The 67,171-nt window shown below is 30.6% G+C and overlaps 4 protein-coding genes across 11 annotated transcripts; 2 read left to right on the top strand and 2 right to left on the bottom strand.

Moving 5' to 3' along the window:
* Nucleotides 1–21,834: 21,834 nt before the first annotated feature.
* LOC111302092 (zinc finger protein WIP3-like) lies at nucleotides 21,835–25,165 on the bottom strand. The gene is made up of 2 exons (XM_022898030.2): nucleotides 24,514–25,165; nucleotides 21,835–22,729 (listed from the first exon to the last, which is right to left on the bottom strand). Exons 1-2 carry the CDS (start codon nucleotides 25,060–25,062, stop codon nucleotides 22,295–22,297), a joined length of 984 nt encoding a protein of 327 aa, XP_022753765.1. The 5' UTR covers nucleotides 25,063–25,165; the 3' UTR covers nucleotides 21,835–22,294.
* Nucleotides 25,166–33,583: 8,418 nt separating this feature from the next.
* On the bottom strand, nucleotides 33,584–37,030 carry LOC111302090 (very-long-chain aldehyde decarbonylase CER1-like). The gene is made up of 10 exons (XM_022898028.2): nucleotides 36,905–37,030; nucleotides 36,575–36,801; nucleotides 36,065–36,297; nucleotides 35,688–35,907; nucleotides 35,062–35,437; nucleotides 34,852–34,959; nucleotides 34,428–34,628; nucleotides 34,248–34,343; nucleotides 33,978–34,151; nucleotides 33,584–33,894 (listed from the first exon to the last, which is right to left on the bottom strand). The coding sequence occupies exons 1-10, from the start codon at nucleotides 36,962–36,964 to the stop codon at nucleotides 33,721–33,723; spliced, it is 1,869 nt and encodes a 622-aa protein (XP_022753763.2). The 5' UTR covers nucleotides 36,965–37,030; the 3' UTR covers nucleotides 33,584–33,720.
* A 6,300-nt stretch (nucleotides 37,031–43,330) lies between these two features.
* Nucleotides 43,331–46,462, top strand: LOC111302091 (ABSCISIC ACID-INSENSITIVE 5-like protein 1). Its single transcript, XM_022898029.2, has 5 exons — nucleotides 43,331–43,451; nucleotides 44,432–45,507; nucleotides 45,713–45,784; nucleotides 45,884–45,913; nucleotides 46,082–46,462. Exons 2-5 carry the CDS (start codon nucleotides 44,527–44,529, stop codon nucleotides 46,166–46,168), a joined length of 1,170 nt encoding a protein of 389 aa, XP_022753764.2. The 5' UTR covers nucleotides 43,331–43,451; nucleotides 44,432–44,526; the 3' UTR covers nucleotides 46,169–46,462.
* A 7,035-nt stretch (nucleotides 46,463–53,497) lies between these two features.
* Nucleotides 53,498–63,491, top strand: LOC111301277 (uncharacterized). Of its 8 annotated transcripts, none has more exons than XR_016328291.1 (17): nucleotides 53,498–53,572; nucleotides 54,452–54,770; nucleotides 55,264–55,504; nucleotides 55,904–56,142; nucleotides 56,938–57,105; nucleotides 57,276–58,034; nucleotides 58,127–58,221; nucleotides 58,684–58,746; nucleotides 58,876–58,964; nucleotides 59,057–59,122; nucleotides 59,301–59,903; nucleotides 60,124–60,195; nucleotides 60,446–60,516; nucleotides 60,601–60,658; nucleotides 61,699–61,966; nucleotides 62,300–63,056; nucleotides 63,185–63,491. XR_016328291.1 is itself a non-coding variant. In XM_089744751.1 (16 exons), exons 3-16 carry the CDS (start codon nucleotides 55,382–55,384, stop codon nucleotides 62,989–62,991), a joined length of 3,399 nt encoding a protein of 1,132 aa, XP_089600877.1. In that variant the 5' UTR covers nucleotides 53,498–53,572; nucleotides 54,565–54,770; nucleotides 55,264–55,381; the 3' UTR covers nucleotides 62,992–63,160. The 8 variants fall into 8 exon arrangements, 4 of the variants coding, with proteins under 4 accessions (XP_089600877.1, XP_022752570.2, XP_022752569.2 ...); XR_016328292.1 differs by having other exon boundaries at nucleotides 63,153–63,491; XR_002691509.2 differs by having other exon boundaries at nucleotides 55,871–56,142.
* Nucleotides 63,492–67,171: the final 3,680 nt, after the last annotated feature.

Raw genomic sequence — 67,171 nt, 5'->3', positions numbered from 1 at the left:
TAATATATTTTTAGGTTTATCTTATGTTATTTTTTTTATTATCTGTTAATTTTATCTGATTTTTTTTTTGAATTATCTGATATTATTTTTTTATTTTTATACTATTATATCTTTTGATTATCTAGTATTTTTTTTATTATTTATTTTGATTTTAATTCTGGATGGCTAAGATTCAAAGTTGAAGAATCCCACTCTGGAGGGGAATTCAATCAGAAGAGTCCAGTTGGATTCAAAGACTGAATTCCCGTCCAAGGAGGAATTGGGATTGATCAGGAACTCCTGATCAACCCCTATAAAAGGGGTCCCCCTGGAACAGAGATAAACAGAGAAAATAGTAAGTAAAGCTACTGATTTGAGAGAAAAAGAGGCGTATAGGAAGCTAGGAAAAGTTTAGGAGTGTTCTGGGAATGAGAAAAAATTTTTAGAGATTTTTGGCGAAAATTTTTTCTGGAAATTTCTGGGAAATTTCCAGAATCCGACGAAAATTCCGGCGAAATTTGAATTTTCCTACGACAATTCCGGCGAACATTGAAGTTTCCGGCGACCTACCCAGTTTCCGACGAAGAATCCCAGAAATCGGCCAACTTCCGGCGAAATTTCCAGATTCCGACGATATTTTCCAGAATCTGGCATCGGTGTTCTTCGATTTTTAGAGAGAAGGGGGAGAAAAAGGGAAGAAGAGAGAGAGAGGGAGGAGCGTTCTGCCGAAAAAATGAAGGGGATTGCCTTTTATACCCTCTCAAAACGACGTCGTTTTGGCCTTAAGTAACCCAGAGGATCCGCGCGTTTTGCCGAACCCGACCCGACCCGGGTGTCGACCCGCTTTCTGACCGCGCGTGCCAACCCCCCTCCGAGTCGAGTCGAGCCGAGCCGAGCCGAGCCGCCAAGCCGCTCCCCTCGAGCCGTTTCTCTTCCTTGAGCCGAGCCGAGCCGAGCCGCGATCCGAGCCGCTCAAGGTTTTTTTTTTTTTTTTCTTTGTTTATTTGTTTATTTTATTTTTTATTTATTAGATTAGGTTTATGTAATATTCTTTTTATTTATTTTTTATTATTTTATTTTCTTTAAATAAAAATACAAAATTTCAAAAAAAAAATATTTTTGGGGAAAAGTTGAAAGTATCAATTTTCCTCAGAAATAAATTTCAAAAAAAAAATATTTTTAGGGAAAAGTTGAAAGTATCAATTTTCCTCAGAAATAAATTTAAAAAAAAATATTTTTAGGGAAAAGTTGAAAGTATCAATTTTCCTTGAAAATAGAAATAAATTTCCAAAAAATATTTTTGGGGAAAAGTTGAAAGTATCAATTTTCCTCAGAAATAAATTTAAAAAAAATATATTTTTAGGGAAAAGTTGAAAGTATCAATTTTCCTTGAAAATCAAAATTTCAAAAAAAAATATTTTTGGAGAAAAGTTGAAAGTATCAATTTTCCTTAGAAATAAATTTTCAAAAAAAGAGTTTTTGAGGAAAAGTTGAAAGTATCAATTTTCTTTGAAAATCGAAATTTCCAAAAAATATTTTTAGGGAAAAGTTGAAAGTATCAATTTTCCCTAAAAAAAATCATTCTTTCCTTCTTTTCTATCTTAATTTTGATTTTGTTTTTTTTTTCTTTAACTGATCCGACGACGGAGCCTCTGTAAGTGAAACAGTAGTTTTTCTTGCATACTCTTGAGGTGAGGGAATTTTCTCAATTTTCTGCTAAAAGTATTAGAGTCAATTGAGAATAATTTTCAATAATTAATTACTTGGTAAAATTTTAAGGCTTTTGGATAACACAAATTTAAGCTGGTACCATCTTTTGATGGGCGTTGTGAGGGTGCTATAACCTTCCTCACACGTAACCGAACTCCCGAACCCTGTTCTGGTTAGTAGACCTGAACCTATTCTTTTAGGGACCCTTAAGCTTAGGTGTTCCCTGAAAGGACAGATTTCATAGGTGGCCAATCGCACCTAGATAAAAAAGATTGGTGGCGACTCCCTAAAAGTCAATGTCTAGCGATAGATCCCCGGATCTAGACGTTATGACACCATCTTTCTCAAAGATTTGGCCACCTTGCTCCTGCAATTTGGTATCCTTGTGGACTTCTCTTTTTCATATAGTTTGAGCTGCAAGCAATTAAATTACAGAATTGAGACAAATCATCTATTTTTTTAAAATATCCTCAAATTTGTCTAAGGGAATGCATACTTCTGCTGAAAGTGATTCAAGGGCTGCTTCTTCAGGATCTTGTTCACCCTTAGGAATTTGTTGGGGGGCATTTAATGGTTAAAAGAGTATGTTGGTCTTTCTCCCTCTTAGAGACCTGTGGCACATAGCCAAGAGTATTTTGAACATTTGTGTCGACCTGACATGCTTAGTGCTATGTCAACTCGACCACGCCATTATTATCCCCCATTGGTCCCTTGCTTCTCATCTATAAATATAGACATCCAGGCATCGTTAAGGTAGGTTCTCCTTAATCCTAATTCCCTATACTTCTCTCTTTCTGAAATTTTCTCTGACTTGTGCATCAGAGTGCAAATAGAGGGAATATCCCTTGTCTTTGCTTGTAACTGTTTTTCTCTTTTGTCTTTTTAGGAACACCCGCATGTCGGAGCTTGGCACAAACATTTGACGCACCAGGTAAGGGATTTTCCATTCATTAGCCGAGCACGAAACAATGCCACATAGAAAGAGAACTTTGGAGGAAGGAGAGACGGTTGCACCAACTGGAACGAAAACACGCTATAGCCAACATTTAGACCGACTTACCCCATAATACGCTGGTCCGACCATGGAGTAGTTCTAGCCCTTAACCAAGCATATACAAGCCTTTAAACAAATGTTGTAGATCATAACCCCACTACAAGCTTCAAAAGTGCCAAATTTAGTTATCCCTAAGTGATAAGCTGTGAAAAGACAGCCAAGTTACGAAGATATGGAGGCTTTTTTGGCTTCTAAAGAAAAAAAGCATAACACCTTAGCTTGCCACTACCTCAGCCCTAACATGATGCACGTCACGACCCAAAAATCCAAATAAACAAATATTGAGCCCTAGCCGAACAAAAACTTGGAAGCTCAGATGCAAGCTATAGAGAAAGAGCTAAAGGCAAAAGCAGTGGCCTTCGAGGACGAGTTAAAATTTTTGGAGACCTCACCCTTTATTGAGGAGATTGACAAAGTTGTGCCTCCCAAGAGGTTCAAAATGTTGACTTTAAAAACTTACGACGATAATTCTAACCTTTTTGATCATTTGAAACTTTATTGAGCTAACATTATAATGTAGGGTACAAACGAAGTTTTGATATGTAAGGGTCTTGTTACCACCCTTAAGCTTGTAACTCGATCATGTTATAGTAGTCTAGAACCGAGGTCAATCACAACATTTAAAGAACTCAACCACTCCTTCTTGTTCTAATTTATCAGTAGTCAAAGAACAAATAAGACAACCTTGAGTTTAATGTCAATCCACCAAGGTCATAATGAATCTCTGAAGAGTTATGTTATGCATTTTAATGCAAAAGCTCTGCAGGTAAAAGACTTGGATAGTTGCCTTAACAAACAGACTCAATGATAGAGAGTACTACTTGAAGTTGGCCTTGTCATTAGAGCAGCTTAAGAGTTTGGTCGACGTCCTACTTGTAGCTAAAAAATATATAAATGCTAAAGCTACAATGAGAAATAATCCAGGTAAGAGAGGCTTATCCCCTTTTCTTGGTCATATAAAGGTAAAGATTTTTATGATCCTCTCCCAAAAGGGAGACGACATAGGGCTAGAAGCCCTAGTGGAGAAAGAACTTACATAGCACTGAATACCTATTGAGAGAGGATTCTGATGCAAATTAAAAGGAATCTAGAGCTCATATGGTTAAAGCCATTGAGACATAACACAATAAGAGATTCGACCGAAAGATGCGCTTTCATAGAAACATAGGCCACAATATTAAAAATTATGTCGACCTAAAAAATGAGATTGAAACCTGATTAGGAGAGGTTAACTGAGAAGATTTGTCGAATAGCAAAGATAAGGGCAAACCATATTGAGACACAGATAGGACCCAAAAAAACTTAGCAGGGACAAAGAAGGTAAGCCAGAAGAAAAAAAAATCTGAAAAGATGAGCTAATATGGGAAGAAGGCTAAACTGACAACAAGCTAATCACTAGAATGATTAATGTGATTATTGAATGAAGCTCAACCTTGGTCGAAAAAAAGTTCAAACTAAGAATAATCATGGCTGTGGATTTTTTAACAAAAAAAAAGATTGGAAATACGAATCGATCTTATTCAGCTCTAAAGTTTTGGAAGGAATCTAATGCACACATGATGATGCTATAGTAATCATAATTATAAAATATAATTAAGTAGTCAAAAAATAACTATTTGATAATGGGAGCTTTACTGACATCATGTACTACAGTACTATAAAAAAGATGCAAATCAGTGAAGATCAACTACAATCAATCACTATAACGTTAGTGGCATTTAGGAATGAGTAGGTGCTAGTAAAAGGAACTATGAAATTATCGATCTCTCTCGACTTAGAATCGAAAACGGTCACCTCTGTTATAGAGTTCATGGTTGTAAACGTTCTATCCTCCTATAATATGATATTAGGCTAACCTAACTAATCTGTTATACGGCTCATAGGTTTGGCTTCCCATCTAAGAGTAAAATTTTCATCACCTCAGGGGATTGTAGAGGTGAGGCAAGGCCAATCCATGGCACGATAATGTTATGTTACCATAATAAAAGGAAGGACTAGGAAGCAGACTGGCAATTTGATCGAGACTGAGAATGTTAAAAAAAATAAGCAATTGAAATCGATAAAAAGTAAGAAAGTAAAAGCAAGAACATAAAATGTAAGACCAACCTGATGAAAGTGTGCTTTTAAGCTTCTCTAAGCTTTTAAGCTTAAATGAAAAAACATCTCTTATTCTATTTTTTGAATTTTTGAAGTAATCTTGAAGATGATCGAACTTTCAAATGACATAAACAATTACATGACATTTGGATTGAGCTAATACATCGGCCATAATATAGTTTGAAATGAAAAATATATACTGATTCAATCATGTATTCTAACAAGTTACTAATAACATACTAATCATCACTTCGGGATCTATTTTCATAAGATATTGTTCTTACCTAACCGAAAAAAAAAAATAATTGACCAAATACATGACTCGGATGAAAACTTACCTAAACAGGCAAAGGATCTTGTAGTTATACTGTTTTAAGATAACACCTTTGAAAAAATATGCAGATCAAAACTAAACTTAAGTATGAGGAATAATTAATTCAACTTTTGAAAAATAACACCTACCTTTTTGCCTAAACACCATCCTATATGCTTGGAATTGATATCGAGGTAATGGTCCATAGAGAACTCTTGCCCCGATGTGAAACCAGTTCAACAAAAGAAAAAACTTTTACCCTAAAATATAGAGGGCAATTGAGAAGGAAGTCGATAAACTATTACAAGCAAGCTTCATCAATGAGGTTTATTACCCTAATTGATAGCTAATGTTGTCATGGTAAAAAAGAACAGTGAAAAATAAAATATGTGTGTTGACTTTACTGACTTGAATAAAGCATGCCCAAAATATAATTTTTTTCTCTTTAGCATAGATCGACTAGTGGATGATAGCACTGACCTTGGCCTTTTTAACTTTATAGATGCCTACTATAGCTATAACCAAATTAAAAATGTTGAATGATGATGAGTAGAATGTGACTTTTATTAATGAGAATGGCATTTACGGTTACAAAGTAATGCCTTTTGGATTAAAAAATGCAAGGGTGACTTATTAAAGACTGGTTAACAAGGTTTTTAAACATGAGATCGATTATAACATAGAAGTATATATAAACAATATGATAGTCAAAAGTAAGAGTTTGGCCGAGCACTTGAAAGACCTTAGAGAGACCTTTAATACCTTGAGAAAATATAATATGAGGCTTAACTTGAGTACATATGCTTTCAGAGTCACATCAAAAAAGTTTTTCGATTATATAATTAATAAGAGAAGGATCAAAGTGAATCTAGAAAAAGTCCATGTAATCATGAACATGAAAACACCAACTTTTATAAAATAGGTACAAATGTTAACTGAAAAAATAACTGCCCTAAGTAGGTTCATCTTCAAATCGACAGAATGCTGTTTGCCATTTTTAGAAACATATCTAACTTTAGGTAGACTTTCAATGCTAAAAAGCTTTTAAGAAACTCAAAGAGTTCTTATCTTTTCCACCTATCCTATCCAAGCCGAGGTCCAATGAGACCTTGTACCTATACATGGCTATAATAGACTAGGCCATTAGCTCGATCTTAGAATGAAAAGAAAAAGAGAGGCAAAGATCAATTTACTTTGTGATTAAGGTGTTGACAGGACCAGAAATAAACTATAATAGTATTGAAAAATTAACGTATATGGTTGTCACCTTGGCCAGAAAGCTTAGACCATATTTTCAAGCCTATGCAATTTATGTGCTAACTGATCAACCGTTGAGATAGGTCTTATAGAAGCTAGAGTTGTTAGAAAGATTAATTAAGTGGGCAGTAAAGCTCAGTGAATTTGACTTACATATACTGTCCAGGTTGATCATGAAATCTCAGATATTAGCAGACTTCGTTGTAAAGCTTACTTCAACCCAACTTGAAGGACGACTCGTGGCAAATGAGAAAATTTTAGACAAGAAAAAGTGAAAGATATTTGTTGACAAATTAGCCACAAACCATAATGGAATAGTTGGCCTTATTCTTATCAGCCTAGAAAGACTGCAATATCAATATGCCTTGAGGTTTAGATTCAAGGTATCCAATAATGAGGCGAAATATAAAGCATTGATAGCTGGCTGAAAATTGGCAACTGAGCTGAATGTTTAATATATAATTATGTATAATGACTCTCATTTAGTGGTCAATCAGATAAACAAAAAGTTTAGAGCTCGAGAAGAAGGGATTCGAAGATATTTGGATAAAACATTGGCCCTAGTTGTCGATTTTGAAAAAGTTAAGGTAAAAAAGATACCAAAGTTTGAAAATTTGCTGGTAGATTCTCTATTTAAGTTGGTTTCAAAAATAAAAATAAAACATTTGGATCAAGTTTTGATAGAAGAATTGGTACATAAATTTATTGAAGAAAATCTCATAGGACAAATCGTGAAAAAAAAAACTTGAATCCTGATCAGAACATACTTAACCATGAAAAGTGTCACTTGAAAAGAGGGTCCCAGCTAAAGCATTAATAAGAAAGACTCCTTAATACATAAAGAAAAATAAAAAATTATATAGAAGATCTTTTAGCTTACCTTATCTAAGAAATATAGATAAGGAAGAAGCAAACTATGTCTTATAAGAAATTCACGAAAGAATATGTAAAAGCCACCTCAGACCTTGGCCATTAGCCTACAAGATGTTCAGGTAAGGTTACTATTGGCCCATCATCAGAAAAGATGTGATCGATCTGGTCAAAAGATATGATAAACGTTAGAGGTTTGCCCATATGCAATATTTTTTTTTGGTTGAGCTCACTCTTATCATTAGCCCTTGACCCTTCATGCAGTGGGGAATGGTTGTCCTCAAAACATTCACTTTAATCATAAGTTAGAGGAAGTTTGCCTTAGTAGCAGTAGACTACTTCACGAAATGGCTCAAAGCTAAGGCTTTGGCCACAAAAATAGAAGCCTAAGTAGAGAAATTTGTATAAAAGAACATAGTTTATATATTTGGCCTACCTCGATCTATAATAATAGATAATGACAAATAATTCAAAAACCTAAAATTCAAAGAATGGTGTTTAAACTTTCACATCGACTTGAGATTCATATCGGTCGCCCACTCTCAATCTAATGGACAAGCTGAAGCTGAAACAAGACAATATTATAAGCATTAAAAAAAGATTGGATAAAAGAAAGAGAAGTGGGCCGATAAACTTTCTAGGATATTATGGGCCTTGAAGACGACTACTAAGGTAGTAACAAGAGAAATCTTATTCTACTTAGAATTTGGAACAAAAGCCATAGTATCCGTTAAGATCGGCCTGTCGAATTAAGGTCAGAAGAAAGAAATGAAAAGGCTTTGAGGGCTAACCTAAACCTTATTGAAGAATAAAAAAATATAGTCTTAACATAGATAGCAGCTTATCAATAAAGGATATCCAACTATTATAATAAAAAGGTCTGACGTAAGAACATCTCGAAGGGTGACTTGGTACTTAAGAAAGTTAAAGCCTCAAGAATTAATGATCAAGTTGGCAAACTAACTCTGACCTAAGAAGGACCATATGTAGTCAAAGAGATTGTCTGAAATGCGACTTACAAACTATAAGACATGAACGACAATACTATTCTAAGGACATGGAATGTGAATAACTTAAAAGTGTATTATCAATAGCTTGACTACGTCGAGCTCACACTTGTAACACAAAAATCAATGAAGTTGTAACGATTATGTTCACTTCACAAAGTCTATGTTTACTCTTCGCTCTAACTGACCTAACATCGATTTAAAGTTTTAGATGGATTTTCAAGTTAATTTATCCCTAGATATTGAGGTAAATTTTCAAATCACTATTAATCAAACTTAAAGTTAGGATTATTTCTAGTCAAATCAATTACAGATTAATTCATTTTGAATAGTTCAAGGCAAATTCATAAAACTTATGTCACAACGGCTCTGACAATAGTTAACCGAGCTTAAACTTCCTCGAGTAAAGAAAAAATAATGCTAAACTTATGGTTGATAAAAATTAAATTTTCTTTGAGTAAGTATATTTCATTTCAAGTCAATACAAAAAATTATTTTCGATAGAAGTTTCGGTGGAGTGATTCATATATGAGGTCACAACAAAAACCAACCTTATACATTAACATTTCTACACAAAAATTTATAAAAATTTAAAAAAGGTTAAAAAAAAGAGCTATGTATTAGTAACATCAATAGTAGCAGTAGCAGTAGTGGCACCCTCATCAACATGAGTAACAACAACACCACCATGCCTAAGCCTTCCCAACCTTGTCCACCTCAACCCCACAAGTGGCCTCGTGTTTAGTATTTAGTGCCTCATCTTCGTCCTTTTCCTTTTTTTCCCCTCCAGATTACTTTGAAAGAGGCCTCGATATGATATTGTTGATATCGATATCAGAAAGATCGAGGTTGAGGTCAAAAAATTTGAATTACACCTCATTTTTTGCCAGCTCAATGGCTCCGAGCATGTTATCCCTAGAGAACTCTACCTGAATCCTGAAAAATTCATTGGAGGCCTTAAAGTTTTCAACAACATTCTTTTTTAGCTTTTTTTTCCCCAACTTCTAACTTAGACCTCAAACTAGCTATCTTAGCCTGAGCATCACTAAGTTTCAGCTTAGCTTATTCTTTCATTGACTCTACTGAAGCTTTTTCAATGTAGATGATCTCCAATTTAGCCATCAGCTTATCTATTCTTTTCTTTTGCTCGACCTTCTTATTATGAGATGCATTGAGGTTGGACTTGATATTGCGTAGAGCATTCAAGCTTTTCTTGTGCTCTTTGCTCAGGGTAGCCATATTTTTCTCAACTTTAAGCAAGTGAGCCATGGTAAGGTAGGCATGATGAAGGGCATGGTTAGTGTTGTCAAATGGCTGAAATAGAGCTTTTGATGAATTGTATAAGATAAGCTTTGACTTAAGCAAAAATAAAAATGAAAAATAATGAAAAAGATGAACTAAAGTTAAAAAGTGCTCACCAAGGGGGGACTGTGACCTTGCAGAATCTTTTAGCTAGGTCAAGGTTTTCCTTAGGATCATTAGTTAGGGTGTACTCTAACTTCGTGTAGACTTTTTCTAAGTTGAGCCTTAACACCTTTGACTTGAGATTTTTCAAGGTAGAGGAAAAGACCTTGACCTTCGACTTTTTGGCAAGAGGTGGTGTTGTTGAAGAAAGCTTCTGATAAGCTATTGACTTTGTCTTTCGATTGGTGTGGGAGTGCTGGGCCAAAGTGCTCGATGGTTTATCCACTATGGGGTTAATGACTTTATTTCCCTAGTGATAGGGGGCCCCTAGCTAAATTTTTTTACTCTGGATCTTTTTGGGCCTTGGTTCGTGCTAAAAGAAAGAGAAGTTGAAATCTTTGTTGGCAAACATCTTTGAAAAATCAAGCTAGAAATTAGATAAAAATCAAGTTAAAATAAAATCCTACGAGGTTACCTCACACCAACCCTAGTACCTTGCCTCATTTATTACTTCGTGTGAGGTCAACTCATGAGCATATATGATGAGCTTCCCTAATAGGTATATTTTATTATTTTATCTCGATCTGATAAGTCTAGGATGGAGAGAGCTACTGGCACATCTATAAAAACATCGGGCTTATTTATTATCTCTCATGTCTTAGCCGTAACCTCGATTTTATCATCTTTATTTATTTTTTGCTTCTAAAGGCAAATGAAGAATAGTTTTCAATTTTTGATAGAACCCGCGCAATCAGCATATAGTTTTTTATTAGGTTGAGCTATATTGTAATACCACCTTCTATTACTGAGGTGCCTTTTATTGAAAAAATTTCCCTAAATAGAGGGAGATTGGAAAAAAATCTAAGTGTTGAAAAAAAATGATAAAACTTATTATGTACCATATAGAGTTAGGAGTGGGATGAATGATAGTTAAATTATAAAAATTAAAATAAATAAAGAATGAAGTGAAAATCTCAGACTGACCATGAATAAATCCCAATATACATAAAAATGATATGGCTCCAATTTATTGGTAACTCAATCTAAAGAGTTCAGCATTAATATGTTATACCCCTATCTGAAAAAATAGAAGGTTGTGCCAGAACACGACGTGATGAGATGAACACATGTTAAAATAGTCTTCAGTATTAGCTCTACCTTTTAGTTCCCTCATCACATTTTTAGGGATCATACCGAGGTCATAAAAAGTATATACAGAAACCTTAGCCAACTCATTTTGCCCTAAAAAATTCCCTTTCTCATCATCACTTCCTTCAAAAAGGGTACCCCTTTCTCATGTTCTTCATCGAAACCCTTTTTATTGTCAGAATCTTCACTATTTGAAGACTTTAACTCCTAAACAGGAGCAAGATTTCAAGATGAAATAATGGCTGAGAGCAACACCACCTTGAGGAAGAAGGGTGAGGTGGATATCTCTCGAGAGAAGAAATAATTTCAATGAGAGTTGATCAAAAGAGAATGAAAATGACAACATGATCATTTATGGGTGAAAGAACAAAAGTAAGAAAAAATTAGTGAGATTAGACCCTAGAAAGAGAAATAATCGAGGATGAAGAAAAATCAATCATAGAAGACAGATTGACTTGAGAGACAATGAAAGGAAAAGATCAATCATAGAAGATAAATCAACCTAAAAGACAAAAAAAATAGGTGGATTCTCTAGCTCAAAATCTATTTGAGCACATAACTTCTTTATGCTCAAAACCTGTTTTCCTCTTATCCAAGCATTTTCATCATTTTGTTGTTGTCATTCTTTATACATTGGGTTGAATCAATAGGCCATCCTCTGACAATCATAACCTTCGATGATTGGTTGAATTAGGTTGTCCTTGTCTTCCTCAAGTTGACCTCTTCTAGGTTGTACCTTGAAACTCTTAGCCTCCCTAGAACTAAAACTAGAAGACATAATGAAAAGTATGTACCGAAAAAGATAGAGAGAATGGATGAAAATGAAAAGAATTATAAGGCTAGAAAGCTTTTAAGGTTAGAAAATTTAGGTCAAATTAAAAGCAATGAAAGTATAAAGGTAAAATATGAAGGCCCCATTGGCCCTTTATATAGCCATGCCTCAAATCAGATGAATGACCTAAATTATGTCACGTGTCAAAGCATAAATCGAAGACATCTTTTAGTTTTTCCCATTTTAGATTTTTTCGTTTAAACTATCTCTTTTCTTATTTAATGCCATTAGACTGTGCAGACCGGATGGTCCCCCAGGTTAAACAAGATGGTTCCCCAGGACGGACTAAATAGATTCCTCAGTTTGAACCAACTTAACGAACCGATATCTCATTCATCACCAGAATTCAAAACGAAGACTTGAATCCAAACTTCTAAAAAAACACAAGTCCCACGTTGACCAAACGAACTCCTATCCTAATTCTAGATCACTCAAACAAAAGGCACATCAACCACCTTCAAGCTAGCCATGCATTCAACATAAAACATGTGCGTAAGATCGAACCCCTACCAGGTCATACTACAGGTTGTGGTCAGTTGCCCTAAATGTTAACCTCTACATCGACGTTAACTATGTGAGATCAGATTGCACACTGTCTCCTTTCACTTGATCGACCTATACAAAATAGATTAAATTTATACCCTATAATCTGACATTCAAATTGCTTGGTAAGGAAACATAATGTTGGGAAATATTTAATGGTCAAAAGGGTATGTTGGTCTTTCCCTCTTTTAAGGACCCCTAGCTCATAGCCAGGGGTATTTCAGATATTTATATTGATCTGACATATCAAATTGGCTTGATATGCACAGTATCGTGTCAACTCAACCATATTATTATTATTTTTCGTTGGTCATCTACCTCTCATTTATAAATATAGACATCTAGGCATCGTTAAGACAGGTTCTCTTTAATCATAATTCCCTATCATTTTTTCCTTTTGACTTCTTATCTGACTTGTGTATTGGAGTGCAAACACAAAAAATACCCCTCACATTTGCCTCTAATAATTTTTTTTTTGTTTTTCTAAGAACACCCACACGTCGGAGCTCAACACAAATAAAATTCCTTTGCTAGCAACAGTAAGATCTGAAACTATATCATAAGCTTTTAAAGGCTATGCTTTTTGTTTTTCAATACTGTCAAGTAACCAAGCTTCATTCACCACTAGTGCACCTTTTTCCTTACAATGTTTCGTGAGTTGTCATTGAACTTAGTTCTGTTCCAATAAGTTCAGGAAACTAACTCTGTTAAACATAAAACTAGCAGTAGTTATAAGTAAATGGATTTCTTAGCCAATACAAACATTCTCCATAGACAAGGCTTAGATACTACAAGGGATTAGGTTTATAGTGACATTTTTTTCACATTTAGTGGCGTTTATAAATGCCACTAAAATGTTAGTGGTGTTTGCCAAAAACGCCGTTAAAAGTATCAATGATACTTGCGTTGGAAAAAATAGCAATGCTTTTCTAAAAACATTGCTAAATTTAACGGTGTTTATACTAAAAAATGCCACTAAATTTAACGACATTTATAGTAGAAAACGTCACTAAATTTTGGCATTTAACAATGTTTTTAGGCGTAAACGCTACTAAATTAAGAAAATTATTTTTTAAAAAAATTTCTTTTAATATATATTATTATCATTAAATAAAAAATATTTAAAAAATAAAAATGAACTTAAATTCATAAACTGAATATTATAAATACATAATTTGTTCTAATATGGATGGAACACAAAGTTTAATACATGCAATAACATTTAAATTATTTTAGTACATTAACCAAAAATCTAAAATATATAGAATTGATGACTGCATAGATTTGGAACACTACCATTTGATGAAAGATTTTTTTCACCTTGGTCACTAGCATGCTCAAGCACCTACTGACTTAATCTTGACTTTTACATCTAACTCTTATCCATTTAGTATTTACTACATTATCATACTAAAATTATATAATTAAATTAGATGAAAACGAACTGTAACATACTTAATTATGCTAAGTATTAAATCAAAAATCAAAACAAGATGATATAAGAGATAACCTATTACAATGCAAAAAAAAAAAAAAAACCTATTACACGTCATGCATTGATATCGTATTTTTTAACCAATGTAAAAAAGGAACAGAGATAACATTAACAAAAAATTTATACAAATTTTAATCAAATATTCATACATCTAGAAACTTACAGTGTAACAGAAAAAGATTAAGTATATGGTAAATACTTTACCTTGTAGTATTCACAAATAACTATAGATGTCTTTTTTTGGTTCTCTATCTTTTGTTGTAGATAATTTTCATGCATAACGAATCCTTTCGAGTAAGATTAAGTCATTTCATTAAACATCATAATCTGGAAAAATAACCAAAACAAATGCTAAGATGAGATCAAAAAACATAATAAACTATTTCATAGTGGTTTTCTAAGGATATCTTGAATAAATTAACAAATTCATGTTAACAAGTAACAATTTTTTAGTAATTTCAAAAATATTTTGTTGAAAAAAAAAAACTAAACCTAAAATTTCATTCGTGTGTTTAACTAAATTCAACATTTAATTTTAAGTTTTTTAGAGAAAAATTTTTATTTTTTTCACTTTCTATTTTATCTTAAACTTTTCTCACCAACCAAACAAAACCAAACTCAAAATTGCAATAACGAAATAAATTGGTAAAAAAAAAAAAATGGACAAACACTGAAAATTACTAATGTTGAAATGGAGCTTACCAATGGAGCTTGAACGACGACAGAAACCCAACAAATTAGATAGAAAGTTTTGGGATTTGACTTAATAAATCAGACAAGAAATTTAGGGATTTGACCCAAAATGTAAGAAAGCTAACTTGAAATTTGCAAAAATGAAAAGAAAGAAGATAAAAAATTGACCACAAAATGATTGAAACTTAGGCAAAACATGAGGAAAAAAATGACCTAAAATGAGCAGAAATGGAAGAAATGAATAGGGGAAAGAAAAGCAGAATGGGGGTCTCACGGGTTTGAAATTTAAGGAAAATGCCTTTAATAATCCCTTACAAAAAATTCAATAGGGTTATTTAAGGCATTTTTGGCCAAAAACACCTTCAACAATCTTCTTCAATTTTTTTGGAGATTATTCAAGGCATTCCATTTTTTTTAGGGATTATTCAAGGCATTTTTTGTCAAAAAACGCCTTGAATAATCCCTTACAAAAAATTAAATGGGATTATTCAAAGCGTTTATGACAAAAAATATCTTGAATAATCACCTTTAATTTTTTTTTAGGATTATTTAAGGCATTTCTACCAAAAACGCCTTCAATAATCCCCTCTCATTTTTTTGAGATTATTCAAGGTGTTTTTGGCAAAAAAACACATTGAATAATTCTTTACAAAAAATTAAATGGGGTTATTCAAGGCGTTTTTAACCTAAAATACCTTAAATAATCCTCTACAAATTTTTTTAGGATAAAAAACTCATTAATAATCACTTATAAAAAATTAAACGGGATTATTCAAAACATTTCTGATAAAAAAATGTATTAAATAAATTCCCTTTAATTAAAAGTCAAAGTATATAAAGGCGTTTAGGTCAACAAATGCCACAAAAATATATTTTTAGTGGCATTTTAAAATTTAAACACCGCTATATAATAATTTAATGGTATTTTATAAAAAAAGGTCACTAATCTTATAAAACCTCGGAACTTTACGATGTTTATTTAAAAACGCTTTTAAAAATCAACCACTAAATCTCCATTTTAGTGTAATGAGAGGTCAAAACTTTTGTGCCATAAACGAGCCTTTTATTTATAAAAGATGGTCATTTAATCAATCATTAGAAAGTTATGTGCATACTCACAATGCTTCTATCATATTGGATGAGCTACCGCGTTCTCTTTTAGCAAGTGCAGCAACCAAGTAAGTTACACCTGCCAGAATTCAAGATTTTTCTTAACCCAATCAATAAACAAGAAAACATAGAGCAGCACAAAGTCTGAAACTTTGCAAGGGTACTGGAAACAATTACCAATTACAGAGCTGAAAACTTTCCCTCCATGTTTTTCGATCTTGGATTTCCAGTATTGCTGCATCAGAAGATTTGCACATTCAGTCAAAGAACAAAGATAAACATCAGTAATAGCTTCTATATTATAGAAGCTAAAAACTGAACAGTTTCACATACATGTGTAAGAGTAAGACGGCCCATCAGGGAAATCATCATTCTTAAAAAAGGTTTATCTTGACTTCTACATAGGGGTGAGGCCAGCGACTTGGATCCTGTACTTTTTTATCAACTATAGCAAGGACAAAGCCAGAGTTTAGTAAAGTAACTAAAATTTTTAAGATGCATAAATGTTGGGAATATTGACTCAAATCCCATAAGAGATTTGTTTGAGATTTGTTTGAGATTTGTTAGAGATTTGTTTGAGATTTGTCAGATATTGCTTGATGGACAAAAAGACTTACAAAAGAAGAATTCCAAGAGAAAGATGATTCTTAATAGGTAAGTTTGACTTGCAAGAGAAGAATTCTAAAAGGAAAGGGATTCTTAATAGGCAAGTTTGACTTACAAGAGAAGAATTCTAAGAGGAGAGGGATTCTTAATGGGTAAGTTTATATGGTTATAAATATGTGAAGTCTCTACAGGATTAGGTATGAGAAAAAGATGTAAGAGAGTTGTAGGGTTTTGTGGGATAAACACCCCACGCCTTATGGGTGTGTGTGTTTGTTTGTGAGTGGACTAGAGGAGACTGAGAGGGTCCACATAGGTATGATGTATGGGAGCATATGAGTATGTGTTTAGTTATGTTGAAAGGGTACACAAGGGTTTAGATTTGTGTTTGTTTGGGTTGAGAATACTTCATAAGACTAGAGGAGATTGAGAGTGTCTTATGAGTATTGATTGTTAAGTGAGGTTGATGATTTGATGTAAGTTTGTAATTCTCTACAACTAGTGGATCTTGTTTCTCATCCGTGGATGTAGGTAAGTTGGACCGAACTACGTTAAATTGTTGTCTCTTATGTGTTTGATTTTATTTTCGCTATGTGTGATTGGATTGGAGGCTTTTAGCCTAACAAATGGTATCAGAGCTATGGTGTTCTCCAACAAATGGTATCAGAGCTATGGTGTTCTCCAGCAAATGGTATCAGAGCTGAAGGTTTGAAACGTGAGAAGAGTTGAAGATTCAAGATGTGGAAAGAGCCGAAGGTTCGAGATGTGGAAGAGCTGAAAGTTCGAGATGTGTGAAGAGCTAAATGTTTAAGATGTGGGAAGTGCATGGTTTGAGACATGGGAAGAAGCAAGTCCAGAGGAGCTCGATTCAAGAGAAGAGTTCGAGTTTAAGTTTTGAAGATTGAAGATTGGTTTGTATGAAGCGTGAAGACACAAGAGAAGAAAATATGATTGTGAGACTTCCATTACAGGTGGAGCCAAGCATGTCTAGCATGAAGACAGATTATTGATGGAATTTGAGTCAAGGTGGAGATTGTTCGGAATAATGACTCAAATCCCATAAGAGATTTGTTTGGGATTTGTTAAAGATTTGTCAGATATTGCTTGATGGACAAGAAGACTTGCAAAAGAAGAATTCTAAGAGAAAGGGGATTCTTAATAGGCAAGTTTGACTTGCAAGAGAAGAATTCTAAAAGGAAATGGATTCTTAATAGACAAGTTTGACTTACAAGAAAAGAATTCTAAGAGGAGAGAGATTCTTAATGGGCAAGTTTGTATGGTTATAAATAGATGAAGTCTCTACAAGATTTGGTATGAGAAAAAGATGTAAGAGAGTTGTAGAGTTTTATGGGATAGACACCCCATAGGAGTATTGGGGCTCTACATCTTATGGGTGTGTATGTTTGTTTGTGAGTGGACTAGAGGAGACTGAGAGGGTCCACATAGGTATGATGTATGGGAGCATATGGGTATGTGTTTGGTTATGTTGAAAGGGTGCACAAAGGTTTAGGTTTGTATTTGTATTTGTTTGGATTGAGAATATTTCATAGGACTAGAGGAGATTGAGAGTGTCTTATGAGTATTGATTGTTGAGTGAGGTTGATGATTTGATGTAAGTTTGTAATTCTCTATAACTAGTGGATCTTGTTTCTCATCCGTAGATGTAGGTCAGTTGGACCGATCCACGTTAAATTATTGTCTCTTATGTGTTTGATTTATTGTTTGATTTCGCTTTCATTGGTGTGATTGGGTTGGAGGCTTTTAGCCCAACAATAAAATCAATGAGATTCATCTAGAATGTTTACATCTGCAACACGGGAATTCAGGACAGAATCAGGCAATGTGGAGGTTCTTGCTTCCTTGGTGGGTTTCTTGTTTTATAGACACAAGAAGACCACTCGCTATAAGATCCCTTGCAAGAATAGCGGTTACCATCAAACTCCAAATCACCATTGCAAATTGGACACTTCTCTAATGGTCCATAGAACAACTTATGTAAGCTGCTAACAAAAAAAATGGTTTTAAAGCATCAGTTTCTGAACTCTCAGTGATGATTGCTGAATTATTGCATGTTGTGATGCAAAAACATGGAAGTGGACTGACCATTTAACAACAGAAGTAACGAGCCAGAGGAATCCTGGCCATTAGCTTCAAGGATTTCTCTCATTTTCGGGACAGATAAATGCTCTCTGTCAGCTTTGCAGAAATCTTCAAACTCTTTAGCTACATCAGATGCAGATTTTCCATTAGGGTGACCATTCTCTGCCTCAGCCTTGGCCTTCTTTGGAGATTCCCTTCATTTGTCTTCAGCTGGTCTGCCTTCTGCTTCTTGTCATCACTCTCTCTTCATCACCAGTTGCATGTCCATGAGAATGAGACCTTGTTTCATGAACCTTCACAAATGAAAAAAAATGAAAAATTGTTAGAACATAATCCACTATAGCTATTATTATTAGAAACTCAAAATAACATGCTGCTACAAACCTTCATGATTTTTCTCCTTGTTTCTCTCTATACAAAACCTAGAGAGAAGATCAGCACAATCTTAATTTTAACAGATTTAAAACTAAGATGTAAAGATTCAAATGTGAAAGAACTAGAGTTTTGAAGATAAAAACCTTGGCACTCATTTCTAACACCAGCAATCTTGTACTGTATAATGACAAATTGACATACATGAAATTCTTACAAGTCTATCACTGAGGCTCCTCTGTCTTGCCCAAAACAAAACATCTGTTGTAATGCAAAGAATCTCAATGCCACGTGTCAAAATGGGTATTTTGTGGCCTAAACCGTTGACAGGTGGCAATCTGAACTGTATAATTCAACGAGTTCTTTTCGAATTTGTTTCATTCTCTCTTGCATGTAATGATATCTAATAATCTAAAACTTTTTAGATTCAATTCTTCGTTTCTTTTTTCTGATACTACTTGGCAGTTCCTTTTCTTCCTGGACTCACACCTAGAATTTGAGAGGTGGGAAACTGAAAATGCTACATCAGCAGTGACAACATTTATATATATATATATATAATGCATGCAATTGCATATCAAATAGTTTATATGGTGTGTTAGGAATTTCATCGACAAGCTTCTAACACGGCTTTTACATAACAACATTATGAAGGCTTTGATTTTAATTATTAAGATCATGAAAGCTTTGATTTTAATTGTTACATAAAAAAAAACTTGAATCAATTAAATATTTAAATAAATAAAAGCATAATCAATTAATCAAACGAAAAAGAATAATTAAATATAATTCAATTTAATCGACTTATGTTTACCGATAAAAAAAAATTCGTTAATTATAAAAAATTACAACATACAACTCATTAACCTCAATCCTAAACAATATTCATGGATCCTCTCATTATGATCATTAGTAATGTTTATTTGATTGATCTAGGTGTGAAAAATTGGGGTGTAACTTTGATTAAATGTTGTGCATTTACCAGATTTTTTCCATTGAAGCAAATCTAATGTTGTGGGGCTTCGATGCTACATAGAAATGGTGAAGGTAGTTTCTGTGTTTAATTTGAGCATATTTTGGAGGAAAATTGCTATGATTAGATTGGATTTGTTTGGTTTTTTTTTTTTTAAACACTTTTTGTTTTTATTTATGTATTATCAGCAACTTTTAATCACTAGATTTTCTCAAATAAATTATTGATGAATGCGTTACTTGGTAAGATCATATGTATTAATTTAGTTTGAATAATGCCTTGTAAGAGAGAGAGGCAAACCATACATTAAAATACTTCTATATTAATTAAAATAAAACGTTTTTTTTTTTATAAAAAATGAATAACATGTCAACTGTATAATCTATTCATAAATTATCAAATCTTGATTAAAATTTTTTTTTTCTCATTTTATAAATATCATTTAGTTATTTTAAAATTTTATCTGAAAATTTTTAAAATAAAGTTTCAAGTTCTATAGAAGCAGAAACCAATTAATTAGGCAAAGAAAAGCTCCCTCTTGCCTCTTGGCTTACAGAACTACAAAGAAAAGTTGCCAAAAAATGGCTGAAGAAACTGCTGTTGCCAATTGCCATATGGTTTGTTTTAGGCCTTCTTTCACATTTGGGCTTCTTCGAGATTCCGGCTGCAGTAGTTGAGCTAAAGCCATTGCAGCATTGAGTCAAGCATTTTCACCTTAATATCATTCTTCTTATTATTATTATTATTTTTCCCATCACCCGACAAAGCATGGTGGCGGTCCTTCATCTAACAAAAAATCATACCCCTCACGTTTTCTCCACAACTTTTTCATTTGGTCAAGCCTGCCTCAGAAGGAACTAAATTTCAACCATTTTTATGATCTAATTTAATTTAATAATTTTGACATTTTGTCAAGATTTAAACGTTAATTATTGAAATTAAAAATCTAACAATCTATTAATATATGCCGTATAATTGTTTATAATACTTTTTACATCTTCTTCCAAAAAAGTAATCCCAAAAAATCCTCTTTTCAACAAAACCCTCTTTAATTTTTTTTTTTTTGGGTATTTTATAAACTCATAATTATCTACTATATATATATATATATATATATTTATATATATGATAATCGAAGTCATTTTCATAAGTCTAAAAGGATTCTCCTTTTTCAGCTTAATTAATATACCTAATCATATATATTCTCTTGTTTGAAGTTATAATCAGTTTTGTTGGATGATTTGGTGAAGCCTCCAACTTAGACTCTTTCACTTCCTTTTCCCACCACCTAGCCTTTGAAAATTTGCAACAAAGATTGCAAAATTTTGTAAGCAATGACTATGGCTATATGATTTTTGACATCATATATATTTCCGATTTTCCCATCTCTTTAAATCTCACTTCCAATAATTTTCAAGATTGGAACTTGAATTTTTAAAAAAAAAAAAAAAAAAAAAACTTGAAAATATATCTAACCAAATTACATCCAACTTGCCATTAGCAATTATTAAGTTTGTGTGTTTGTTGCCGTGATATGCGTAAGTTTAACCAACCATATAAAAAACTTTTTCGTGCCCTTTTACTTTCAACCAAATACTCAAAAGAGATGAGAAAAGCATGTTAATTATTAAGCATTAATCTCTTTATATATATATATATATATATATATCATCGAGATATATTAAGGATGTTTGGACTCGAACTCAAGTCTTAATTACATGTCACAACTTTTTCTTTACCCATTCGATCAAAAGGTTGTTGGCATTATTAAGCATTAACTTCATTAAAAAGGGTTCATGTGAGAAACCTTTTAGCATAAGTTAAATATTTTATGTGGAATATTGTCATTAATTCTCCTAATTCGCCTGCTTATGCAGGTGCGCACGCGTGTTTGCTGGGATCATGTGAAAACTTTTTTTCTTTAATTTGTTGGGTTGTTGAACAATGAAAACAATGGATCCCCATGCATGCGTGTGCAAATCTATGTTTGTTTAGATTGTAAAACTTTTGACCTTAGGATACTATAATTATATATACCTTAATTTGGTAGAGTTTAAAATTTTTACTGTCAGTGTATAAAATAATTTTTATTTTAAGTACGATTAATTGTGATAAAAAAGATAAATCTAAAACGTACTAGTAATTGAGCTAATATACGTCACATTTTCTCCCTTCCAATAAAGGAGTAGATAAAATATAGAATTATGACATGATCTTTGTTGAAATTGATTTGAACATTTAAAGGCATTAAAAAGGTGATTGAAGAACAAGGATTTGAAAGAGAAAATGCTCATAGCCAAGAGAGAAAAACCAGAAAAGATAATTGTCTAGAAAACAATATAATACAATCCCATCCTATAAAAGATTACCATTTAGCAATGAAGCGGATAAATTTTCTCCCTTAGAAAAAGTAACTCAATCTTTTTGAAATCTTCATCATGGAAGAGAAGAAAATTCATCTACTTCATCACTTGAGGTAACCCCTTTTTTATTCCCAATTACGGCTGCCACAAAGTGCCTAAAAAAGTAACTGAGGCTTAGCCCTGACCAGCAAGTGCTCCGTAGCAAACCGCTCCCTCTTTTGCCTCCAATGCAATGTTTTGTTTGAGAATTTTTTGTTACCGAGCACAAGCTTTGGATAAGCCTAAGAAACTTTTAAAACATGGAAATTAAAGAAAATTAAAAGCTTTCGAAAAATTAAAGGGTACTTGATTTGATTCGATGAGTAGTTGTCTAGTGAGTGAATTCGTCTTCGGAGCCAGTGATGCAATCCTTGTCATCTTCAAATCCTTCAAGAGAAGGATGAGGGGAATGTCCTTTTCCAAATGACCTAATGTGATCTTTCAATGATCTTTTGTGTTTAAAATCAGAGCCACAAGTGCAATACCACAACTTGCCACAATTCTTTTCGTGTGTTCTCCAATCCCCTTTGACAGCCAATGTCTTGCCACATTTTCTACACATGAAGGGCTTTGCACCATGTTTCCTTTTGTAGTGAGTTTGAAGTGTTCGGAAGTCCTTCAATGGCTTCGCTCGCGGATGGTTGATGTTGTTTTTGCAGCCCTGGGCACAGCAATAGCATGGCAGCCTCAGCATTGCTGCTGGTTGTGTTCCTTTAAGTGAATCTGGCCCTTTCCTATATTCAGATCCATGCCCCCACATATGCATCTGTACCAACAACTTAAGCTCAGTCCCCTCTACTTGTTTTTGATCCATTTAGAAATGCACTTATTATAGTCTTAAATCTTAAATCAATTTATACCTCAAAGCTCACATATAATCTATTGTAAAAAAAAAAATTAGGTATTCAAGATTCAAGAATATTAATTGATGTTACATGTTTCAATTATAGTTACCATAGGTGAAATCATACTTTTTCAAAAATTGGATATGGGTTATCAAAGATATCATGACTTTGCAAATGGTAATCAATGACTTCTTATAATATAGTCTACAAGGATCATTAGGCTATGTCTTTTAATTAAAAGTTGAATAATTAAAGCGATTAAAGAGAGCAAATTACCCACTAAAGATAAGAATCCAAAGCTGTAAAATTAACTGCTCTCTCTCTCCCTCTCAAAACCCCCTGGCCCTTTCCCTTTTTTCTGCCTAATCAATTTCTACTTCCTATCACTACTGCTTTATAAGTAAAAATCTTTGTAATTTTTTCTTCCTACCCCAGCTGCTTGCTTTCTTCCCCCATAGCTTTCCACCCAAAAGGGAAGCAACCAATGACAAAAGTCAAAAGAAATTGGATGCGGATTAGTTAAATTTTCTTAATCATGGAAGGACATTCACATAACAAATTAAAGGAACAGATCATCGATATCATTTCTTCTACATGTAAAATAGGGAAGAGGCTATCATTTCTTTTTACTGCAGAAGTAAATGCCACTTTTTATTTCAATTTTCACTTCAAAATTGTTACCTGAATTATAGTTTAAAAAATTTTTATTAAAAATGTTGCCTGCAAAAATTAAGAATGGGAATATGCTTATTGAGTCATTTAGACAGATTAATTTGAACTTTCTTGGCTCTCAATTATTTCAACAGTTTTTTAGCTGTTTCTTCCTTAATTTTTATTTAATCTTTGAAATTCCAATGGATAGACACGCACATTGATTGACAACAAAAGTTGACACATGATTGAAACTCAAAAACATCAAAATCACAAAGGATTTAACCAAAATATAGACAGGGTTTGGTTTTCAATGGAAAAAAACTAAACGAAAATATGAAAATGATTTGAGAGAGTAAGGCCACATAATTCAACATCAAGTTGCATTGATCATTGAATTATATATCCGAAGTAGAATATAAATGAAAATGCTTTCACTAAAAGAAAATAAAACTAAAAAGGTGAAGGAAAATCTTGACCATATACCTTTGGAAGGAAAGAAGCTAATATAAACTTTCCTTGGCTATTTCTATAGTTTGTCCTTAAACAATTGTCTATATTTTTGTACCTTATTTATCCTTTTTTAATCATTAATTACATTTTTAAGTATTCATTTTTCTTTCTATTCTTTTGACCTACATGAACAATATAATCATTCAATAAAAAGAATAATATTTTCTATTTTTTCCAGTTTCCATGGATGTGGCATTAGTCCATTGCTTTTCCTTTATAATCTGAAAGACAACTTTGAATTGTAACTCATCAAAGTTTTTAAAACAATGATGAATTGATAGCAAAAAAAGAAGTGATTTTGCAAGCAATAAGGATTAGCTTTATTAGTTTATTACTTTCGCTTCAACAAACCAATAAAAATGGATTTATAGTTGATATCCGAAAACTTTATCATGTTCATGCATGGAGCCATGGATATAATCCTTGAATTCTTCATTGTCAAAAATGAAAAATGAAAAAAATAAAAAAAAATCTATAAAAAATAGCCTATATGCTTTAATTCAAAAAATTAAAGAATTCAAAAGATCGAAACAGTACTGACCTGCATGTTATTGTACCTATTGAAAGTCTTGCTACATATGGAGCAAGCAAACTGCATGGGGCCGACGAGGATCTGAGCTGGAGTTGGGATCCAAAACCTACTTTCTGTGTTGAAAGAACATCCATGGAAGGTTTTCTTGATGGGTTCTTCTTCTTTAAAATTCTTATTCTCCGCAACAGGATTATCCCCGGTAGTACTGTTGGGCAACCCAATGTGCAAGGAAACTGTAACTTTCTCTATCTTTTCTTCTTTAACATTCCCAAAACTCATCTCCTTTTTCGTTCCAGCATCTTCTTCTTCCAATGGTTTGTTCTCTGTTAGCCTGCTCAAAAGAGGTAGGCATTGAATGGTTTCCTGCCCAAGCTGCTGATGATCTTGTTGCTGCTGTTGAAAAGAGACGGCAGGCAGTTTCAAGATAGTCATGGGGTTTATAAGCTGAACCTGTTGAGTCACAGGAGAAGATGGTTTCAGCCATTCAATGAAAGTAGGAGCTTGAAAGCACGAGTTTTTGTCCTCTGCTAAATGGTAGCTCCTAAAACCCATCTTCATCAGAGGGAGTGGGGATTTTTTTTCCCTTTGGGACTAATTTTCTCTCCTTTCAGATGGTTTATATCCAGACTTTATGTGGGAAAAGACTAGCAGCTGATTTACGAAAGTTGGTTTGGTTTGTCTTTTAGGAAGAAGCACTGCTTTTTCTACCCTCTCCCCTTTATCTTTTTCCACCTTTGGCATTTGTTTGATTTAGGGGAGAGTATGACAGTGAGAAATGAAATTGAGCTTAGTGGTGGGGTTAAAGACAATGACATGCACATAAGTTATCAGACTCCCTTAAATTATCAGAGAATCCTAGAACAGTCTGAACTACAATGTAAATGTATATTATTCTATTGTTTAGCAACAAAGATATTTAAGTTATTTTTTTCTTAAAAGCCTTTTTTTTTAATACAAGTATTTTCAAATTTTATTTAGATCAAATCTCTTATTTAAGTAATTTTAAAAACATAATTTTTTGAATTGATTTTATGAATTCATAATTTTATTTCCAAATGTTCTCGTAAAAATTGGACAAGAGAAATTTTTTCTTTATGATCTAGACTAACTTTGTGGGTATTTTTTCTCCTTTGAGTGGATGGTGGAATTTGACCAAGAAGCACTATATTTCTTAAAAATACATTGACATTAGAACAAATGACCTCAAGAAGGGAATTATATAAGGAAGAAAGTATTTGGTCAATACCTAAAAGAGAAGGAAAATGATATTAAAGGTAAACAAAAAAAAAAAACTGTATTTTCATGAAAAAGAATGTTATAAATTAATATAATATGCACAGTTCAGTGTAGCATCCACAAAAGGAATGTTTTTATGGGCACGATGAATAAATTGGACTCATATATATGTAAGATTAAAACAGGCATGCAGGCATGATTAATTTCAACATAGGCTGCTGAAAATTCCCTTTGTGCCACATAATTTTGTGAAATCAGTGTCATATACACCGTGATTTTGTTTTTTTCAGCATCTTGACGAAATTTTTACTATGATTTTGAAGGTACATGAATTTTCCATTGGAGCTAATTAAACTTCATTATTGAAATTAACTTTTATTGTATGGTATTTTTGACATAGTAAAATTCAGTTTAATTATAAGGCATATAACACAGATTATCATCCAAAAAAAGGTGTTTTAAATATAGATTAGATTCAATTAAAGATATATTGTTATAATTATATTTAATATATTGTCAATATATATTATATATACTGTCAATTAATTATATGATACCACCTCATTAATAAATAAAAATAAACTTTTTCAAGCTTTTAAAATAAATATATAAAAAATTATTTTATAATTTTTTATTAATAAAATGACATCATATGATTTATTAATAGTGTATAAATTTTATATATTAATAACACATCAAATATAAACTCATAATATTAATAGTTGAAAAAGCTATGGCCTTTTTTTCTTGATTTGCCCCGCTGAAACCTCTAATTTACCCTAAGACCCCATCACTCGATGATAATACAATATTAGCCCTCCGATATTCTCTTGTTCCCTTTGAGACCCTTTGTTCTTGCGATATAGTTTACTATCATTTTCACTTTGCAATTGCATACCCCTACTCTTTCCTCCCACATAAATTCAATTCTTTGGCTCTCCAACCTTTTTTGAATAATAGTGATAATAGATCGAAATTAAAATTTTTATTCTATAATTAAGATCTTATAAAAACTATCCATCGGATGCATTGAAATTAAAACCGCGTTAAAAGATAAGATATTGAAGTTTGACATTCGTGCAACTGATTAAGAGATATTATTCAAACAAAAATTCAAGATTTTAGCAACAAAATCTTTGTGCAAAGTACATGGTACCGTAAATCAAAGAAAAAAAAACAGTGAAAGAAAACCCACCCACCACCGGCTTCTACATTAGCGTTCACCAAGTATTTGTGCTTAATTCAAGCACAAAAAAGGTTTGACCCCACTTCCCCAATTATGCAAATAAAACTTCTCTAGGTACTTTTGGAGCTGAGCTTAAGCCTTCACTCTGTCAATTTTTTTTTTTTTTTGCCGACAAGATTTTGTGAGCGGATTTGCAGGGGATAAAAACGCAGCTCCTCTCTTTTTTCTTTTTTAACCCTTTCCTTTTGTATTTTTATTGCTTGCTTTTTGGATTCTCTTTTGCTCATTTTACACTGTTTTCAAGAACCCAAACCTCTCTTTTAGGTTTTTTTTTTTTTTTTTCAATTTAAAGTGAGGGAGATTTTTTCATTTTAGAGTCAGCGTAAATCGTATAGTTTTAAGAAGATTTATATTAGATTTACAGATTATCAAGTAAAATTACTGATAACTAAATTCGAATTTAAGCTTTACAAACAAAACTTTTGAATTTTACCAACTCAACCAATCATATTAGATTAAATTGTATTTTTGAGTAAACTAGAGATGCAATCCCAAACCTTCTCTAACTTAGCCTAAAAATGTCGCTAATTTTAAGCTCTATTTGTTTTGCAAAAAATAATTTTTAAAAAATATTTATATTTTTTGAATTAAAAAATGTTTTATTTTGTTTGGATGAGTTAATAAAAATATTTTTCTTTTTATGAAAAATTTATTTTTTGTCAAAGAATATTAATATTAAAATATTAAAAAAAATTATTATTAAAATTATTAATATTTAAAAATAATTATATTTTAATAAAAATATTTAATATTAAAATATTATATTAATATAAAAATACTTAAAATAAAACTATTTATTATTCTTTATATTATTTATTAATATATTATATTAATTGTATATTATTTATTAATAATATGTTATTATAATATTAATTAATATAATAATATTTATTAATAGATTATAATAATATTTATTAATATATTATAATATTATTTATAAGTAAAATTATGCTCAAAAGTATTGATAAATAATTTTACTTATATACAATTTTTTTTATGAAAAAAGTATTTTTAAATCTATAAAATAATTTTTAAAAAATAATTTTAATTTTCGTTGACCAGTAAATTATTTTTTAATATATTAATCATCTTATTTTCTATAGATTGCAGTAATTCTAATTCAAATTCAACTGTAAATTCAAAATTAAAAATAAAAACGAAAAGGGTATACATATGAAATAAGTAGCATAAAATTAATCAAATTTTAAGGAGAAATAATCCAAATGCATTTAGGTATAAAAAGTTTCGAGCTCTTAAAAATGGAAGCCACATTTATGCTCTTACCTTAAGAACAAAATGTCACATCCCCATCTCCTTTTGAAATTAACTATAGCTCAAGTGATTATGATGTGAGTAGTTTTTACTCGCACGATGCATGAAGATTTTATCTTTCATAAAAATATTTTAATTAATTAGGTTTACCAAAATATTATTTTTTAAAATTTAAAATTTATATATTATAGTTATTTCAATTTGAAATCAAAGTATAAAAAAGTCTTCATATCTAATTGCACTTAAAATTAAAGAGCATGTTTTATTTTTATTTTTTCAATAACCTATAGATTGTGTTTGGTAACTTAAATTTAAAGAAAATATTTGAATTTTAAAATTAGTGTAAAATGTGTGATAAAGCAAACATAGATATAAATATTATTTCTTGATTATTTTTTAAATTTAATGAATTATTGGATGCCTATTTAGTAGTGACTTTGAAATATTTATATGTATTTATGAATTTGAAAATTTTTTTATATCTTTCAAATTAAATCAATAATCATATTAAATTTTATTAATTTGTGCATAATGGGTGCATTTTATTCTTATAATTTATATAGCAAATAAACGACAAATTCACTTTCTTAAATTCTCTTTTGCAAATGTAATAATATTGTTTTTTTATTGTCCAATCACTTATTCTAAAATAAATTATTTTAATTATTTTATGAATTTATCAAACAAAAGATATTAAAAAATTAAAATTTAAGAAATATATCTTAAAATTAATTTTAAAACTTATTTTTATACACTACAAATCCAATAATTTGATTGCAATCAACATATTTATCTATATATGTCAAATAACCATTAAATAATTAATTTCAAAAATTTTATTAGAAAATTCATACTTGTTCACTGATCACTTTGCTCTACTTCTATGTACATGCATTTTAATACATTTTTTTTAAATTATATTTTTTTAATATTTGATATTATCATAATTTAAATCTTGATCATTATAATTAAGAATTCAACACTTTACTATTACCGATTGTTGGCTATTTTTATATTATATTTGATGCTAATTATAAATATAAGAGATTGCATAATTTAAAAATTAAATCAAGATTAAGTAGTGCTAATTTAACAGTATGTTAAATTTGTTTAAATAAAATAAAGAAATTAATAAATTATTTTTATAAAAATAAATTAATTGTTTTAATGATTAGATAATTTCCAAATATTATAGGTTTTTATTCGAATATCAAATAGTTGACAAATAATAAGTTTTTAATATGGATTAATTAATTGGAAGTAACTCAAATTCTTTCTTGACGTGCTAGAATATCTTTTATTTAATAAAATATTATAATATTAAAAAGATAATATATAAAATTAAAATCTTGTTTTTTTATAATAATTTAAATTCACTTCATTATCTTAAATAAATATATAAAAAATAAAGTCTTTGATAGAAAAGGAAAATGTCTATTGTGAATGGTTTATATTAGTAACATATGTACAGTCTTAAAACATGTCATGTGTCCTTTATTAAATGTGTTTTATTTATTTGATACAGTTTTAATTTAAAAATAATTAAAAAAACTAAATTAATTATATTTTTTATTATTTATCTTAAATCACTTTCATTAAATTCATATAAAATGTATTAAAACTTTAATTACAATTATTAATAAATAAAATAATTATATATTTTTTAATTATAAATATTCAACTATTGAATTATATTTATTAAAAGAATAAACTTTTCAATATTTTTTAATAAATATAACCTATTGGCTCCACCTTTAAGCTAGACATGTGTGTGTGTATATATATATATATAATATTACTTTTTAAATAATTAATAGATGATTAAATTAATTAAAATTAAATTTTGTATGTCAAATCAAATTAATTTTATTATCATTATTACACTAATTTTAAAATCTTTTTTTTCATTTTTTTTAAGCACATTTAATACACATTATACTTATTTTTTTAATTATCAAGTGTAAATTACTCTTACTCTTGATTTAGTTCACAATTTATTTTAGTCAATTAGCCATTTAATAGCAAATAAGATTTTTTCTTTATATGTTAATAAAAATCGTTGAACATGTTTTATAATAATGGAAAAAAAAAAAAACTTTGAAATTAAATGTATTTTACCATTAAATTTTAAATTCATAATTAATTTTGAACATACGTCAATTTTTTTGAATTTTTCATATATTAAAAATGGAACTATTTATATCAAATTATTTTTTGTTAGATATTGACTTTTATATATTTATATAAAATAATACTTAATATTTGTTTAATTTATTAATTCTTAAAGGAATTTAATTTTCGTTATTTTGGGTTACTAGGGAAATTTTGGTTGATAAGCCGCAATCATGGAATTTAAAATTTGATGGATATATATAATTTGTCTTTGTTTGATGACTTAATCTGATACTTCTTTGAAGTTATGGCTAAATTTATCATTTTCTTTTAGGGCTCTCTTCTATCTTTCTTTATTAAATTAACTGTCGCAATGCATTTCAAAATTTTAACCCCATGACGCGTTTTCTTTTTAATTTTTTGATAGATCTTAAATTCAAAAAGCTATGAAAATTTAAAAAATATATATATAAATAAAGAGATTTATAAAAAAACTTAAAAATAGAAAATAAGGAAATTCTAAATTTTTTTAAATCTAAAAATTTTAAAACAAATTGTAAAATTTTTTTAAAAAATCATGAACTTTTTTCATTTTTTTTTTGAATCTTACAATTTATTTTTTAAACTTTTTTTGCATTTGTATTAAAATTTTAAGTTTTTCATTTTTATTTTTCAGAATATTTTTAAATTTTTTTAGAATATTTCGAAATTTTGAAATTATATAAAATTTTGAAAATTTTAAAAATTTTTAAGAATTTTTTTTTTATAAATTTTCAGATTTTTAAAAGAAATTTTAGATTTGTTTAATTTTCAATTTTTTTCAAAAAATTTTAGAATTTTTTATTTTCAATTTTTCAAGTTTTGTGAATCTTTTTTTAATTGTAAGAAATTTTTATTTTTATTAAAATTTTTTATTATTTTGAAATTTTTAGAATTTTTTTTGAAAATTTTTAAATTTTTTATTAAAATTTTGAGATTTTTTTAAAAATTAAGTTTTCATAATTTTTTCTAAATTTTTATAATTTTTAAAAATATTTCATTTTTTAATTTCTTATAATTGTTAAAATATTTGAGATTTTTTTTAAAATTTCTAAAAAATTTTAGAAGTTTTTTATTTTTAAAAATTTTCTTTTAATGTTGACATAAAATTTGATGATATATATGGTGCTAACTTAATTTTTCACACATGTCAATATCTTATTAAATATTCATGTTATGTCATTAAATTAATTGATGACATTAGTTCAAAGTATCAAAGTGAATGACGAAATGAAAATTCAAGTATTAGATTAATAATTTTATTTTTTTATATACCAAACTAATAAAATATATATAGTGTATAGATTATTTTTATATTTGACCCTATTATAAACAATTATTGAAATTATTTGATTGTAACAATCCTTTACATTTCATTATGCATTCACGTAAAAAAAAAAAGTTAAAAATATTGTTTGATTACAAGTTTTACTACCTACATTTGATGCACAAGAAATTAATGCTATATTCTATCAGAAGTTTTTCTTCTTAATTGAATTCGAATGTAAGAGAAAACTATATTCTTGAAGTTTAAATAAATTATAATATCTTTTACCAAACAGGTTTTGGGATTAAAAAATTCGGAAAAGTATGGTAGTTCCCTTAATGTATTAATTTAAGAATGTAAAACTTGAATGTGAATTAGTTTACTATTTATTATATACTTTTTGTATACAAGATGTTAGATAATAAAAAAAAATTTTTAATTTATGTCACCTAAAAATGAGAATATAACACATTCAACTAACGCTCGATGCGGACAGAAAATTATATTCAATAAATTTTACCTTAATTATGAATGAATTGGAAGGTTTCTATGACTATAAACAAAATTGACATCAAATCAAAGCATTGTCTAGTCTTGGTTAGGCCAGTCATCTTCCAAGATTGGCGAATGGCACACTTTAATTACTTGGCAACTTCTCAATTTGTAACAGGGTGCTCCATCACACAAGTTTTTTCTTTGTTTTTTTTGGCCTTGAAAAGAAAATTTGTTTGGGTTAAGTCAAGCTGCTAGATTTCCCCCCCAAAAAATGGTGTATATTCTGCCACCCAATTGACCTTGACTTGGGTCTACTCTTTAATAAATGGCGGTTTTAAGGGGTCGAAATGAGGGATTGTTATTCCAAATGGGAGGATGCCAAACCTTTAGGTATAATTTCAACACCTGGAAGCTTATAGAAGTCTCCCAAAGACAAAGACTTTTGTGGGATTATGTCTTGACTGTTCCTTGTTTCAATTTTAACCCCCCATTGGTATTTATATAAAAGAAAAGTCAATGAGTTTACTCAAAATCTCGATCATTACGTTCTAATCCTATGTTTGTTCTGTTTATATTTTTAGAAAATTATGTGACAATTTTCAAAGAATGCCTACTGCATTTGTGGGGTCAATCATCTGATGGACTGATACATTTGTTCAAAGATTAAACAAAACCATTTTTTAATGCAATTATAAAACCCCATTCTTAATTAAATGCTATTTGATCTATTGTTTTTATATTAATTGTGTCCTTAATCCAAATGAATTATTGGTCACAACTCGCATCATATAAAACCCTTTTTGATTGCATTTCCCCCTTTTGTTTTGGGTTTTGGGTTCTCTATTTTAGACTTGTGTTTGGGTCAAAACCATATGAGCCACTGAAAAAGTTATTGCCTCATGGGCTACATCCTGGCAGATCTGAGCACTTTTGTCTCTAAGCCCCTGATCCACTACAGTCCAAAATTAGTCCAACAACATATATACTTTGCTTTAGGCCTTTGAATCCTTCAGAATCCTCATGATTGTAAACAAAATTCTTTCATTGATTGAATATAGATGTTTCACTTATACTTGAATATAAATATGTCTAGCTTGAACATACTTGTGAAGATGCTGAAGATCATCATAGCTGGTTTTGGCATGTAGGAGGTGATGGAAGAGATGGGTGTATGTATTTTGACGTTTGACACAGCTGGATATGGAGAGTCTAAGAGTGAAGCACATGATGTCCAAGAAACTTGCAGATCTGCTTCAACTAGGACCATGTTCAGAAGATGAATTTGATTAGTTTGTTTGCTATCTTTAGTTTAAAACTTTAAATTATATTTTGATAATCTTAAATATTGAATTCTTAGGCACCCAAATCCTACTGGCTACCAGAGAAAGGAAAATAAACAACATCTAGTCAAATACAAGGCAAATTATTCCTATTCACAAGGAAACCAACCTGCCATAACTTTTCTAAGGTACAGGGAAGATGAAAGCTCATAAGCATATATTATGACTGCATGATTTCCCCTAGCCATGGCCTAATACAAGCCTACATTTTAATTAAGTGGAGATTGACAATACAAGGGGCGAAATCCATGCTCAATACTAGCCTTCCAAACTTTGTCGATGCTAAAAATGGTGCCAGCGCACTCGTTCACATCCCACCCTTCTGAAGCATGAATTATCCCAGCCACACGGCTTGCACTCATCACCCTTCTCGGCAACCAGTCCTGTTTCAATTTTTTTTTTTTTGGTAATTAACTTTTCAATTTCTATTGCACAAGAAAATTTTATAAAATAAAAAACTACTAACCTCACAAGAGTGCATGTTCTCCAGAGATTTAGGAGCCTCCATTGCTGGTGTAGTATGATAGTAGCAATCTTTGCGAACTTTCTTTGGTGGGAATGTGGAAAATGGAATGAATAATGTTCCTTTTGGTGCCTTGGACTGTTCTTTATCAGTCAGACCATCTCCCACCAACCATAGCTGCAAAAATAGATCAACAATGGGAAAAATCAACAAGAAAATATTATACAAAAGCCATTGGAAAAATTCAATCATTAAGCAAATTGGATGTTTTACCTTGACATCATATCTTTTTGAAAGAACCAAATTACTTTCAAGTTTCTTATCAAACTTTAACAGCTTCTTGTATTCATCCTCTTGCAATGTCACCACCTGCTCAGCACAAATTCAAGTGTAAACTCTTTAAATCCCTTAAGTTAATGCTTTGATAGTATAGTTTTCCAATTTGAAGTTTACCTTGATACCCTTTTGACTTAAAGCTTGGACCAAGATACAAGCATCCTTAGAGATTCTGCCTCTAAGGAGTACTTGGGTTGTTTCTTTGGGCACGCTGTCTAGAACAATAGCTGCTGCTAAACTGCTTCCATCGACAACCTTGATTTTAAGCTGAGGGTTCTTTTTTATATAAAGCTCTACATTTCCGCTCAACTCCTCATGCTGATGATTAAAAAATATATAAAAGTTAAATTTGATAAGTTTGTGACTAAAATAAAGATCATTTTTGGTTAAAAATAGTATGTAACGAAATTTAAAAAACCACCAACAGTTGTATGATCTGTTGATAAAATACTGAACTCTTAGTTTTAGTAACGTGGATTATATTCTTGACTGCCTCTAATTTTTTTTTTTTTAAGAAGCTGCATTAACAATTTTAACATACCTGATTTAAAAGGCCTAAACTGAGCACCTTAGCTCCCTTCTTATCTGCATCTTGAATGGCTTCTCCAATCAATTTACTGATGGTTTCTCTTTGCCATTTTGAGAAATACTATAGGAAAAGAAAGAGCATTTAGATTAAAATATAAGTAATTAACACTTTAAATAATCAAATGATAAGATAACTATCCAAGGAAAACATGATGTTTCTTACTTGCATATTGTATTTGGGAACAACCCAAGTTTGAAGTTTGAGTTTTTTAAAGGTGTTCCTTTCTGAAATAAAGGCATGGCCGAAAATCCAAGTCAAGAGCACAGACCAGAGGGTGACAGGCCACAAAAACAGGAGGTACCATTTGGAAGCTTGGGGCTTAGAGGACAAGGAAGGGAATCCAAGGGGAAGATGGTAGATGGAATCTGGCGTGGTTAGATGAGTCAGATGAACCACGTCCGGTGACTCTGCCTCTCTTTTTAGAGCAGTTTCATACACACTATCTGTCGACTTGTCGACGGTGCCATAGACATAATCGTAGAGTGGACAAAAAAGAGAGTAATTGGTCCGAAATTGAGTGTGATGTAGAGAGTGAAACCTGCCATACCACAAACCATTCGAAATTTACATACCTTGTAAGTATACAAAAAAATATTAAATATATAAATTTGTAAAATGACAATTTGAAATATTATATCTATGTAACATGTATCGAACACATCCAGTACGTGACGGAGCGTGTCTAAGTGTATCGGATATGTGATCGAAACGAGTATACCGGGGTACACATAGCGTGTCCGTGGTTCATAATATATTAGAGAAGAGTAGGAAGCAAAGCGGAGACTTACGAAGGAGTGTAAACAATATATTTGAGAGGAGGGAAAATGGTGAAGGCCCATTTGGGGATGAACTCGAAGTTACAGTGTCCCATGTTGTTCAAGAAATCAATAACAGTAACATAAGTAAACACTCCGACGATGTTGGCTTTTCCAATGTATACCGATGTCAATGTCGGTATCAAAAGGAGCCCATAATACGAAAGTACTTCTGCGAATGGGTGAACAAACGCTGCCATATAAAATATTTACATATTCGTTAGAAAGGGAATTGCTTCCAAATGAGATTTCATTTTCAAATTCGAATCAATGAGCAAATCCAACACGATATCCTAAAAAAATAATATATTTAGTTATGGAATAAAGAAGAATGAGTTTAATTGGGTTACAGGTGTTGGGCTCGGTGACAATGGAAGAATGGTGATGGGAGTGATAGCAAGCATAGAGGTAATGATGGTGCAATGCTCGGTGAAGCCAGTAGTAGAGGAACTCAGCAGGACCCCAGTGAAGTAGCAGTATGATTAGTGTGCCATCTGCTTTAAAGAAGGGCATGTTAAATTGATCTTTCAAGACTACGCCCGCCCCGTAGAACAAAATTCCATTCAATATAATCTGATCGTCCCTGCCAAAAGACACAAAAACATATATATATATATATATATATATATATATATATTCTCTTCATAATTCAGGATACAGGTTTAGATTCCACACAAAAGAAGATAAAAGTAAAACAGAATACAAGTTAAGTTTTAACTTGAAAATTAAAAACTCGGGTTTAGTTAAGTTAGCAGCTAGTTCGTATAATCATTTGAAAAGATGGTATAGAGCAGGTTTGTGATTCAAATTTGAATTAAAAATGAAAAAAAAATATAGAAAAAGGTAGCTAATGAGCGGACCAGCTCCTTTCTCTGTCAACTTGGTCGAAGTCAATGCTCTTGTCAAGAATCCTATTGTTTCCTTTGGCAGTTCGGTAGCGAGAGTAAGAAATCCATAGTTGGTAGTGAACCAATCTAAACACCAGAAATGGGAAAATCAGGAACATGAACAGGTTCCTCTCATTTTCTGCTTTGCAGGTTATGAACGAGTAGGTGCCGTAAATCACCCCAGGGACCAGAAGACCATACTGCAATAATTTCACAATTATTCAATGTCAGACAGTAGCAACATATATACAAGTCATATATGTAAGTAAAAATATAGCTGTAATAGAAAGAAAAGAGGTACACCTTAAAGTTTCCCATGGATTGCCATGGCCAATCACTGAGAATGCCTGGTTTACTAGCCATGTTTCTCAACCACTCTTTCTCTGCTCTTGCACTGCTCTATCAACTATATATATAGCCAGTTCCAATATGCAAACCGAAAGAATTATACTTATAAAATTGTAATAATGAATATAAATTATCTTGCTTCTATATTTTTTATTTAATTTTGATGACTAGGATTGTGATATGATTAATATCGCTTTAAAAAAAGGACAAAAGTATATATATTTCTATATTGAATGAAGACAAAAGAATTGAGTTTACATTGCATTCTTATCTAAAAATTTTTTTTAAAAAAGAACATTACATTAAATTCTTTGTTATTATTATTATTTTCGGCCTAGGAATTTTAAATACACATGATAAGATGATATAAAATTTTAATAAAATTTATATATGAATTTGATAAAAATTAAAAAATATATATTGTGTGTTTAACTTATTAACATAAATTTAACATAATAATTTTTATATTTTATATATTTTTGACATAATAAATACGACAAAAATTTATAAATTATCAAAATTTGGTCCCTTCGAATATTAGTTTTGATTTTGGTGCATATTTTAATAATTGTTGATCAATTTTCTTTCAATTATCCAAAATTATTTATAGCTTTTATAAGTACATATTTATTGACATTTTATGTTTTTTATTTTTTGCTGTAATAATAAATATGATTATTCATCGAATATATTGTATGGGGTCAAAATTTAATCATTGAAACCTTTAAATTATAGATTCGGACCTAATCAACTTAATTAAATTTATTTATTTTTAAAATATTTTAAAAATTATTATTTAATAATCAATTTAAATCGAACACGATCTATGAACATGTCTAATAATAAAAAAAATCATTTTGATCTTCTCTCACAAATTTACATATATGAAATTTGGAAAAGAACAAACATTTTGTCAAAACTAATGAGCAGTGTCGATAATATACAAATAATGGAGGAAATTTAAAATTTTTAGTAATTACTTTTCTTATAATAAAACTTAGCTATCATAAAATGTGATATTTTTAGTCAATAATTCACAAAGAAATAAGAGAGTTTTTCAATTTTCAGATCAGGATATAGAAACGCTGTATATAATAATTAATTGTCTAAATAAAATACATATATGATCAGAAAAGCATGTGGGAGCGGCTGAAAGTGTCCAAAACTTGGGGAAGATTAATATAATCCTACCCAAAAAAAAAAAAAAATACTTATTGATCCAAGGTGACAGATCATTATGGAACCAACCTGTCCATGAGGAGCACATTCAAAATGAGAACAAAATAAAGAATCTTATCATGATTATCACTGCGAACACAACAACTTTTTCAGTGCCACTAATATCTATTTCAGTATTTACAATTTTTTTTATCTCAAATTATGAGTTGTTTTATATAAAAAAAATAATTTAAACTTATTCTAGTTGGAGATGAATCGACATGGATTGATTTAAAAAATAAAAAACCCGAACTTAACTCAATTCATATTAAAAAAAAATTAAAACTCAAGGTAATCTAATAAAAAAAATCAAAATTAAGATGATTCGAACTTATCATGACCTGAATTTTTAACAATCTAAACTAAATCAACCTGACTTAAAACCCAAAAAAATTGAATTAATAACCCAAAAAAAACCCAAAGTTTCTAACTATAATTATATGATTTTATTTATAAATAAATAAATAATAAATATTTTCTAAACTAAAATTTTCAATTTTTTAAAATGTTTTATGAATATCAAATGATTTTTTACTATCCATATTATATTTATAATAATTATAAATAAAATTACAAATATTATTGTTAATATAACATTTTATTTTATTATAAAATAATCATTTACAATAAATTATTGTATTATAATTTTAACATATGATTAAATTTGATATTTTGTGCAAATATTAATAACATTATTAACAAAATTAACTTTAAATTATATTTTTCTTATTGATTCAAACATATAAAAATATGAAATTTATTTGAAAATAAAATAACATATTATCTTTAAATTAAAATATAAAAATTTTTTAAAAAAGGTTTTTTGATGTAAAAATTAAAAAAATTAAATAAATAAATTAAACAATACAACCGCCAGACAAAATATAATGAAATAAAAGCAGTTCTTCAATTCTTAAAATCAAATAAATAAAGTTTTCTAATTCTTCTGGCAAAAAAAAAAAAGGTTTTCCAATCTTAAAAAAACGTAGTTCATCGCTATAACATGCAAAATTTGAACAGACAAATTATAACAAAAAAATCACAATTACTCTTAATTAATAAAAAATTATCAACTTTTTTATCAACAAAAAATAATTATTAGAAAGTGCAATATCAATACACGTTGCACTCTTTGGTCATTCTCTATTGGATAATTAATTCAACTTCAACATTGATAGTAATAATCTTTCCCAATTTTATCTATTTAAATTCAAATTCGTTCTATTTGAATCAAATTTAAAATAATATAAAATCAAAATAATTTGTATTTGAAATTATCTTAATACGAAATTCTTTGAATTAAAAAAACTTGAATATTTTATTTTAATAGATTTAATTTTTGCTTTCTCATTTAAAGATGATTACGGATAATTATAAATATTAGTATTTTATTTTTTAGAAAACATAGCATTCTTATATAATGTAAAAAATTATTAGGCAATAGATTAAAAAAAAAAAAAATAGTTGGCAATATCTTTCGACCTGCACTATCCTGTAGCTAATCAAATTGATGATTTGATGATTTCGGCATCTAATCAAATTGCAAGATATTGCCTGTGTCGGTGGTCGGAAGCTAGACTTACACACACATGCATGTGTCTCAAACGTCGACCGTTCTTTTATTATTATTTTTTTTAATTTTTATAAAACTATGTGTAAATAAAAATTACAATTATAATTAAACGAATAATTGATCTTAAGGAATATGATATAATTATTTTATTCATGAACAAAATAAATAAATTAATCACACAAATTTTTCAAGATTTATTTTTTACTATTAAAACAAAATATTATATTTATTTGTGACATGATAGTATATTTAAAATATTAAATTTTTAATTTTCATAATCAAAATTTAAATCATGGTAATTTTAAATATAAAAAAATAAATTAAAAAAATTTATTTCAATCATAAATGTAATTAATTAAATAATTGATGAAGTGATGGAGAAATAAATATATTATAATATGGTACATAACATCACACAAAAATTCAAAATTTTTTAATCACCGATTGTTAACCCTTTCGAATGTGAATGTGCACATGGAAAATTAAATTATCTCCACAAACATCAAGGAAGGAATAGGCCACATGCCATAAATATCGTTCAAGGTCTGCATAAAAGATTAGCTATAACAACCGCTTTTGTCCACATCTGTATTTATGATAAATGTTGTTGTTGACCATTCAGTCTTATTAGAGATTACATGATTTAAAATTGTTGATTATATTTTTTTAAATAGTTATATAAATTAATTAAGTTAAATTTTAAATTTATAATTTAAATTAATTTATTTGTGAATAAAAAACTATACAAATTTCTCACGTGAAAATAAAGCTATACCTAACAATGGTTATAGAGTCAATGCGTCCATTTTTTTATTAAAATTTTAATTTATCATTTAATCTCTCATCTTTATATATTTATTTGATTAAAAGAGGTATTACACACATAAATTCTTTTGAATTTATAATTTTTTAGCTTTAACTCTAATATTATGTTAACTAATTCAAAAGTTAATTAGCTACGTATCAATTATTTTTATAAAATGATTTAAAGTATTTTCGATTATATTTTAATAATGAGATAATTAATTTTTAATATAATACGTATTAATAAATGATAATTAGAATTAAAAATGTAAGTTGGATTGAGGAACAAAAAATAAATTTAAAATGTAATTAACAATAACAAATAAAAAAAATAGTCACCTTATTAATCGTTTGATTTCAAATTTTGAGTTTAACAAAAACTATTAGGCACATATCTATCGGTCATGTTTATCAAATTTTCTATCAATTTATCATTCCATGAATTACAAAAAAAAAAAGTTGGCCAAAAAAATAATTACAAAAAAAAATTTCTCATTAATGTAGCTCTCTTCCAAATTTTAATAATTTGAAATTTCAACTTTAAAAATCCATTTACTCACTTCAGATTTTTGAAAAAACAAAAAAAAAAAAGGAAGCATCAAACGAATCTTGCCTATCCTAGTGTCTGATGAATGGGAAAAAGACCCAGACCACCCAGTCATTATAATCAAGCTCAATCCATCTGCAATTGGGCTTTGTTTTCAACTTCAAAAGTAGGCCACTAAAATTTCAAGTCTAGACCTGCAATTGAGTGCAAAAGCTTTAAAATTGTTCTTTGAGCCTGCAATAGAGTGGGCAATTTAAGGTAACACTTGTTACAGTGAAATTCTTGTTTTCCTTTCTTTTTAAAATTTCATCTCACTAGGGTTCAAGACAAATACTGCTGTCTAAAAATTTAGAAAAATTAAGAGGATTTGAGCAACCAGAATAATCATGTCCAATTGTAAAAGCAACCAACATAATACAGAATCTGATAATATTCCAATGTAGTTCCAGCTACGAACTGAGAAATATTCTTGCTCTGGGTTGTAGACCAACATATCATGGTGGACAGGCCTGATAACGTTGATTCGAATAGGAGAATTCGTCTAAACCGATTTGCGATCAAAGTCGGATCAAACTCAAAATTGAATTGATCTGAATTGATAAAAAAAAAAATTAAAGATTCGATTTTAGAAAAATCTAAATTCGAAAAAACTGAATCAGCAATTAAAATTAAAAAAAAAATCTTAATTCCATTTGAAATGAAAAAAAAAAAACCTTAATAGAATTGCAATCCATGTAAAAGAGGTGATATTTGATATAAGTGAATTTACAAGTTACGATGGATGCAGGATTAACATAAATAAATTTAATAATTTAAAATATGATACGATGATATAATATGAAATAAAAAAATTATATAATGTGTTTAAAAATAAAAATATAAAAGTAATATGATTTAAAATTTTAACAAAAATTATATTTGAGTTTAATAAAATTAAAAAAAATATTTTATGTTTCATATCGATATTAATTATGATACTTAATTTTTTTATTAAACATAATATAAATATATAAATTATTAATATTTGTAAAATACGAATACAAAAATTATCCGTATAATCCAAAGCAAGAAATCAGTTGAGTGACATTCTGCACCTTAGAAAAGCAAAGAGTTCAACGAGAGATAATCAGTTTGCAAGCAAAAAGAAATCCTAGTAGCTTTCAGAATTTAGTAGAATAAAACTTTCCTCATGTAGAAGCATGGCTTGGATCGGACAAGGAATACTATTCTGGCAAGCACAACACAACAAAGCAACACAGACAATACACTTTCTCAAGTTGTAATTAGAAAGTAAAATTTTTTTAAACGTCCTATGTTTGAACAACACCAACATTTCTGCCATCAATGGTGCAAGGAAAAAGGCAGAGAAGCATAGGTAATGGAGAACGAGATGCTTCTTCTGAGAAACCAATTGTTAGAAACTCAACAAGATGTTTCCAGTTCCAATGGTTTGAAATCCAACAAGATGAAAATTGTCAAAGGGAGAAGAGAATCTGAACGAATTTTTTACATTAAAAAAAAATTCATGTCATCTTTGTGTGTGATGTGCAAGGCTAATTGGGCAACCACCTAAAGCATTCAATTGCATTTATTTAAACATGTCAGGTGTTTGGCTTGGCATTACTTTTGACAGTTCTTAAAGAACCTCAAACACAGTAAAAGATGAAGTATATATATGATGAATGTGCTGATTGTGACATTACTAAAAGCACCTGGATACCAGATTAACTATATATGATTCAATGAATACATGCAACTCACACTTCGACTTGCACACACATGCAAAACCAAGATGAGATAAGCCCAAACTCAAGCTGCAACTGCAACATAAGTCAGACCATAATTTAGCTAGACATAGCATTACACCACATGAAAAGAAAAAGAAAAAGATTAATGGTTTTGAATCAGTAATTGACAATTATATGTGGAACATAGTACAAAATCTCTCAGCAAGATTTTTAAGATTGTGTGAATGATATGATTTAGAATTGTCAGTGAATTCCTCCCCTAACCCTGACTATATCAGTTACCATTTTTCAACAGTTAGTATGTACTTTTTTAGTACGCAAAATTACAAATCAAAGGGTGATTAGAGAGGCATCTGAAAAATTGACGCCTTATGTGGGAATTTTGGCAGAAACCATAAGGCACGTGGCACAAACGTGTCAAAAACTGTGCCCAAAGTGGGGACTACACCCATTGCATGTATTAAGGTGGCCATGGCAGTTACAGTTCCCTCACCCCCTCCCTCCCATCTCGCCACTCAAACCAAAGCCAAAGAGCCCTTCCTCTCCACAGAGATTACCTCCTTTTGGGTTTTTCCCCAAGCTTCTTCTCCTAGCAGATCAGATCACATTCAGGTAATTTGCTTACATTTCTTTCTCCATTTCCATGGTTTCTTTTTCTTCATGCATGACTTCCTTTTTCATAACTTTTTATAGTTTAACTTGTGGATTTCCATTTTCTTTCTTGTTGGATATATAGTTGATCTATACACTTGCATGTTGGTGTTTTGGTTTTCCCAATGGCAGAAAGCTTAAACTGACGCTGCCCTTCTTTTCCCCTTTTACTGCTTACGTGAATAAATCTAAGTTGAATTATAAATATTTTTATAATGGTATATATTCTGCTGTGGGAAATTAAAAATCTTATTATTCATGCAAATGCAATGGCAAAGATTATTCAGAAAATCAAAATAAAAGAGAGAGAGAGAGAGAAATAGGGGAACAAAAATGAATATCCAATTTGCTAGATGCTAACAGCCCTGTGGCAGCTTATTAGTGATTTACTAGTAGAATGTTAAATTTTTAGTTTTACTGATCATAGTGTCATGTAAAATATTTTTCAGATATAAATCTTTAGGGGCCACCAGCCTTGGTCCAGTAACAAGATGTTTGGGCCAATGTTCTAGCATGGAGATGGACAAAAACAAACCATTTCCTTTCTCTTTGCATTAGTGAGCCTGACAAGGTTTCGATTATAAAACTGACTTGGGCCACTGACCCAGCTTAGAGCTTCACAACAATGAATTAGATCTTTTATTTCTTTAACTTAATTTTACAGCTAGAATTGAGAAGGAGTATTGAGGTAATTACCAAGAATTTTTAAATTTTTTAAAAACTTTATTGTGTTAAATTTTGGCACTGTAAAGGAAAAGGGAGCCCCAATGCCAAATTGCCAATTGTCCTTGGGCGGACCATGGAGAGTGTAGACAGTCTATCATTATTTAACTATATAGATTGTTCTAAAGAAGTTGTGAAGAATATGAAATGATTTCTAGACGACAGATTAATTGCTATTAGACAAACTATGTATGATTTCTGTGTTCTTTATCGTGCAGGAAATTATTTGATAGCATAATCATAAAGCCTAGTGCCTAATATACCATCTCACATTGAACACAAGACGGGAGTGATCTCAAGTTTGTAATAGATAATGGCGCTTTCTGAATCAGAAAGTGTTGGCTATGGCGGCATCAAAACAGGATCATCGGTACAAGCACCAAAATCACCTCACGAGGAATCAACACCACCAGATCAATCAATTTCTTCCTTGACGAAACAGAATTCCATTTTCTCGCTTACTCTCGACGAAATTCAACTTAAGAGTGGGAAGACTTTTGGGTCTATGAACATGGATGAATTCCTTGCCAACTTGTGGAATGTGGAGGAAAACCAAATTCCACCACAACTTAACCAAAATGAATTTATCAATGACAATGACATCGGAGGCCAACCAACTTTAGCACGACAAGGCTCTTTTTCCATCCCTACACCACTTTGCAAGAAAACAGTGGATGAGGTATGGATTGAGATACAGAAAGACCTACCGCAGCAGCGAAAAGCTAACAACTTTACCGATCACGAACCTCCTCAGCGGCAACAAACATTTGGAGAGATGACTTTGGAGGATTTTCTCATCAAAGCAGGAGTTGTTCAAGAACCGTCAGGATCTTCCCAACAAAAGAAGGTGACTCTTATCCAGACCAATAGCACAAGTTTGGATGCAAGCTATGGAATGGGGCAGCTGATAGGATCTTCTCAACAAAAGATGTTGACACCTATTCAAAATAGCCATGCAAGCTTGGATGCAAACTTCGGAATGGGACATGTGATGGGACTAGGATTCCCAGGTCAACAAATTGTAGCCAACAACTTGGCAGCAGCAGCAGCAGCAGCAGCAGCAGTCAATGGTTACGCAGCAGCATACCCGATTTTCACACAGACTAAAACTCTTATAGGGGAATCTTCTAATGGTGCTGAAAATGGGAATGGAACCAATAATATGTCAGAGCCTGCGGTGCTACAGTACAAGAAGAGGATCATAGATGGTCCACCGGAGGTGGTAGTGGAAAGGAGACAGCGCCGGATGATTAAGAATCGAGAATCTGCAGCAAGATCTCGAGCAAGGAAACAGGTTCATACTTATTTCACATAAAGCTATAAATTTTTTTTTTTTTTTGAGAAAGCTCCTGGCTAGCCATTCTTGTACTATTTTTGGTTGCTTATGAATGTGTTTGCCAAAGAACATCCAAAATGCAACGTGGAGATAAAATACCATTAACTGTCAAATTTTGGACTTTCATCTCGTCGGTCACATTATTGACTTTCTTCAATTGCAGGCGTATACAGTGGAGTTGGAATTAGAGTTGAATCAGCTCAAACAGGAGAATGCAAAGCTGAAGCTGCTTGTGGTAAACAAATGTTTTCTTCTGTAAAATTGAAATTAACTGAACTTTTATATAAAAATTTGGCCAGTAAATACCCTTTTTTCTCTATTTTAATTTTTGCAGGAGGAAAACGAGCAAAGACGAAAGCAAGAGGTAAATCTAACTATTATAAAGACCATTAAACATAGTCTAAATATGTAATATGTTCAGTTCTTGCTGCCCTGCATTTGGTATCCAAAACCTCAAAAAGATCCAAATGCTATGTTCCTTTTGATACTTCCATTAAGAGATATTGTGCTTCCATCATGAACACATTAACAGGTTTCGAAAAGAAAGCAATCAACACCTGCAGAAAGGAAGGTTGATAAGATGAGGACATTAAGGAGGACAGTGAGCTTGGGCTGGTGAACTGGGAATAGAGATTCACAATGCTGAGCTTAATCAGCCAGTTTGGCTTATGCATGGCTAAATAAGAATATCTCCAAATCTACTACAATATTAGTCTTTTTTTTTTTTTTTTCTTCACGGGAGTATGTGAATAAGGTTAAGAATGTGTAATAGAGTAACGGTCATGGGTATGTTAGTAGAGTGTTGAATTTTGGGTTTAAATTCTTACATCTCAAGTACAAAAAAAAAAAAAAAAAGTGTAATAAATACTTAATTATGTTAACCTTCTCCATGGATAAAAAGCACTTATCTAAATAGTGCTTTTATAGTACGTTTTCAAGGATAAAAAGCAAGTTTGGCAATAAAATCGGGTTTAATAGTCCAACCCGTCAAATTTTATTTAAAAATAAAGTCGGTACCGAATTTTAGATAATTTTGTTTTATTTTTTGTATATATATAAAATGTATTTTTTATTATTTATTTAATTTTATATTTATATATATTTATAAATACTATATTAATAAAATTATTATGTGATATTTAAATTTAATATATTAATTTAATAAAAAATTGTATTTATATATAATTAAAATATAATTTTTATAAAAAATATTTTATTAAATTAAAATTATTAAATTAATTTCAAATCCGACGGATCGGGATTCTATGCAGAAACTGTCTCGACGTGATTTGTTATTATCATGATCTGATTCATTGCCTGATAAAAAGTGATCATCACTGTGAAGTGTGAACAACCCCATTTCCTGTGGGACGCAGATGGATTTAGAATAACTTTTGCCCTTTAACTTTCTTTTTCTTTGGATTTTTACCCTATGTTTTGTGCTTTTGGCTTTTGTGATTTTCTAAGACAAATTCTAAGAATTAAACTTAAAAATTTTAATTTTTTATACAAGAGATTTTAGTTCGAAATTTAATTTTTTATACAAGAGATTTTTGTCTAAAAATTAGAAAAAAAATTACAAATGTTGTTGAGATTTAAATTCAAATAGAATATTTGATTACATGAATGAATTAATCTAATTTATAACAAACTTATAGTTAGACTCAATAAAAGGTGTCACCATTAATATTTTATTAAGATATGATTGATCACCTAAATAAATTATCTTTTTAAAGAGCTCCTAAGCTTGATTAAGGGTACCTAAAATATAAGTTCTAATATTATAAATAGAACTAGGTTCGGGAGTTTGTTTATATATAAAGAATGTTATAACATCCTTACAATGCTCATCTTAAGATTATATTATTTAATTTTAAATTATCATAACAATTATTTTCATTCTAATAGTCTTTATTTCAATGTCTAAGTATTAGAAATGATTTATAAAATTTCTCTATCAATTTGATAAAATTTTTAAAAATATTTTCTTACCTCAAAAGTATTCAAGAATCTTATTTATTTTTTTTTAAAAGGTTCCATAATCGGAAAAACTTAATTATTTATTTTTTTGTTAAATTTTTGTTTTATTGAAAATATATCTAATTCTTATACCATTCGGACTAAATTTAGAAATACTTTTTAACTTATAAATATTTTAGATAATAATCCATTTACGATTACTAAAAATTTTATTTTCAGAATTTTATTTTTACTTTACAAGCTTCATTTCTATATTCTTCATTATTTGGATTTATTTAGAAATACATTTTACCTAAAAATCTCATAAAAGTTAAACTATTTGTAATTTTTCTTGAGATTTTCAATGGACAATTGTCAAATATTTTCACATAAATTTTTAAGTTATATTTTTTAATTTTTAATTGAAAAAGAATATAATTATTTGTATTGAAATTTCATTTAAATTATTCCATCATCTGAGTTAAATTTAAATAAATTCATCACCTAGAGACTTATTAAAAAATTTTCATTTAACGTTTTTAGAAATCTCATCATTGGATAATTTTTAATTCATTCCTAAAATTTATTAAATTTATTTAGATTTTTTTATTTTGAAAATAAATATTAATTATTCTTATTGAAATTTTATCTAAATTTTCCCTCAATTTTGGTTAAATTTAGAAAAAAATTTCTCACTTAGAAATTTTTTAAAAATTAACCATTTGTAATTTCTAAAAATTTCATCATCAGATAATTATTACTTATTCTCAAAAATTTTATTTTTATTTTATATTTTTAATGATTATTATTTTTCCTAATTTTTCTTAAAATTTAATCATGCATAGAACACTTTAAAAAAAATCAACAAATAAACAAATAAAATCATAAATAAAAAAATATAAAAAAAATCAGCTTAGCTTAGTGGCTAGTGGGACTCATTTGTAAGAACAGACAAACAACTGAAGCGACTCAGTATCGACTCGAGATGATGGAGCAGGTGCAAATTTTACAAAAAATTTTTAAAAAGCAAAACACCGTTGTTTTAATTGACTATAAAAACCAAAGTTTAGTCTTTTTTCTTCAGACCTCACTTTTGCCCTCTCTTTTTCTTTGTTTCTCTTTCTAGAACAGATGAACTCTAGTTGAATCCTTATAAAAAAAATTCATTAGTTGCCAATCGAAATCTAGGGACATTGCTAGATTCTTGGTTTAGCTACTGGGTTCTGGAATGTTTTGTTAGATTCTAGGTAAGTAGCAGGATATTCACCCAAAAATTTGAACTTGGTTGAAAAATTCAAAGAAAAATTCAAATTTTCCAAAAATTTTCCAAAAATTTACTTCCTTTTAGTTTATTTCAAGTTTTTGAGCTAATAGATGTCTTTTGACATTTACTAATTAAAGTTTTTAAAATTATTTAGCTTTTGTATAGAGGAGCTTATTTCTTAATTTAAAGTTATTGAGCCTCTATTTAGAGGAGTTCTTTAAAAACTTTCGAAAGTTGCATATTTCTATTAAGAGAATTCTTTTTAAAAAATGGACTAATTTAGGTTCAAATGTAGTGGGTATCTATGTTTTTACACAACTCCTATTTCACAAAAAATGTACAAAGATAAACAACTGTAGATATCTTGTTTTGTATTGTAGCTTCTTCAAAATCGAAATGGGCCTTTAACTGTAAGTTGGGCTCGATTGTGAAACTTTAGGTCCAATAGAAAAAATTTTAATTTTTATTTGATTTAATTTGATTGTATTTTTGGTTTTATTTTATTTCATTCTTTTTTTTTTGAAAAAGTAAAATAAATAAATAAATAAAAAGGTCAAAAGTAAAAAAAAAGAGTCAGAATAAAAAAAAATCAAAAAAATGAAAAAAGAAAGTTTGAACAAAAACATGTGGAAATATTGGATTTGGGATTTGATGATTTTGAAACTTAATTACAAAATCAATTCATAGCAAAATCAAATCAAATCACATTAAAATACAAATTCGATTGATTTTCTTTGAAATTAAACGGGATTGAATCCTTATAAAGAGGCAGAGACAAAAAATCAAAGGTGGGAATAAAAATAGAGACCAATTTCAGCTGCAAATTGGAGCCATGCAAAGTAGAGAAGCAAATATAAGAGGAATTCATTATCAATACAGAAAGAATTGGCAATAATGATCAGTGTTTTAGAAGCAACAACAAGCAAAAAGGCAATCTAGGCAGAATAAAAAAATCCAAAATTTAAGCCAATTTCCAAAAATAGTAGTTTCAAACACACAGAGAATCCAAATAGAGCCAAAGAAGTATTCATCAAACACAATTCTAGAAACCAAACCTAACCACAAATGGAAACTTCACAAACCCAAAACCAAAAAATCAAGCCACCCAAAAATACAACTCAATTCACAATAAAAACTCAGCAGAAACAGAAAAGACCCAATTGAAAGGAAGAAAGCTATTAGTAGCGAACGATTGAGAGGCGATGGTGTTTGATAGTGCATGGCATTGGTGGTGGTTGGCCAAAGTTTGAAATTTTGTGAAGCTGTCTGAAGAAGCTTGAGGGAGAGAATAGAGGTCTTAACTAGGGATGGCAGCGGGGCGGGGCGGGTCAGATTTTTGCTTTCCTCGCCTCCGACCCGAAGCCTTAGTGCTTCTACCCGATACCCGACCCGTCCCTGTTCGGAGGTTTTAGTGAAAAATCCGACTCCGACCCGTTACAAATATTATTTACTCGAATAAAACCCGACCCGACTGGTTACAAATATTATTTACATTGTAGGGATTTTTCAAATTTTTGTTGTTCTTAAAGAAAAAGAAACCCGAAAAGATTCCTGGAAAACCTACAATCGTAGCTAAGGTTTTCCGATTCTGCAGGGCATTACTTTGTTCTTGAAAAGTTACAAAACCAATTTTTAAAACATAGCCTTTTTCAACTCCCTCAGAGACGTAAAAAGTTTATCCAAAACCCCTCCCATGGTTTGCAAGCACATGGTTTGCAACAGAACATGGTTTCGAACAGCACATGGTTTGCAACAGAACATGGTTTCGAAAACAGCACATGGTTTGTAACAAAACATGGTTTGCAAGTTGCAACAGAACATGAACCAGAACAGCCGGTTAGCAGAGTTTCAGCTTTGTCTGAAATCGAAATTGAAACTATCCAAGTCTCTGTAAAAACTCAACATGCTTGACATAACATTAACAGTAGAGGGTAAGGAGATGATTTTGGCTTACCTCAAAACTGTTGTCTGCTGGTATCCTGGCATTGTGGAGATTACAAATGGTTGCGACTCGTCTGTCTTTCTGTCCTGTTAACTTTACTCTTTCTAGCTTGATGGCTTTTTTTTGTTGAAATAAAGGAAAGATTCGAAGGAAGAAAGCTAAATAGATGGAAGTTAAATTGATGAAAACAGGTGGGATGGCTGGAATTGGATAGGTGGATGAAAAATTTTGAACAAATCGAAAGAGATGAGAAGGATAGGACGGACGAAAAACAAAAACATTGAAAGCAATCGAAACTCAGAAACCCTAAAAAAAAATTACATATATATATTAAGGGTATTTTAGTAAATATTTTGGGTCGGGTCGGTTCGGGTTTCATATAAACCCGATCCCGACCCGAAACCGACATTACAAAAATTAAATCCGACCCAACCCGATCCGAAACTCATTTTTTTAAGAAAAAAATCCGATCCTAAATTATCGAGTCGGGTCGGAACCCGACGGATTCGGGTAAATTTACCGACCCTAGTCTTAACCAATGAAAAAGAAAAAAAAGGAATCGATAGAATCTTTTTAGATTTTTGAGAAAAATCAGTAACGGTTACTGGTGACAACAAAGAGGGATAGATGGTCAAACGGTGGCTAATGGCATCACACGGTAGCGGTAAGAACTAAAGGTAGCCAATTTCTGGATTTATTGGGTTTAACAAATGAAAGCTTTGAAGAAATTAAAGGAAAAAGAAATGGGTATAAGAAATTAGAGAGAGCTGAAGAAGGAAATGAGAAAAAGTCAAATTTTTTAGCTTTTATGCTAATTGGAAATGCTACGTTTTTGGAGAAGAAGAGAAGATGAAGATTCACATATTGGACTCGGATCCATGCCCTTCTGCCAGACTCGGTTCACAAGGTTTTGACTTTTTTTGTCTTTTTCTTTTCTTATATATTTTGTTTATTCATTTTTTTATCCTCTTAAATTAATGCTTGATTTTTTTATGAAATTTTTTTTTTAACATACTTATTATTATAATTGCATGATTATTAATACATTCATTGTGTGATTTATTAATATATTTTGCATAATTACATCATTAGTAATAAATTTGTTTGTGTGATTGCATGAGAATTTATACTAATTGCATGATATATTATATTAAAATGATACTTATATTTATTGCATGATATATTATATTATTATTGCATGTTATTATTTGCATGATGATTTTTGTTTATTTTTTTTCTTTCAAATTTAAAAAGGAATTTTAAAAAAAAAAAAGTTTGTTAATTCTATTAAATTATTGGAGGATTTAAATTTTGAATTAAATCTAGTCAAACTATTAGAGGACCTAATGAATTTTTTAAAAAAATTCTACTAATAGATTGGAGGATAATTTTTGATGTAAAATCGTACCAACATATTGAAAGATATTTATGAAAATAAATTATTTTCACAACAAATAAATTTTCAATCTTATCGATAAATTAGAAGATAGTTCTTGACAAAAAATCTTATCAACATATTAAAAGATATTTTTGAAAATAAATTATTTTTACAAATAAGAGTTTTTTTTACAACAAAAAAATTAAATGAATCTGACAACAAACCCTCTTCAGATTGAGACATTACTTTACATGAATATTTCTGAAGTAAAAAAATTATTTTAAATTGCTATCAAACTATTGGAGTAATTCTAAGATCAATTTTCAATAATTACATTATTTGGTAAATTATGAAATTGTTTTTAAGGCTTGAATAACTTGAAATCAGACTAATACCATCATTTAAATGTGTGCTGTGAGATTGCTATATCATTTTTTCATGTATAACTGCACTCTTGAACTTAAAATCTAGTTTTGTAAATTAAAATATACTTTTTGAAGATATTTAAATCAAGTTTGGGACTCTTTTTTGAAATTGGATCGATTTAGTTAAGTAATCAATCACACTTAAACAAAAAAAATAATGACAACTCCTAAAGTATATGACTAACGATAAATCTGCGGATCTATATATTACAACAAAAAAAATATAAAATAAATGAATAAGACAAAGTACATAATATAAATGAATGATAGGAGATGAGAGTGAAAAATAAAATAATAATATTATGTAATAAATAAATATTTTTAAAACTAATTAAAAATTTTAAAAACTATTAATGGATTATGATTAGCCTATTTTGACATGAAAAATAATATTTTGTCTAACATGATACGAATCATGAAAGTTACAAACTATGTGCCTTATTAGACCATACTCTTAATTTTCATGATCATGCCAATACAACATGTTAAAAATAGTGCTGAACTGATACAATTCATTAATATATAGATTAATATTTAAATAAATTATGTTGGTCTAACATGATTGATTTGATACTGTTAGATTTAATTTTAATTTTATATTTAACAAAAATTGTGACCAAGAAAATAGGATGATCATTTAAGAATAATAAAATCATAATATTTATTTAAAATCGTATTTACAAAATGTTCACACCAATTATTTTACATTACAAATTCTTGAAAATAAACATTGGTTAAAATTAAAAAAAACCTTTAAAAAAAACCAGAGTGTTAAAGGGGAAAAACTAGTAAGGTGTCAATTGAAAAGCGTAGAAAATTATAAAGGTTAAAGTGTAATTTACTCTAAATAACATTTGCCTGTATATGACGTCAACAAAAACAAAGTGACGACGTATTAACTTTACGCCTAAAAAATTTATTTTTTTGGCACAAAAAATATTTTTTATTTTTACATATACCCACCCATTTACTTTATAATCGCTCTCGCTTTCCTTTTCTTTTTTCTTCTCAAAAAATTGCTGATTTTGATCTGCGCTGACTTCGTTGAATCTCAGGTAATTGAATCCTTAAACTCTCTAATTTAATTTTCTTTTTCCTTAATATCACTTCAATTTCAACCTTTCTTTCTTCGATTTCTCTCTCTCATGTTAGGGTTTTCATTTATCTTCTTAGCTTTCAAATTTATAAAAAGTTTCTTTTCTTTTTATATTTTTAAATATTTCATTTCCCGGTTGAGAGGTAGAGAAAGCAAAGGAAGAGAAGTGTATGTGATTTTTTTTTTTGAATTTTGGTTCAGAGGTAATTTATTGAGCTTTCAGTTTTTTTTTTTTTTTTTGTTTTGTTTTCTTAGGATTATATAAATGTATTTCTTTTTCATGATTTTTTTTTAAAAAATTTTGCTGTCGTTTTTTTTTTTTTTTGTGGATTTAATTGAACTTAATTGGGAATTTTGATTTGTGACTTAAAATCAACAAAGTTTACAACTTTAGTCCTTGAAAAAGTAGAAAAAAAGAGTAGTTAAGGTTTAACATTATTTGAGAGAAATTTCAGGTTTTTGAATATGTTTTTATATGCGTAGTTAATTTCAGTTATGTGTTTTAAAGGGTAGTTGATACAATTTGCTAAGACTTTGTCTGATTGTTGCTTTTGCTTCTTTGAAAAGATGCTAAAAAGAAAAGGCAAATGGTAAAACCTAAAAGGCAAAATTACTATTGATTTAAGCATGAACAAAGGAGTAAAATGCAACACTATATTTAACATAATTTCTGTATAAAAATAATCTTTAATTGTTCTCCAAAAAAGTTGTACTTTTAATTTTTAATCTTTCTAATTCTAAAGTAAGGACTGAATAGTATGTAAGGGGATAAGTTATAAATGCAAGAGAAATGAGTTACTTAACTTTTGTGGATAATGTTATTGGTTTCATGTGGCAGATTTGGCAGTTCTAAGTCAGGATATTGATAGAGAGAAAAAGATGTTAAGTTCTGGGAATAATTTAAGTCGAGGGAATTTAGGATTGTCGTCTGATATGCCACCATTGCCTCAGTGTTTGCCTTTGGAGCCACTTACATTAGGCAATCAGAAATATACACGGTCTGGAGAATTAAGCCGAGTTCTGGGTGTTCCTCTGCGAAGCAGTACATCGGAGGATCATTCTTTTGGAGTTTCACACCCTAAACCTTCCCCTCCAGTGGCAACAGAGGAGCTCAAGAACTTTAAGGAAAGTGTTCAAGATGCCTCCAGAAAGGCCAGGTATGATCTTTCTTCATTATTGCAACCATCAAATACTTTTATATTTTGGAATACTTTATATTTTATGGAACATGGTATCCTTTACGAGTTAGTGTAGTGACTTTTCTTTGAGATTGTGGTGACAAGGGTACCTTTGAAGTTAATCTGGTGATGGTAGGTAGTGTTATACTGGACACAGAATGGGCAAGTAACAGTCACATGGTACACGATTAGTTACAATGCATGCAATGCTCATGTATGGTGGCGCGCATGCAATATTTTATCTGTGCATGCAATGTAGACATCCTGTCCTCACACATCCTTTGCACTTGATTATGTAACTGATTGTCTTAGATAGAGAGTATAAAGCTGTCCTGCAATTCAAGTGATTCTTCTCAAAGCTTTCTTACTGCACATGGACAACGTGCATATTTTATCTTGGTTATGATGCCTGTTACTCTTTAAGTAGTGTGGACAGTTTTTAGTTATTGAATTTATGTTGTCTGTCTAACAGGGATAGAGTACAAAAGTTGCGAGAGTCAATTTCTAAATTGGAAAGGTATAGAAATGCTTTAAGCTCAAAGAAGCGACAACGAAGTGATATTTCGTGTGAGAGAACTAGTGGGGTAAATATGGCAAAGATGGGAAGCCAGATTCATAGAAACCCTCATGACATAATGACTCAAAGATTGGAGGATAGGCCAAAGGGTGTGGGGCTTAACAAGCGTGTTCGCACATCAGTTGCCGATTTACGGGTTTGTATTTTACTATTATTGCTGGAATATAACCTATGCTTCAACCTATTTAGTCTTGACCTGCATTATTGAAGATATTTTATGTGAAATTTGATGCGATTTCCAAAGAAAAGTCAGTTTATCTTTGCTCAGTGTTGAACACTGCTTTTTGTTGGCCTTCAGTCATTTTCTTTTGGTTGTAACCGTAATTGAATGTGCTGTTTTATGCTGCACAAAAAAAAAAAAGGAAGAAGAAGAAGACAAAATGGGCCAGAAACTAAAAACATAGTTTGACTGGACCCTTTTGCTCTTAATTTTTAGCTTATGCTTCATTAATTTTATTCCCTTTCCTTGTTTTCTCTTCCTTTTCTTTTTTCATGATACCAGGCTGATAATAGGACTGCTGTGAATCTAAGGCAGCAGGGGATAATAGAAAAGGATGGTGATGTGCTTTCAGCTGTTAATGGTGGTTCTGCTCGAATTGAAGAAAAGATTCGTAGATTACCGGGTGAAGGATGGGAGACAAAGTTGAAAAGGAAACGGTCTGTTGCAGCTGTAGGAAATAGAGTTAATAGTGGTGATCGAGATATAAAACGACCTATGCAACCAAAGCTGAGTTCTGAGTCAAAGTTGCGATCATGTGATACACAGGGTTTCAGGTGATTGTCTATGATTGAACTTGCTTCCTAGTTGCTGATTTAAAAAAAAAAAAGACAAAGGAATTCTATCTAGTATGGCCGGACAGTGGGTATAGTAGTATTCAACTTGAACTGTGTCAGAAAATGTTAGCTTAGACTTGGGCTAGATATCTTATATGAGCCTGTATGTATAGCTGAGGCTTGCCATGATAAACAAAAACTGCCTTTTGTGATTGTCTGTGGATGTACCTTCATTATTATTTATCAAACTGGCAGCGTTATGATTATAATAGAAGAAAGATTCTGTTTTACCATTTATTGCTGCTGATAGATATGATGGTTGCAGTGCTTATTCATAATGCATGGAACTATGCAAATTTTGTTCTTTGTATGGAAAAATTATGCAGGTTCTTTGATAAAATTGTTGCAGCATAATGGTCAATCGTGCAAATGTCCAGGCTTAAGAACTCGCATTATATTTTGGATTGACAGATCTGCATGCTTGCATTGTTATTTTGGATTTTCAATCATAATTAACTTGGTGTTTCTGTTTTACCTGCTTTTAATTCTAATACAAAATATGGATTATAACTGCTTGTTTGCTGTTATAACATTCTTAAATGCTTGATAAGATATTATTTTCTAATGAAAATGAAGGAAGATTTCTTCTACCTGTATCTTAAGGCATTCTGGAATTGATTATTGCTTCGAGTTTAGGTTTTTCTTTATAAGTTATGCTGATCCAGTCATTTTTCAAGCCTTGTTCTCAAACAAAGTTGTCTTACTCTTATATTATTTTGTCTTTTTTCCGTACAGATCAAAATCTTCCCCAGGAGTTAGTGGAATTAACAGGTCAGATGCTTCTTTTGAAGCTGCTGGTTCTGATGCTGGTACGGTGCTTAGGAATGAATTGGAGAGTAACTCTATTCCACGGGATCGTACAGCTATGTTGGAGCAGAGGGTTGTAGTAAAAGCAAATAATAAGTATGTGCCTTCACGATTTTAGTTCTAGCAGCCTGTAGTGAAATTCTATGGGCAGGAGCCATACATAGTTAATGAACATCAAATTTTACTTTTAATTTCTGCCATGTGTGATATTCTTTTAATGGTTTCTTCTCCTTGATTATTGATTTTTTAATGGCTCTATTCATCAGGGCAACTCTCCAGGATGACAATCAAGCAAGTGGCCCAAGTACAATGCTAAAAGGAAAGGTTTCTAGGGCACCACGAACTGGTGCCATCATGGTGTTAGACTCATCGTCTAAAGTTCACCTCTCATCTGGAGCTTTGCAGGGTTGGGAACAGCCAAATCTAAATAAGATCCAAGCATTAGGTGTTGGGAGCAATCAAAAACGTTCAATGTCTACAGGTTCATCTTCACATGCTATGACCCAGTGGGGTGGTCAGAGACCGCATAAAAACTCACGTACAAGGAGAGCAACTTTAGTTTCCCCTGTTTCTAATGCTGAAGCTCTGATTTCAAACCAAGGCTTTGCAACACCTGATTCTGTTGCCAGGGCATCTATTGGAACTGGTGGATCACTGATTGGCAGCAGTGTAGATAATGCCACACCAAAAATTAAGAGGGAACCTGAGAATGTTTCTTCTCCATTTGGGTTATCTGAGAGTGAAGAATCAGGGGCTGAAGATAACAAATCAAAAGAGAAAGGAATTGATAGTGGTGAGGTTAATCTGCCTTCAACTCAAAAAGCTGGAGCTTTCTTATTGCCAACTAGGAAGAACAAAATGTCTGCTAATGAAATTGGAGATGGAGTCCAAAGACAAGGGAGGAGTGGAAGCACTGCACCACCCTCAACAAAACCAGCTGTTCATCCTATGAGGGAGAAGTTGGGAAATATTACAACAACTAAGCCAATTCTAAGTGCAAGATCTGCTTCTGATAAAAATAAAAGGTTCTTAAATATTTTTTTATTGGCTCTTGGTAATAGGTTGTTTTCTTTGTCTTGAGGAAATCTGATGAGTGAATCATATTTCTTTGGTTCAGTAAGACAGGTCGTCCACCTTCCAAAAAACTGAAAGATCGCAAGGCAACAATTCGCGTTGGATCAATACAAAATAATGTTTCTTCAGATTTCACAGGTATTTACTAAGCCCATGAGACTTTTGGCTTCCTATATGTCGAAATTAAAAGAGTATCAAGTCTATTGTGTCACTGTGATTGCTCTGTGAGATTTCTGACATTCTAATAATTTTGCATCTCTTTTACCAATCTTAAAGCTGTGCATCAATGATATGATTGTTATCCACATCTCTGTGACTAGACATTATCATTTCGACAAATTTTTTGCTCTTAGTGTTAGTTTAGCTTTCAGTAAGTTATATTTGTGTGCTTGTACTGATTTAATGTTTCTTTTACCGGAGAGTGTATTTTTTGTTGTTTACTTTTCAAATTTGGAATGAATTTTAGAGTCACATTTATCTGTGTGCATATGCCCTTACATTTTTTGTGAACTAACAAACTTGCTGAAATGTGGGTATGAAAGCAATGAAAGCTCCTGGTGCATATTATTAATGACAATGTGTTTGGGATGCCATGTTCAGGTGAATCGGATGATGATCATGATGAACTATTTACAGCTGCCACTTCTGCTGCTAATGCTAGTGGTATGTATCTCTTTCCAGTGATAGTCTCATCCCCACCCAAAAGAAAAAAAGAAAAAAGAAAGGAAACAAATATCTTTTGAGAATTGAGCTTTTATTGTGGTATATATTCTTATGTACTTGTTTTGACAGTTCATGTTTGTTCTGGTCCTTTTTGGAAGAAAATGGGATCAATTTTTAATTCTGTCAGTTCAGAGGATGCAACATACCTTAGGCAACAGGTACTATATGGCCACTAACAGATTATGATTCATTGACACTTTGGGGTTAGTTAATCACAGTTTCCTGATCTTTTATTTTGATGTTGAATCAGCTAAGTTTTTCAGAAGGGCTTGATGAGAGTTTGTCTCAAATGTTTGGAGAAGGATATAATGTTTTGGTAAACTCCATCATCTTATGTATCTCTCTATAAAAACCAAATCCCTTTTTATCGGCTATAAACTGCGTAGTTCAAATATGTTAATCATAAGAGATCTAAGAACAGAAGAACGGGATAACTGCAAATTAATTCAAACTTTGTTGGCAAATATTGATATGAACGCCTTCCATTTCCACAGGGTGTTGTTTTGCAGAAAGATGAATCTAATTCTGTTGAAGAAATGGCCAAAATTAATGCACCAAGTGGAGGATTTGATATAAAAAAGTTTGACAAGGTTACTCCTTTATGCCAAAGAGTTCTTTCTGCTTTGATTGAAGAAGATGAAAGTGAGGAAATTTATCACCACATTGAGGCAAAGAATATGTCCCTTCACTATGCAAGTGATGATTCCCATTGTGGTTCATGCAATCAGATGGATGTTGAATCTAAAGATAGGGACAGGATGGAATCTGAAGTTGAGTCAAATGCAGATTTTCAGTGTCAGAAGAACTCTGTGTTAGACAGACACTCTTGTGATGCAAGTGTTGCATCTAACACATTTAGGAACTCCAGCATGTCCAATTCGTTACATAGTAGTGAACGGTGGTTGGGAGATGATGATTTCTTACATTCGGATATGGGGCCTGTGAGCGAAATATGTTCAACTGATCTGGGTCAGCTCCAACCTAAGGAAATAAATGTTTCTGGCATTTCTTCTTTGGACTGCCAATATCAGTTTATGCCCATGGATGACAAACTTTTGCTGGAGTTACATAGTATTGGTCTTTATCCAGAGACTTTGGTAAGATTTCTTTCATGCTTTCTTTGTTTGATTAATTCTACATAACTTCCCATATGAGTTTCAGCCTTGGAGGGCAAATTGTATCTTTTCCTCATGTCCTTTTGAAGATTTTTTTATGTGATATTTTTTTACTTTCTGTCTATTTGAAGTCTAATGTTTTTGTGCTGCTATATTATATGATTAATTTTCCTTTTCAATTTTTTCCTTTGCTGTTTTGCAGCCTGATTTGGCAGAGGGAGAGGAAGCAATAAATCAAAACGTTGTTGAACTTAATGAGCATCTTTATCAACAGGTTGATGTTCAAAACTGTTCTCTGGTTTCAAAATATCTGCAATTTGGATTATTTAAGCATATTTTTTATTTTAGCCTTTTTGCTCTTTGCTTTCTTTAGTTTTCTCTCCCCAAAATCTATTTCCTTTTTTTTTCTAAAAAGAAATTTCATTTTTTGATATTAAATAACAAATTAAAGCTTTTTTAGTTGCATTCTGCTTTTAAATTGCATTTTTCCTCATATTTTAACACCTTGTTTTATTAACTTATAGATTCAGAAAAAGAAGAAAAAGTTGGGGAAGATTGATAAAGCCATTCAGAATGGGAGAGAAGAAGACAGAAGGTGGGTTAAACAGTTTGATCTTCTAGTGTTGTCAATAACCTTATGAGTGGTGCTTCAACTAGAATAATGTGGTTTAATTTGCAGGAACATCGAGCATGTTGCAATGGACCAATTAATACAGATGGCTTACAAAAGACGTTTGGTAATTCTCAGATTTATGGTGCAATTGTTGTTTCTAATTATTAACTTAGAGCAGTTGAGGCTTAGTTCTTTGCCTTTTATTGTTCCATATAATTGAGGGAGTGCATTTAGATTTATGTAAGAATCGTCAGCATGTTGGTAACATTTAGTTTAATTTCTTTTGTATAAGTAGCAAGGAAACTAGTGCTTTATGGACAACATACAAGCTTTGTGCTTTTTGGCAAAAACTGTCAAACATCTACTTGACATTGCCATGTGTTTAGCTTGCTAATTTAGCCCTATATTGAAAATTCAGCAGTTTCTTAAGGGATTATGTATACCTTTTCTGTAATCACAATACATTTGAGTAATGTGAAGAGTTTTTATATTGACTACTATAATGCCAGCATTCTAAATATGAGACTGGATTGGCTTGAACCGGAGCCAGGGCCTATCTGGCCGGTTGACTCTTAATCCTGAGTGGGTTAAACAACAAAATTGGGACAAAGTGGATTACCCATTCTTTAGTTATTTCTTATAATATTCTTATTTCCTTTGAATGCATTTTTTAAAATTTTAAATACTATGTAATTATAGTTATAACATTGAGCTGATGTTGGTAATTCAGCAGATCACACGAACTGGCAGCTAAAATAGTTGAGCTGATTAATCTTTGACCCACTCCCGCGGACTGTTTATGTTTTTTTATTTTACCACTATCTTCATGATGATGGAAATATTATGGCTTGAATAGAAAAGATTTGAGATGCATTCTTCAGTATGTTTGCAATTATGCATCTGCTCATTGGAAAATTGCATGGCATACAAGAACTTTTCCTTGGTATAGTCAAATGTATTATTAGTCTCGTGTTGGCAATTTATTGGTGAATTTACTGAGGGAGTCCCTTTGACAGTTACTTTATTGTTGATTTTGAAGGGGAGTGGTTATGACACCTCCTACTATGGTGTTGAATGGTTTATTATTATTTTTATCTGAAGTGATTTGGAGCAAGGTGTTTAGTTTAGTATAATTCATTGAGTTTCAACAAACAATTTATGCAGGCTTGTCGAGGGAGTAATTCATCAAAAAGTGCAGTTCGTAAGGTTTCAAAACAAGTTGCTTTGGCTTTTGTCAAGCGAACTCTTGATAGATGTCGAAAATTTGAACAGACAGGCAGTAGTTGCTTTAGCGAACCTGCATTACATGATGTCATGTTTTCTGTACCTCCATGCAGCAATGAAGCAAAATCTGTTGATTGTATTGGCTCTGGAACTGCTAGTAATACTTGTAATGAAACATCCAACCATCAAGCAGAAGCCAGGGGCTCAGGTATATTCAATCTAAATTTCTACATTCTCTCCTTGTGATGGCATTTTGTCCCTATAATATACCATATGAGGTTATGTATTTTGGATTTTAGTTAGGCATTGAGAGCATTATTTTATAAGGGTAGGAAAAGTTAGAAAGTACAATGATAAAAAAAAGTTTAATCATTTATTTATTTATTTAATTATTAACATGGAGAAGGCCCGAAGGGGGATCCGAATCCTGCTTTTTGGGCAGGGGCGGGCACAGGGGGCACGTGCACTAGGCCAATGCTTGAGTGCATGTCTCATTTAATTGTTGTGAAGCTTATACATGTTCATTTCACTTCTGCCTCAGGTGCTGTTTCTAGTGCTTTTGAGAGGTATGATTCTTCAGACGCTTTTCCATCTGTTCACTCATCGGAGCATGCTGTTTCCAAGTATGGATCTATGTTGAACAAAGGGAGGAAGAGGGAAGTACTGATTGATGATGTTGTTGGTAGTGCCTCTTCTAGGGTAACATCAACTCTTGATGGCACTGTTGGAGGAGTAAGGGGAAAGAGAAGTGAAAGAGATAGGGAGCAAATCAGAGATAATTTAAGAAATACTAGTTCGGTATCTGGGGCTGGTCAGACATCATTGGAAAATTCCAAAGGTGAACAGAAAACGAAAGCAAAGCCCAAGCAAAAGAGTAATCATTTATCAACTTCAGGAAATGGATTCAATGGCAGGCTTACAGAGCCTCTGCTACCTTCTCGTGGATCTTATCATCCTACAGCTAATTCTGGCAAGGTGACTGAAAGAGAAGCGAGGTCAACATCTCCAAGTAACATGTGTAAGAATTCATCTAAAGATGAACCCATTGATTTCGCAAACTTGCAACTGAAAGAGTTAGACACAATGGAAGAACTGGGTGTTTCCAACGACATTGGCGGTCCCCAAGATCTGAGTTCCTGGCTAAACTTTGATGAAGATGTCCTGCAAGACCATGATTCAATAGGTTTAGAGATACCAATGGATGACCTCTCGGACTTGAAATTTGCATTTTGATTTCTTTCCCTTTTAAGTAGCTAGTTAGGTTACTATTACCAGCATATCTGATGCAATCTGATCAGGTAAGTGTAATTATGATTAATTTTTATGTATGTATATCATATGTATGTAATTGAAGAATTTTGTTTGTTTGATCCAATTAAATTTGCTTCTTGAAGTTGTTTCACTCATGGAAGTTGCTGGTCTTTAGGGTGATGATATGGCAAACAACTTGATTTTGATTCAGGATGCCAAAGAGGCTGGCTAGGGCTTGCCCAGAATCATTATTTGTTAAAGCGATCCAATCTCTGATAACTGCTGCTTGTCAAGGGCAAAATTCAAGTCATGTATCCCTTTCCCTGAGTTCTTGTCTTGTATTCATGTATGATTTTCTACCGTTTTCAAATTTATGCTAGGGTAAAATTATTGGTTACAACATTTTTGTATTACTTGACATCAAAATAATTTATTAGTTGAATTGTAATTTTAATTTACGAATTAAATGTCTTATCAATGAATTGATAAGCCTTATTGTTAAATTTATTTAATGGACTTTTAGTTTTAATAATCAGTCTATAGGTTTTTTTTTTTTTTTTTATGATTTTAAATATAAAAAATAAAATATATTTGAGACAAAATTAAAATACAAGTAACATGGCTGTTGAATTAACTCAATTTGCTCCTTTAAAATGGGTTATGCCTCATAAAGCTGCTTGAATCATGTTTAATCCCAAATGTAATTCTAAGTAGGGGACTAATTTTTCATAATGAAAGTAGAAAGATCCAAAAAATTTTTCTGAAATATTTAAATAGACATACAGAAGAGAAAGATTTTTGACATTGCTTTTGGGTTTTCGACAGAGAAATTCCAGGCTAGAAGGTTTGCTGAATATCTGCTGTCAGGTTTGGTAGAAGCTCCCAACAATCAGTCCTGCAGGACAACTTATGGGAAAAACAATCTGGTAGAATTAATTCTACTGTATTAAACAAATACTCAAAATTTGGACTAACAAGATTCTTAATAACTAAACAGTTGACTTTATACTATTCTATTAACAAAATTTCTAAAAAATATTTGCAATAGCTTTAATGAAGGGATAAAATAACCATTATCAGCTGAAAATTCTAGATTTGGTTTTCTTTTATTTCCTCTTGACATGTTTCTCTTTTAATGTAAAATCAGGTGAAGTTCAGCAATCATTTTGGTCGATGACAAATAAGCTCGAATTAAAAATGGAATTATTTAACATAACTCTGTCCATGAATGATTCAAGCTCTTTTGAAAACAAATATTTGGTTTGAATGATAAAGAAAATGTACAAATTTGTTAAGGTGTGAAAAAATAAATTTTTTTCATAAATTTATTAAACTTGACTTGCATAAACTTGTTTAAATTTATTCAAATAAAATGTATTAGACAATACTTAAAAATCAAAATGAAAAAAATTATTTGTTAAGACAAATGTTGCTGTCAAGCAAAACTAGCTAAGGCCTATATTTTAGAGATATAAATCATTGAAACCTAATCTTAAAAGGACGTATGCATTAAAGTAAAAAGAAGAGATAAGGTCATCGCCTTATGCCCTTAATAAAAAATAATTTCAGTAGGACCAACAAAAAAAAAAAAAAAAAAACCTAGCTGATATGATAGGAAATTTGCCCACACCTCAATACTTTATTTTAATCTTAATATTTATATTGGTGTAAAGTGAAAAACAGAATATAACTTATAAGTGCTTTTTTTTTAAAAAAAAAAGGCATGCTAATAGGTTAATTTTTTTCCTCACGACCATGGGATTGATAAGTTATAAGTGCAACTTCAATTGATAAGATTGTTAACTTAGTTACTAGGTTTAAGAGAAAAAAAAAAGCCCGTGGAGTCGCTGTGTTCTGCTTACCAACACTTAAAAATAGAAGTCCAAGATAACTTTTGATGAATTATTTATAAATATATTCAGTTTTTTTTTATTTTTATTTATTTATTAAATTTAATAAATAATATTAAATAATATTTTTATATTCATTTGTTAAATGAATTGAACATAAATAAAAATTTATTTAGTTTGTTTATATTAGTGAATAAACTTATTTATTTATTATTCATTTATTATTTATTTGATGTTCAATAATATTAAAAAAATTGCATTTTTATGTTTTACCTTAATTCTATTTTAAAATTTGATTATATTCATTTGGGTTTGTTTACGTTCATTAAAAAGTTTTTTTGTTTAAATTTATTGGTTATGATTTGTTAATTATTCATAAATATGTTTATTTATATATGTTCATAAATATTTTTTAAATGTTTATGAACTAACTCGTTTGATTTAATTAAACTTAACATGAACATTATTTCATTTAAACAAACTAAATTCAAATGAATAATATAATTTTTTATCGAATATGAACAAAACCTAAATACTTTTAAAAATAAATAAATAAATAAAAAATATACATGCATTCATTCATTTTTGGTTCAATTTATAGCTCTGTAATTAAAAATGATCAAGTATTTTGTTATTTAGGCTTTCTTTTTTTGAAAAAAAAAGATTATAGTTGAGTTACATAAGAAAAATATACTCTATTTCTCATAAATCTGTTATGAAGGTAGTACAAGAAGTAGTTATTTACTATAATTAACAATAAAATGATAGTATCCCATGAAATTAGTGCACTACAAGGGTTTAGGTTTTTAGTGACGTTTTTTTTTAACGTTTAGCGATGTTTATAAATGACACTAAAAGATTTGTGGTATTTGCGAAAAACGTCACTCAAAGTACCTGCTATACATGCATCGTGAAAAATAGCGATATTTTCAAAAAAAATCTCAATATTAACGGCATTTATATCTGAAACGCCGTTATTTTAGTGACTTTTGTATATTTGAGACGCTGTTAAATTAGTGATGTTTTTATGATAAAAACATTATTGCTTTGGTGGCATTTGTAATTGAAACGCCATTATTTTGGAGGCATTTGTATATGAAAATGCCTCTATATTAACGGTGTTTGTATCTTTGATATGTCGCTAATTTAGTGACGTTTTTATGAAAAAAAACACTGTTGTTTTGGTGGCGTTTATATAAAAATGCCACTTAACTAGCAGCGTTTGTTGGTAAGAGCGTCGTTACTTTTAGTGGTGTTTTATGATACAAACGCTACTAAATTATTCATTTAGAGAAATTGTTGAATGCAAATGCTGCCATTATGTAAAAATATATATTTTTTATTTATGTTAATAAAATTTATTTCCATTAAAGAGCTTAAATTTAGAAATTGAAATTAATAGAAACTTAATTCACGTTTAAATATGCATCTAATTAATACAAAGTTTAATAATTAATATAATAACATTCAAATATTTTTAATAAATTAATAAAATAAAAATTAAAATGTATGAAATTGATAACTGCATACATTTTGTTGGTTGCCAATTGATGGAGAAAATTTTTCACCTTGGTCACTAGTGTGCTTAAAATCCTACTGAATAATACCATAATTTTTAACACTTCATTGTAAGCTTTTTTTTATATTTAAAAATTTAAATATTTACTAAATATAATACTTAAGTTGGTGGAGCTCCAAGATCATTTCTTGAAAATTGTTGTTGCATAAAATTCATAAGATGATCGAATAGATCATGCAACTGCTGAAATTTTACACTCTCTTACTTTATTATAGCACGTTTTTCCTTAATTTTGGCATGCTCATGTTTTTTTCTGCTTTCATTTGCTGAAAAATGTTGTTGCATAGTTTGCAACTCCCCTCTCAATATTGAAATGTCTCGCGAAGACTGACTTGTTGAGAATGTAAATTGCTGAGAGCTATGTCCATAGTAGGTACATGGTGTTGGACCCAATCCAAGGCTTCGGACTCGTTCATGCCTTTCTTTTCTAGCAACTTTTATGAATATTTGATTTTTTATTTCTTGCATATTGAGAGAACCATCAGATGCTACTTCAATCTCAACAGCCATTTTTTTTCGCTTTCTCTTGTGAATTTGTCATATACAAATATCAAGTTTAATAATCAATTGATAACATGTTAAAAAGAGTAAATATTTACTTTTTATTCAAATAGATGATACAAATTATCACAATTTTTTATATTTCAACATTCATGTAAGATCTGTCTTTTTTTGTGTATGTTATGCGAAAAAGTTTCACACTTTCAATTATACCGCCCATCTCATTCTCCTA

The sequence above is a fragment of the Durio zibethinus genome, chromosome 15, assembly GCF_047325235.1.
Source record: "Durio zibethinus cultivar Kanyao isolate XHJ-2024 chromosome 15, ASM4732523v1, whole genome shotgun sequence".
In the NCBI taxonomy this organism is placed as follows: domain Eukaryota; kingdom Viridiplantae; phylum Streptophyta; class Magnoliopsida; order Malvales; family Malvaceae; genus Durio; species Durio zibethinus.
The sequence above is the reverse complement of the archived record's forward strand: the minus strand, read 5'-3'. Positions and strand labels throughout refer to the sequence as shown.

Coding starts and splice junctions, on each gene's coding strand:
- LOC111302091 (XM_022898029.2), top strand. CDS start 44,527: ATGGCGCTTTCTGAATCAGAAAGTGTTGGCTATGGCGGCATCAAAACA. Junction 45,508..45,712: donor GATCTCGAGCAAGGAAACAG/GTTCATACTTAT, acceptor CTTCAATTGCAG/GCGTATACAGTGGAGTTGGA. Junction 45,785..45,883: donor CAAAGCTGAAGCTGCTTGTG/GTAAACAAATGT, acceptor TAATTTTTGCAG/GAGGAAAACGAGCAAAGACG.
- LOC111302092 (XM_022898030.2), bottom strand. CDS start 25,062: ATGAAGATGGGTTTTAGGAGCTACCATTTAGCAGAGGACAAAAACTCG. Junction 22,730..24,513: donor ATAGGTACAATAACATGCAG/GTCAGTACTGTT, acceptor TTGTTGGTACAG/ATGCATATGTGGGGGCATGG.
- LOC111301277 (XM_022896834.2), top strand. CDS start 54,493: ATGTTAAGTTCTGGGAATAATTTAAGTCGAGGGAATTTAGGATTGTCG. Junction 54,771..55,263: donor GATGCCTCCAGAAAGGCCAG/GTATGATCTTTC, acceptor TCTGTCTAACAG/GGATAGAGTACAAAAGTTGC. Junction 59,904..60,123: donor GTCTTTATCCAGAGACTTTG/GTAAGATTTCTT, acceptor GCTGTTTTGCAG/CCTGATTTGGCAGAGGGAGA.
- LOC111302090 (XM_022898028.2), bottom strand. CDS start 36,964: ATGGCTAGTAAACCAGGCATTCTCAGTGATTGGCCATGGCAATCCATG. Junction 35,908..36,064: donor TGTCACCGAGCCCAACACCT/GTAACCCAATTA, acceptor TTTATATGGCAG/CGTTTGTTCACCCATTCGCA. Junction 34,629..34,851: donor GTTTAGGCCTTTTAAATCAG/GTATGTTAAAAT, acceptor TTTAATCATCAG/CATGAGGAGTTGAGCGGAAA.